Genomic DNA, 72089 nt, shown 5'->3' with positions numbered 1-72089 from the left:
CGAACAAGGGAAAATAATTTTAACAGTGTTTTCAGATAACTAAAAATAGTATTATACTAAAACTCAACTAGTAGTAAGTTCTTACATGTTCGTTGTAATGTGCATTCTGAAACTGTATCAGTAAACTTTTTTACCCTGCCTGTTTCATTAAAATCAATTGATCTGTCTTGCACTTTGATATTTTTATCTTTAAATCATTATATATTGATCATTTGAAAACTGTTTGTGGAATTATTCAGAATTATAATTTCAAAATTTTGCCACATTTCATTATACACCATAAAAATCACATCCATTAATGTCATTACCAATATCCTCAGAAGAGTCTTTAAGTACTGAGAAACAGTCAAGCTCACAGTGGAAAATATACATTTTTCAATATTCAAATTTTCCTGTTAAAGCTCAAATGGGTTGTGTATAACATCAACAATTTGTTTTTTTGAAGTGATAGGGTCACTTTGTTCATTTTCCAGAAAATGTCTGCCAAACTCCCAATTCTGAATAATAACAATTTTCAGTTATTCCTTTGAGTGAAAATGATGTTCAGATCACAACTCAATTGCACAGTGTTTTTGGAATAACCACTGTTTTTTAATGCCCAGCCTAAGTGCTTTATTTGTATTTCTCCTTTTTTCATACAGAATATTTTTAAGTTGAATAATTGAGTTAAAATTTAACAAAATTTATAATCATGATAGCCTCATTAAAGACATTCTTAAATAAAATTTTCTTTTTTTAAAAAAAGCTGCAAGTGCCTGGCTGTGAAGAATACAATAATGATTTACATATTTCTGTGCCACTGCCTTGATTGGTGCTGTTTTATCTATCATGGATTGCATAAAATCAGTACCGTGTCAGCATACAGAAAATGTCAAATAATGTCATAGTATATTTTGGAAGTAAATTTGACTTCCTGGAACCCTTGAAGGGATCCTAAGAACCCTCAGGGTTCCATGGACCAAACTCTAGATATTGCTGCTCTATACAGAAGCCTGAAGAACATGCTGCCAGAAGTAATTGCATACCTAAAGACTGAAACCACACATATTGATCAACAGCACCTAGTTAACAAGAGCTTATAATTATAAATGGCATACACTTTGCCCCCTATACATGATTATTCTTTCTTGTCTTCATGCCATTGTACTCTCAAAAGGGCAGGGTAGATAGTAAGAAGGCTAGAAAGATAAATGGGCAAGATTACAAATTTCGCTTGCATCCTGTGGTCCACTTTGGTGGGACAGTCAGCAATGTGCTACCTCACTCTTACCATTTTCAGTCCATTGTTCTTCTAGATCTGTAGAACTACACAGTCCATTATGATAGTCATTACCCTAATGTGCTTATGAAATTAAAATTAAATATACTGAAATAATTTTAAAAATTCAGTTCCTTGGTTAAACTAGTAATATTTCAAGTGCTCAATATCACGTGTGGCTAGTAGCTAGTATATTGGACAGTGAAGGCATACAGCATTTCCACCACTACAGAATATTCTATTAGAGAGGGCTGCTGTGGAATATCATACTCGTTTTCTTCCTCACAAAAAAATGTATTTCATTCCTCTTATGATAGTTACCTCCAAATGAAAAATTTTACATAATTTGCCTTATTCATTGTACTTTGCTTTGTTTCTATCTGATATTTTGTTTAATATAAACCCCCATGACAATGCACTTTCCAATACACTAGACTCACAATTTGTTGATGTTCTATACTTCCAATCTCCTTTACCTCCATGTTACTCCTTAAATAATCCAGAACTGCTCCATCTCTGAAACTTCATTGTCTCATTTCCAGATCACATATCCATCTTTTATCTCCCATTTACTTATATCCATCTTACTTGGTATTTGAACTTACTAAGAACAGAGCGCAGCCATAGACCTATTTTACATGATCAAGTAACTGCTCTCTCTCTCAACAAAGAAAGAATTTTCTGGCCTGGACTCTTGAATGCTATCACTTGGATGGAAACTCTGCCAAGTACCTCAAGAGGTGCCCATGAATAGTATCATCCATGCCAGTTTAATTGTTTTAGGACCTGCAATTTTTTCTTTTTTGCCTGTATTCTGTCTGATGTTAGCTCTACTTTCATTCCACCCCTCTGAAGTTGAACATACAGCAAGAATTTTGAAATGGAATCATGACAATTACTGAAGCCTTTTAATTCTCTTCTCTTCTCCCCACCTACTTGAATTCCTATACTCTGTCTTCTACCCACGTGCCCATACCAGAATCCAGAAAATTGACCATAACTCTTTCCAGTCTGCCATACAACACATTCAACTGGTCACTAAGTTTTGCCCTTTCTGCCTTCTAAATGTCTTTCATATCAATTCTCTCCTCTCCAAGCCTCTCAAAACAAATCTGCTGGTGGCACTGGGAAGGGGGATTGGTTGGCTAGTATTAGAAGTTGTTCCTGGCACAGATGAGGCTCCAAAAGGGTAATTTGGGTTTTTAATGAACTTCTAGAAGTCTTCTAGAAAAAAAGGATATAGAGAGAATTTCAGGTCAGTCATGAGACAACAGGATCAATAATTTGTAAACATGTAGAGGCAAGTTGGAAAGGCATAGCCAACAGCTTCTTGAAGCTGTACAGAGAGAAGAAAACAAGCTATTATAGGCAATGAAAAGAGCATGTTGTGGGGAGATGTTGCAATGAATAATCCTGCATGATGGTAGCCAGCGGTGAATAATGGTAATGGTTGTGTAGAATACAGCAGTTGTCTCAGAGGGAGCAGAAGCCTGGGTATTAAAACTCTTGTTTCTCTCTGTGACATAAAAGTTTGCCAACTTTATCTGCACAAACTCTCAGCACCCAACATCCTGCCTAAGGCAAAGGAAGACTATGTGTGGAATAGCATCCCTTCACATCTCCTAATCCCTGTTGCTGCATGCGAGGCTGGTAGCTGAAACAGCCAATTGTGAACTTTTCCAGCAGCATCTGATCCTCTGAGAGACGTTGGGGGAAACCAAGAGTAGGACAAAGCAGAAGACATCCAAAAACTAATGCATGTCCTTTAAATTCTCCATTATCCTTGTTGAGACAGAAGGAAGTAGGTGAAGAATTTTCAGCGTCAGAGCAGCTATAGTGATAACTTACTAACATGATTCCTATGCTGGTGGTCTCGAGATATGAACTTTACAGGGCCATTTCTGTAGTTTTATTGTTTCTACTATAATACAAACTCCTTGAAGATAGGGTGTATGTCTTAATAATAATTACATACTCTCTGATAATATACTCAATGAAATCTCAGTGTTTGTGATTTAGAGAGAATAGTCAAGAGGGCATTCTGTCATCTGCGAGAATATTGCATAGAAATTAATTTAGTAATTAGCTCTCCCATGTAATTTATATTATATTTTATATTTCCTTCTCTTTTCAAAGTTACTCTCAAGATAATAAAATCTGACATCTACAATATTTTAACACCAGCAGTGGTTTATAGCATTTATAATATATTTAGTAGAATCTCCCTCACTCTGTCTGTACTCCCATTCATATATATCACACATCTTTATGTCATAGAAGTACAGAATTAGAAGTCAACAAGAGTGTATTATACTGTCCCACACTTTCAGGCAGGCTTGAACTTATAAGAATAGAGGCAATATGTAAAGGTTATTACATTTAAGCATTGCTGTGGAAGCTTAGCCTCTGTTGCAGCTGAAAAAAAATATGTATGTATATATATTTGTATATAGTATATATACATACTATATAGTATATATAAAACTATATATATTTATGTATATATGTATATATGTGTATATACACACACACACATATATATATATTTACCAGGTCCATATTTACTAGGAGGTGTTGGCAAAAGATATTTATTCTACTTCTAAAGGCAAAAAGCATTTGAATGGCAAAACTTGAAAATTTTACCTTGATGAATTCTTGGAGAAAATAGACCATTTTCTCCATATGTCCATTTGTATGTATGGCAGTCTCATATAACTTTCTAATTCTTCATGTGTTTTCTTTTTCTCCATCATATTGATCAATCCCTGACATAATTTTATATATTTACGTTTTATTGTCTATGTCTTCCATTAGAACAAGCTCTGTGAAGGAAGCACCTTTGCTTTGCTCAAAATTTCCACCATCTGGAATAGCACACATATCTGGTGCTCAAGCCATATTTGAGTGGATGAAAGAATACATGACATATAATCACTTTTCCTCAAAGACAAGAATTGTTGTTTTTTTTTTTTTAAACAAAAGAAGCCTTCCATGTGACAAAAATTACATTAAACACCTTTCTGCATATTTTCTTCAATGCCAATGAAAACCTTGAAAATTAGACAGTATTCATTTTAAAGAAAAGACAACAAATCTCAGAGAAGGTGAGTTGCTTGTGAAAAATCAAAAGCTGGTTAGAGGAGGGCTAGTTCTGGCATTACAGCGTAAGGATCTCCATGGATCCACTCCCCAGTCAAACTGGCAAACATTATTTTGATAAAACAAACATTTAAGTTTCTAGAAATGGTTCTAAGATCATAGAATAAATGAAGAAATATTTATTAAAGAAAATATACTAAAATTCAGTATGGCATTTGAATTAAGTCCTGCTCCTTTCATCGTCTCTTCCTGGTCTGGAAGAAGGAAACTCCACCCTAGGCTGGTGCAGCCAAGAACAGAGCCCTCTCCATGTAGCTCCTGGCTTATGTTCTAGGGAGGGGAAGGCCCTCATTCCTCATCCTTCCCCCAGATTTCTGATGCTGGGGATGTTTTAGGCAAGTACCACCAAGGGATGGCAGTATTCTGGGCTCCATTCTTCTGCAAAGCCCCACTAGAGGGATAAAGGCTCTACTTTGGGTGTGCCACAGCTAAAACTACTGGAACACTGATTGTCCTTGCCCTGGCTCATATTATTTTTAAAATTAGTTACATTATTATCAAAGCAATTACTATCAGCTCTCTTAACTGCTGTTTATGGTATTCGCTGAAAAAAATACTGAGATCAGTTAAATTTAACAAAGTTAATTTGAACAAGAGAAAAAGATTCTAGAAGCAGGCTGCTTCCAACTGAAGATGGTTCAAAATGCCCCCGCCTACAACATGAGCAGCAAACTGATTAGTACAGTTTGGCCTTTGCCTTATTTCGGCAAAACTTGGCAGTTTTCTATTTGAGATCAGCGAGACTCAGCTGCCTAATTTTAAGGGTATACTACTAGTTAGGTTACAACTTGTTTAAACATCAAACTAAGGTACAGCTCATTGTGTATGGAGGCCACTTTGAGCCAAACAGAATTTAACGTATTTATATCTGCATTTCTAATTAATAGTCTTATACTGTTATTTCATGATTCATCAATATTACAGATGACCCCTTTACTTCTGGCCATGATGGATGATGCTTTAACTTGTCAATACTCTCCTCAACCACATAATCTCTCCCTCCTCCTCCTACATAGTTATAACTTATGCTTTAAAAAAACAACAACAACAACAAAAAAAAAACCACTAGTCACTGATTACATTACACGATTATGACTATGCAGGTGTTGTTTACTTATAAAACAACTAAGTTATGAAACGTATTTTTCCATTCCTGTTTCTCCATTTTTTTTCCTAGAATTGATGATTGCCAAATTGATTTATTCACCTTTTACAAAAGTCTATCTTTTTTTTCCAAAAGTGGAACATTTTTCACCGCATTTATTATTGCCATTTATATACTCAAGTACATTATTTCTATTTTTTCCTCCCTTGATTCTTCAGATCCAATTAAACTCATTTATTTCTGCACTTGCTATGCATTTGTCCATTTGGGATGTTTCTTTCTCATTGTCTTGGAAATTAGTTTTTCCATTATCCTTTAATGAGTTGCCTTTTTCCTGGATCCTAAGCCTATCATTTTGTTAATTTAATGCTTCATTTGGCTACAGTACATCCTCTGGAAATGTCCTAAACTGCATGCATAGCAGACACATTTTTAGTCCTTGTATCTATGTCTTTATTTTGCCACAACAGGTGAATAAGAATTAACCTGGAATTCTAGCATAGAAATAATTTTTCCTCAGAATTTGGATGGTGTTTATATGCTGTCTTTTAGATTCTGAGGTTAAATATGTATTGCTGCTGTGTATGATATTGATATTTCTTGAAATATCTTAGGAGGCCTTTTTCTTTTCTACGTTTTTAACATTGTCTCTAATATATTATATTTTATTTTTCAAAATTATATAACGTAAGAAAAAGCAATGGTTTTAAAAATTAAGCCCCAAATAGATGACTTCACTCCCTTCTAGTTTATCTCAGAGTATCTTACAATATTATCTTATTTTCCTTTTTTTTTTTTTGAGACGGAGTCTTGCTCTGTCACCCAGGCTGGAGTGCAGTGACATGATCTCGGCTCACTGCCACCTCTGCCTCCTGGGCTCAAGCAATTCCCCTGCCTCAGCCTCCTGATTAGTTGGGATTATAGGCATCCACCACCACGCCTACCTAATTTTTGTATTTTTTTTTTTTTATACTTTAAGTTCTGGGATACATGTGCAGAACATGCAGGTTTGTTACATATGTACACATGTGCCATGGTGGTTTGCTGCACCCATGAACTCATCATCTGAATTAGATATTTCTCCTAACGCTATCCCTCCCCTTGCCTCCCACCCCCTGACAGGCCCTGGTGTGTGATGTTCCCCTCCCTGTGCCCATATGTTCTCACTGTTGAACTCCTACTTATGAATGAGAACATGTGGTGTTTGGTTTTCTGTTCCTGTGTTAGTTTGCTAAGAACAATGGTTTCCAGCTTCATCCATGTCCCTGCAAAGGACATGAACTCATTCTGAAGACGTATGTCTTTAGTTTCAATATTTTTTCTTAGATAAGTCTTGTTAGTATTTTTCCATCCTTTTTTTCTGTTACTAAATATATCATATTTCATATGCCGGCTTTCTTGGATTGGTCTTGAACCACTTTGTTATTTTAAATCTTTTGATGTATACTCAACTTTCTAGGCAATTTCTCTATTTTATTTTCTGAAACTTCTATTGATATTTTTCTCATGTATTTGATTATTTATTATTTTGTTGTTCCTGAGACAGAGTGTCACTCTGTCGCCCAGACTGGAGTGCAGTGGCACAATCTCGGCTCAGGGCAACCTCTGCCTTCCAGGCTCAAGCAATTCTCCTGCCTCAGTCTCCTGAGTAGCTGGGATTACAGATGTGCACCACTATCATGTGGCTAATTTTGGTATTTTTAGTAGAAACGGAGTTTCACCATGTTGTCCAGGCTGGTCTCGAACTCCTGACCTCAAGTGATCCACCCACCTCGGCCTCCCAAAGTGTTGGGATTACAGGCGTGAGCCCCTGCACCTGGTGTCTCATGTATTTTAAATTCCTAGAATCATGCTTTTGCTCTCTGATTTTTATTTTTTCTTAGAATCTTCTCTAGTTCCATAAATGAACTTTATATCTCTATGATGATATCTAGAGCTGTACTCTAGCTGTACTTTACTTTCTTTTCTTCTTAATATCTGTTTTGGTCTCTGTCTTTCATGTAGGAGGCTTCCTTCAAATAGATGGCAATTTTTATCTGTCTACCCGTATTCAAGAATGAAGTAGTAAAAAGTGGCTAGTTACTCTGAGTACAAATGTACTTTGTTGTCTTTTGTGTTTTTATTCAAAGTGTGATTCATGGACCAGCAGAAATGCAGAAGTATTAGAAATGCTAAATCTGAGGCCACACCCCAGACCTAATCAACTAAAGTATGCATTCTAGTAAGACCTCAGGTTCTTGCTATGTGCACACTCAAGTTTGAGATGCACTGATTTAGTTCATTTCACTATAATGATGGTAAAATCAGGCTTTTCATTATCCCCATCTCATTTATCAATATTGGTGGGTATTTCTTCCCTGGGACTCTTTAGTTTCTGTCATTTTCTTGATTTAATAATCTTTTCATTTTGAGGGGGTGGTGGTGGCAAGCAGTGCATGCTGGTTTCCGGATTCTGGGAGTTAAGATAGTAATGGATTCCAAAGATCTACAGAACTTTGCTTTTGACCAATCCCTCTGTTTTTAGTTCCACATAATCCTTGCATTTTGTCGATTTGATAGCTCTAAACGTTTTAGCTTTTCTTGAGTTATTTAGGGCAAACGGCCTTACTTGTCCTTGTATGCCTCCCTGAAAATTATTTGGTTTTATCCTCCTCCATTTCATTAAGTCAATTATGATTCTCCATTCTATTATGTTGTATGTGCTCCAGTTCTTTTTCTTCAATGCAATAAAGCCATTACAAAAACTCATTTACTGTCATTGAATTGAGCATTGAAAAGAGAACACATAAACACCAATGGTCAATGAGGGTCATAATTTTGAAGGAGTGGAGGAGTGGGTGTTGGAGTAAGAAGGCTCGGAATAAGAAGAGAGAAGGCTGCTCAAGGGTTCCAGGGAGATGGTTGGCTGGAATATGAGAGTAAAGGAAAGACACTGAAAAAGGAGCTACTAAAAATAAATCACTGGCTTTGCTATTTTTGCCTGCTTTGGTCCTAATGTCAGGTGTCAATCCTTGCATCAAGCAGAATCCTTGTTAACTTAAGAGAGAGGAGAATTTGGGTTAATGCAGGTCACTTTGCCCCGCTGCCTCTAACTGCTCAAAGAAGACCTCTTTGGTGTCACTATGTGTTGTAAATGCTCCTCGGCCCTCGTATATTCTAAGAGGGTGGCTAAATTTTTATTTTATTAGAGAACCCTGAGACAGCCACATCAGACCCCTAGTTATTCCAGGGGAACTGGTGGTATTAGAAGCTTCTAAGCAGAAAAATGTTTTAGTATCTTTAGATGAGCAGAATGGCAAATGTGGTAAATGGGATTTAGAATGCAATTCTGTAAATGTGTTCCTTGCAACATTACTCCAGTAGATCTTCCTTGAAAAAAGAGTTCTGGATCAATTCCATTAAAGGCCGTTAGCACTAAAAAAAAATCAAGTTTACACCCACTATGCTTACCAAAATAAGCACATTAGACTGTGCAACAAATGTAACCAATCCAACAAAATTTTTATTTTTTCTGGTGTTAACTTCCTTGATGGCTTAAGCAAATATCAGATAACAACATAATTTTTTCCAACTTTGCTTGTCCCAAACATGTATTTTATCTAAGTTAATGGTTATTCTGGCATATGTTTTATAATTAAATAATTTGGGGGAAGTTATGCATTTTCTCTAAAAAAAATCCATAGTGTATGTGAGTACATTAAAGAGTTGACAATTCATTGGAGAGAAAAATGTGCAAGCTTAACATAGCATTTCCAAATCCTCTGTGATCATAGAATCTATTTTTTGACAAAATTCCTGTTAGTATTTCATTGAACTAAAGGTCTGCAGAAGATACGTGGAGACCACGGCTTAGTGGACTAAAGTTGGACAAGACAAATATCTGGCTCATGCAAGCCACCCTGTGTCCAGGATTATGCACAAATAGACATGATGGCACCAAAGACTAATCTTTCAGAACATTTGTTCTTTTAATATGGAACATGAATCTCAACCATCTAAATATAATTCTTGCTTTTACTAGACAAAATATTTTCTGCACCTCACTGTAGTGTAACATTACTGGTGCTATTTTAATTGCCACTTGATATCATTGCAGAGGCAGCTGGTTATGTTTTGACTGTGACAGAATTGACAGAAGTTGTATTTGTGTAATATAAATTGTAATTCTCTGAAGTTTTCATTTATGTTTTAAAAGTATCATGCACTTCAGTAAGTGATAGATCACTCAAGACATTTGAGAGTCCAACAGTCTGGCTTTAATTAGATAAAATGCAGATTTAAATTATATGTAAATTGAAAGGTAAACAAAAATGAGAATGTTTTATTGGCTCAGTAATATTCTATGTAGTATTACAAGGTTATTGCAGATTATAATTTTAGATTAAGCTCATCAAGGTCCAATGTACTAATGTGGGTCGCTATTGGAAACACTAAAATATGTACCCCTGATATACACAATAAATATAACCATCAAATAAAGCAAAAAGAGCTCGAGGGTTGAATTCAACTGTATTATGTAGTAATCAAATGGTAATAGGGAAATGGGAGTTAACAGCACTGAATAACTCTGCTGGACATATATTTTGAGCTATTTTTTCTAGTATAATTTATGGATGTGTTTTGATTCATTACATTTGTTCTATTTCTCCTTGTGACCAACTGAATGAAAAAAAAAGAAGTCTGATGGAGATTCAGGATGTGTTCTATGATTATTAGCATCATTCAGCTAACTTGTTCAAGTGAGTATTATATCACTAATTAGCAATTTATTACCAAATAAATTAATGAGCTACAATATATGGTTTTATAGTGCATATGATATAGAAGTTCTTAGTGTTGTTCTATTTTTAACATGGAAGCTAAATGGATGCTAGGAAATCTAAAAGCACTGTGTTCCCTATAGTCAACAGAAGACTATATTCATGACTATAATGATAATGCTAACATGAATAATGGCCTACTGTTATTATAAAACCATTCTTAGGTTATTTTTAGAGCAATTTTAGGTTTACAGCAAAATTGAATAGAAGATACAGAAATTTCCCATTTGCCTTCTGCCCCTATGCATATGACATAGAAATATGTATATGACATAGAAAAAGATACTCCACATCATATGTCATCAAGGAAATGCAAAGTGAAACAATAATGAGGTCCCACTACACATAGCCTTCCCCATTATAGCCATTCCCCACTGGAGTGGTACATATGTTACAATTGATGAATCTGCATTGACATATCATTATCACCCAAGATTCCACAGTTTATTTTGCATTCATGTTTGATGCTATACAATCTGTGAGATTAAACAAATGTCTAATGGCATGTACCACTATAGAATATTATACAAGGAAGTTTCCCTGACTTAAAAGTTCTCTATGCTCTGTCTATTCATCCCTATCTCCTCCCTAATACCTGGAAACTACTGACTTTAAAAAATTTTTTTATTTTATTTTATTTTATTTTATTTTTATTTTATTTTTTGAGACAGAGTCTTGCTCTGTTGCCCAGGCTGGAGTGCAGTGGCCCGATCTCAGTTCACTGCAAGCTCCGCCTCCCGAGTTCACACCATTCTCCTGCCTCAACCTCCAGAGTAGCTGAGACTACAGGCGCCCGCCACCGTGCCTAGCTAATTTTTTGTATTTTTAGTGGAGACGGGGTTTCATGTGTTAGCCAGGATAGTCTCGATCTCCTGACCTCGTGATCCACCTGCCTCGGCCTCCCAAAGTGCTGGGATTACAGGCGTGAGCCACTGTGCCTGGCCCATATTTATTTATTTTAATTGACTGATCTTTTCACTGTGTCCATAGTTTTGCTTTTTCTAGCATGTCATGTAGTTGGAATCATACACTATGTACCTTTTTCAGATTGGCTTCTCTCACTTGGTAATACACATTTAAGGTTCCTCCATGTCTTTTCACGGTTTGATAGTTCATTTCTTTTTAGTTCTGAACAGTATTATCTTATCTGGATGTATCAGTTTAATTATCCAGTCACATAGTGAAGGATATCTTGGCAACTATGAATAAAGCCTCTATAAATATCTGTGTACAAGTTTCTGTGTACTTATGTATACACATCTATAAACATCTTAGTACAAATTTTTGTGTACTTATGTGAAAATATAAGTTTTCAATTCTTTTGGGCAAATACCAAGAGTGTGATTGTTGGATCATATCATAAGAGTATGTTTAGTTGTTTACAAAATGCTAAAATGTCTTCAAGAGTGACTATATTATTTTCATTCCCAGAAGGATTGAATGAGAATTCCTATTGCTCCATATCCTTACCAGCTTTTGATGCTATCAGTATTCTAGATTCTGGCCATTCTAATAGGTGTGTAGTGGGACCTCACTATTGTTTCACTTTGCATTTCCTTGATGACATATGATGTGGGGTGTCTTTTTCTATGTTATCTGCATATTTTCTTTGGTGAGGTGTCTGTTAAGGTCTTTGGTCCATCTGTCAATCAAATTGTAGTTAAGTTCTTTGCATGCCAAGAGTTTCAGGATTGAAAGCTACCCAAATAATACTATTATTGTATAATTTATTTTTTGGCCAATGAAGTAAAAGAGACCATTCATGACTTTTTCTTAATTTTCCAAATGCCAAATCTTAAAACCTTGCTTAAGAAATTTCTTCCTCTTAACCACACACCAGTCAGTACTAAGCCCTTAAAGGCTGCGGGAACTATGATAGTTTATTGGAATGACCTAAAAATAGAAAAAAGATCCTGTTTCAATGACATGTCTTTAATTCAGTCCTAAATAAACAAAAATAATTCTCATACTGGAATAGATATAAAAATAGATATAAAGATACAAATAGATACAAAGCAAATCTGGATTTCTCTATAAGAATATGTAAAAAAATATGAAACACATTTTATTAGACTTATTAATTAAACTACTAAAAAACACAGTTTTGGCTGATGGCCTCCATGGCAGCCTGCGTGGTTCTGGGCCCAGCCTGGTTCTCCCCTCAAAGTGGGGGTTGCCTTGCCTGTCCCTCCATCCCCTGTTACTTAGCAACATTGGTGGCACCCCATAAGTGGTGACACAGCCACATGAATTTGCACGGTTCTGGAGGCTGAGAAGTCCAAGATCAAGGCAACGGCATTCAATGTCTGGTGAACGCCTTCTTGCTGCATCATCACATGGCAGAAGGGGTGAAAACTATCCTCACATGGCAGAAGGTGGAAGGGCAAAAAAGGACTTAAGCTAGGTCCTCTAGCTCTTTAATTAAGTCACTAAACCATTCATGAGGGGTCTGCTTACCCAAACTCTGCCACAACTCTTAATGCCACCACAATGGGGATTAAACTTTAACAAGAACTTTGGAGGGGACACATTAAAACCATAGCACTGGGGGAGCAGCTGCTGAATAGAAGCAGCTCTGCTCTGCAGCTCCCACCAAGAAGGGTGAAAACTGCGAGTAAGCTCTGCATCTTCAATTAAGGAACACTGGGACTGACTTGGTGGTTGGTGTGAATCCTGGAGAGTGCAGAATACCAGGGTGGAGCAAGGGCCCACACAGGAGCTACATGGGGAAAAGGGAACTCCCTTTCCCGACCAATGGAGGTGGCGAAGGATTATGCTTCCCCTCCCTGAAACCATGCTTTTCCCATGGATCCTTGCAACCCATGGATCAGGAAGTCCCCTCCTGAGCCCACTCCACCATAGCCTTGGGTCCCAAGCACAAAGCTGTAGAAACTCACAGTAGGAGGAGGGGCAGCTGTGGCATCATGGGTCAGCAATCTTAGCCTTTTCTGCCTGCTGGTACTGGAGAGTCAGAGGAGTCCAGATGAGGGGATTCCCCCCAGTGCAGCACACCTGCCCAGCCAAGGAGCAGACAGACTGCTTATTTAAGTGGGTCCCGAATTCTGGTCCTCATGACTGAATGAGACCTCTCAACAGGAGTCTCCAGGCACTGCATATAGGGGCGTTCTGGCTGGCAACAGGTCTGTGCTCCTCCAGGACAGAGTTCCCAGAGGAAGGAGCAGGCTGAAGTTTTTACTGCTCTGCAGACTCCACCGGTGATATCTCCAGGGGTGGGAGAGACCCAGGAGAATAGGGTCAAGAGTGGACCCCCAGCAAACCACATTAGCTCTACAGAAGAGGGGCCTGACTGCTAAAAGAAAAACAATCAGAAAGCAACAACACAAACATCAAAGAAAAAGACCCCTCAAAAATGTCATCCAAAAGTCAGCAGCCTCAAAGATCAAAGTAGATAAACCCATGAAGATGAGAAAAAATCAACACAAAAATGCTGAAAACTCTAAAAGCCAGAGTTCCTTTTCTCCTCCAGTTGATTCTAACACGTCTACAGCAAGGGCACAAAACTGGGCTGAGGCTGAGATGGATGAATTGACAGAAGTAGGCTTCAGAAAATGGGTAATAATGAACTCCACTGAACTAAAGGATTATGTTCTAACTCACTGCAAAAAAACTAAGAACCATGATAAAACATTACAGGTGCTGTTAATCAGAAGAACCAGTTAATAATGCAAACACAAGTATTAATAGCTGAATAGACTAAGCAGAAGAAAGGATATCACAGCTTGAAGACTATCTTGCTGAAGTAAGACAGGCAGACAAGATTAGAGAAAAAAGAATGAAAAGGAACGAACAAAACCTTTTGAGAACTATGGGATCATATAAAAAGACTGAACCTATGAGTGATGGGGTACCTGAAAGAGATGGGGAGAATGGAACCCAATTATAAAACACACTTCAGAATATCATCCAGGAGAACTTCCCCAGCCTAGCAAGACAGACCAACATTTAAATCTAGGAAATCCAGAGAACCCCAGTAAGATACTCCATGAGAAGATCAACCCCAAGACACATAATCATCAGATTCTCCAAGATCAAAATGGAGGAAAAAATGTTAAAGGAAGTCAGAGAGAAGGGCCAGGTCACCCATAAAGGGAAACCCTTCAGACTAAAGCAGACCTCTTAGCAGAAACCCTACAAGCCAGAAGAGATTGGAGGCCAATATTCAACATTCTTTAAAAAAAGAATTTCCAGTGTAGAATTTCATATCTGGCCAAACTAAACTTCATAAGTGAAGAAGGAATAAGATCCTTTTCAGAAAAGCAAATGCTGAGGGAATTTATCACCACCAGGCCTGCTTTGCAAGAGCTCCTGAAGGAAGCACTAAATATGGAAAGGAAAAACCATTACCAGCCACTACAAAAAACATACTGAGTACACAGACCTGTGACACTATGAAGCAAATACATAAACAAGTCTGCAAAATAACCAACTAGCATCATGATGTCAGGATCAAATTCACACATAACAATGTTAAACTTAAATGTAAATAAGCTAAATATCCAAATTAAAAGACACAGAGCTGCAGGCTAGAAAGAGTCAAAATTCATCGATGTGCTGTATTTAAGAAATCCATCTCACATGCAAAGGTACACATAGACTTAACATAAAAAGATGGAGGAAAATTTACCAAGCAAATGGAAAACAGAAAAAAAGCAGGGGTTGCCATCTTAGTTCCTGACAAAACAGATTTTAAACCAACAAAGATTTAAAAAAGGAAAAAAAAAAAAAAAAGGGCATTACATACTGGTAAAGGGGTCAATTCAACTAGAAGAGCTAACTATCCTAAATATATATGCACCCAATACAGGAGCACCGGGATTCATAAAGCAAGTTCTCATAGACCTACAAAGAGACTTAGACTTCCACACAATAATAGTAGGAAACTCTGACACCCCACTGTCAGTATTAGACAGATCATCGAGACAGAAAATTAACAAATATATTCAGGACTTGAACTCGGCTCTGGATCAAGTATACCCGACAGATATCGACAGAACTCCCACCCAAAACAACAGAATATACATTCTTCTTGGCGCCACATGGCACTTATTCTAAAACTGATTACATAACTAGAGAAGTGAAATCATAACGAATGGTCTCTCAGACCACAGCACAATCAAATTACAACTCAATATTTAAAAATTCACTCAAAACAACACAACTACATGGAAATTGAACAGCCTGCTTCTGAGTGACTCCTGGGTAAATATGAAATTAAGACAGAAATCAAGAAGTTATTTCCAACCAATGAGAACAAAGATACAATGTACCAGAATCTCTGGGACACAGCTAAAGCAGTGTTAAGAGAGAAATTTATAGCACTAAACACCCACATCAAAAAGCTAGAAAGATCTTAAATTGACACTCTAAAAAAGAACTAAGAGAACCAAGAGCAAACAAACCCCAAATCTAGCAGAAGACAAGAAATAATCAAGATCAGAGTGGAACAGAAGGTGATAGAGACATGAAAACTTCTTCAAAACATCAATCAATTCAGGAGCTGGTTTTTTGAAAGAAATAATAAAATAGACCACTAGCTAGACTAATAAAGAAGAGAGAAGAATCAAATAGACACAATAAAAAATGATAAAGGGGATATCGCCACTAACCCCACAGAAATGCAACCATCAGAGAATATTATAAACATCTCTATGCAAATAAACTAGAAAATCTAAAAGAAATGGATAAATTTCCAGACACATACAACCTCCCAAGACTGAACCAGGAAGAAATTGAATCCCTGCATAGACCAATAACAAGTTCTGAAATTGAAACTGTAATAAATAGCTTACCAACCAAAAAAATCCCAGGACCAGACTGACTTACAGCTGAATTCTACCAGAAATATGAAGAGGAGTTGATATTATTTTTTTAATTCTAAAACTACTCCAAACAATTGAAAAGGAGGGACTCCTCCCTAACTTATTCTATGAGGTCAGCATCATCCTGATACCAAAATCCTAGCAGCAGAATTACAACAATAAAGGAAAACTTCAGGCCAATATCCCTGATGAGCATTGATGCAAAAAATCTCAATAAAATACTGGCAGACTGAATACAGCAGCAAATTAAAAATCTTATCCACCACGGTCAAGTTGGCTTCATTCCCAGGATGCAAGGCTTGTTCAACATATGCAAATCAATAATGTAGTTAATCACATAAACAGATCTAAAGACAAAAACCACATGATGATCTCAATAGACACAGAAAAGGCCCTCAATAAGATTCAACATATCTTCATGTTAAGAACTCACGATAAACTAGGTATTGATGGAACATGCCTCAAAATAATAAGAGCCATTTATGATAAATCCACAGCCAATATCATACAGAATGGGCAAAAGCTGGAAGCATTTCCCTTGAAAACCAGCACAAGACAAGGATGCCCTCTCTCATCACTCCTGTTCAACATAGTATTGGAAGTTCTGGCCAGGGCAATTAGGCAAGAGAAAGAAAGAAGGTGTATTCAAATAGGAAGAGAGGAAGTCAAATTGTCTTTGTCTGCAGATGACATGATCCTATATCTAGAAAACCCGTTTGTCTCAGCCCAAAAGCTTCTTAAGCTGATAAGCAACTTAAGCAAAATCTCAGGATACAAAATCAATATGCAGAGCATTCCCATATACCAACAACAGGCAGGCAGAGAGTCAAATAATGAATAAACTCCCATTCACAATTGCTACAACGGGAATAAAATACCTAGGAACACAGCTAACAAGGGAAGAGAAAGACCTCTTCAAAGAGAACTACAAACCACTGTTCAAGGAAACCAGAGAGAACACAAACAAAAGGAAAAATATTCCATGTTCATAGATAAAAAGAATCAATATCATGAAAATGGCCATACTGTTCAACATAATTTATAGATTCAGTGCTATTTCCATCAAGCTATCACTGACATTCTTCACAGAATTTGGAAAAAAACTATATTAAAATTCACAAGAAACCAAAAATGGGCTCATATAACCAAAAAAATCCTAAGCAAGAAGAACAAAGCTGGAGGCATCATGCTACCAGATTTCAAGCTATGCTATAAGGCTACATAACCAAAACAGCATGGTACTGGTACAAAAACAGACACATGGACCAATGGAACAGAAGAGATAACTCAGACATAAGACCATACATCTACTGCACATCTGATCTTCGACAAACCTGACAAAAACAAGCAAGGGAGAAATTATTCCCTATTTAATTAATGATGCTGGGAGAACTGGCTAGCCATATGCAGAAAACTGAAACTGAACCCCTTCTTCACACGTTATAAATTAACTCAAGATGGAGTAAAGATTTAAATGTAAAACACAAAACTATATAAACTCTAGAAGAAAGTCTAGGAAATACCATTCAGAACATAGCCACAGGCAGATTTCATGATGAAATCACCAAAAGCAATTGCGACAAAAGCCAAAATTGACAAATGGGATCTAATTAAACTAAAGAGATTGTGCACAGCAAAATAAACTATCATCAGAGTGAACAGGCAACCTACAGAGTGAGAGAACATTTTTGCAATCTATCTATCTGAAAAAGGTCTAATATCCAGAATCTACAAGGAATTCAAACAAATTTACAAGAAAAAAACAACTCAATTAAAAAGTTGGCAAAGGAGGTGAACAGACACTTCTCAAAAGAAGACATTCATGCAGCCAAAAAACATATGAAAAAAGCTCAACATCACTGATCATTAGAGAAATGCAAATAAACTACAATGAGACACCATCTCATGCCAGTCAGAATGGCAGTTATTAAAAAGTCACGAAACAACAGATGCTGGCAAGGTTGCAGAGAAATTAAAAAAAAAAAAACGGAACCCCTTCCTCACACGTTATAAATTCACTCAAGATGGAGTTTTACACTGTTGGTAGGAATGTTGATTAGTTCTACCTTTGTGGAAAACTGTGTGGTGATTCCTCAAAGATATAGAAGCAGAAACGTCATTTGACCCAGTAATCCCATTATTGGGTATATACCCAAAGGAATATGAATTATTCTGTTACAAAGATACATGCATGTGTATGATCATTACAGCACTATTCACAATAGCAAAGACATTGAAGCAACCAAAATGCCCATCAATGATAGACTGGATAAACAAAATGTGGTATATATACACCATGGAATACTATGCAGCCATTAAAAGGAATGAGATCATGTCTTTTACAGGGACATGGATGGAGCTGGAAGCCATTATCCTCAGCAAATTAATGCAGGAACAGAAAACCAAACATCACATGTTCTCATTTATAAGTGGGAGCTGAACAATGAGAACACATGGACACAGGGAGGGGAACAACACACACTGGGACCTATCGGGGATGAGATGGGGTGAGCGAAAGCATTAGAAAAAATAGCTAATGCATGCTGGGCTTAATGCCTAGGTGATGGGTTGCTAGGTGCAGCAAACCACCATGGCACATGTTCACCTATGTAACAAACCTGTGCATCCTATTCATGTACCCTAGAACAAAAAATCAAAATTAAAAAAAGTAAAACCACAGCACCCTCCAAAAAAATGTTTAGGATGAATGAGTGGCATAACGTTTTATCTCTTAGCATGGAAAAAAATATTTACTGAATATAAGATATAGAAAACAATCAGGTTTTATAATATGTAGTATTTCCCAACAAAGCCTATATTTCTGGAAAACAATATTTTACATGCTAGGACAATATTTATGCTTTTGAAGATATCAATCTTTATATGCACTACAGCTTCTAACACAATGCATGATATCAGGTAGATTTTCAATAAATATTTATAGATTACATCATTTTTCAGAAAATGTATAATTTTACTTTAAGAAACTTTAAATATTCTGTCTTACTAAAAGTGATTATTATTAAATTCTCAAACCCAACATGCATTACCTGCTTTGGACATTTCTCTGAATGAGAAAAGGAAATATTCCCCCATGATATTCACACCACATCCCCTGTTACTATTGTAAGTAACATCAGTTAAGTAGACCCCGTCAAAACCATTCTCAAATCCTCTCCTTCTCAATTACCTCTTAGCACACTCCAGCTCCTAGTCACATAAATGTGACTCCCAGAGATGGTGCTCAGGTCTTGCCCAAATTCTTAGACTTACAGCAATTTTCTCATCTGACAAACCTATACAAGTGTCTCATGTTCTAATTTAAAGCCCTGTTTACCTATCCCCATCTTCTCCTACTGTACCACAGCTTCTAAAACAATTGATTTCTTCTATTTTTATTCTAATAATTAAGAGATGGGTTCCTCTTTTAGTGTTTGACCTGGCGGCTTTCAGATTCCCATCTTTCTTTCCTGCTACCCCACACTGGACAACTAAGATAAAGGACTTTCTGTGCTCCATTTATCCTTTGAGGTTGGGTGCAAACTCTGGTGAATTCCCACCCTGCATGTGGTCTCTTCTCCAGCCACAACCCCTAGCCATTATAAGGACCCCAACGTCTGCCCTCTGCTTTTCTCTTGTTTCATTTCTTTCAAAATCTGAGCCCTTCACCTTAGGAAATATTTTTGTGTCTTACTGTGTGAGTAATAAACTTTATTTCATATCCATTAGTGCCTACATGTCATTTGTCCTGGCATCCGTTATAAATTCTTAGGGGTGATTTATAGCAGGAGACACTAGTCACCCAAATAAAACAATTCTTTTACATTTATTCATGCCAAATAAATCTTATGCTTATTATTCCTACTTTTCATTCAAAATATTAAAATTATTACTTATTTTCTTTGTGCCCAATGCAGACATTTATCTAAAATTGCAGGATATAATATATATAATAAATGTCTCCACCTACACAAATGGTTCTCTGTCTTGTTTTGAAGACTATTAGTAGCCAAGATTATATCCTGTGTTCTTATGTGATTGGCATATTCAAATAGTATTTAATCAATTCTACTTAATTTGTACATATATGGATTTAATTAAAATGGAAATAAAGAGCATAGCAAAAATATGTTTCTTTAACCTCTAAAGACAAACATTGTGTCTTATATTTGATTATTCGGTACCATTTCTTGATAATACAATATTCATTTTTCAGTTTGTTTTGTATCATGGCTTAGTACATTCACATGCCTCAAGGTCTAGTCCCTCATTGAAGTTATTCTTTCAAGCCCCTTTCCTCAGTTTGTTCTCCTTCTATATTAATCTAGTGGTAAATTTGTGTGCATAGCTCTTGTGTGGATTAGCAGTCATTTTTTAAACATTACAGCCTTTTCTAACCACATCTCTTTATATTGTTAGTAAATGTAACTTAGAAACTATTTCCTGTGAAAAATTATCTTCTTATTGTTAGAGTTTATGCCAGCCACAAATTATTCCAAATATGTGGAATAGAGCAGAAACATTTGGTATCTTCCCCAAAAATGTCTCAAAGACTAAGTATTATATAGCCAAATGAACAATATAAATGTACAATGGAGAAAAGTGTAAAATCATTGAGGTTATTTAAAGATGTGGAAGTGTAATCACATAGCTTCTTTCATGTGACAAACATAGCAATTATCCAGGCTACCTACATTTAGAAATCACAAAATAATTTTTCTTTGACAACAGTTTCTCCAGTCTTCTTTTACATTTACACAATCCTGCCAAGGGCTTTGCATGAACACAACATCCAACTCAATGACATTCAAATGACCATGCATGAATTAAAGTGCTCCAGAGCCAGAAAGGAAGAGTAAAAAATAATATTGGGTGCCATGATCTTGCAATTCTTCTTTCTTGAATCTTGTCTAATAGCAATGACCTTTCTTGTCTAGTAATTTTCTTTGCGTTTGACCTTAGTGAAACTCTTTCTAAATAAAACTAACAATCAAATGACTAAATAGTTACTTCAGAAACTTGAGTGCTATTTTCCATTCTCAGCACACTTCTGATGATAACTTTTAAAAATGCAAATAAAAGCTCCAGGCAAGCGAAATAAAATTTTAATCTAGCAAAATATACATTTTATGGATTTTACATGTGTTGAAATATTTAACAGATACTAAATTAGCTGAAATAAATGGTTCAACCCCACAAGGGAAAAAATTTAATAATAGCGTGTTGAATCATGATTTTAGTAAATGTATTAATAAAGAATACAACTGGTAAACTCTGAGAGAGACTAATATATCATCCAAATTTAATGGGAAAAAATGAGAATTTTATATAACTACTAATATTGAGGAAAAAGTAGAGAGGAAAGAAAAACATCTGGCTTAGACACAAAGTTTCAGAGACATGTTAAGCATGACCTGTGTCATTAATGATTCACCATCTTACCATGATGTCCTAAGAAAATAGTTTAATATATTCTGATGGCTTCCCTTTCTCTGGAAACAACCTCAATATAGGAGACCCACTAACTCTTAACTGCCATGTGACCTGGCCTCTGCCCTTTCAAATCTACTCTCTTAAAAACAATTTTAAACTGAGTCAGAGAAGTTACCCAAGGAATTTGAAAACTGGCAATGTGACAAAAGAATTTGATGGAACAGAATTACTTTGATGAACTGTTCTAGAGAGACCTGTTTATTACTGTTGTGAAGGTTTCCAGAAATTTCCTGATTCAATTTTTCTCTTGACCTCACTTTTTCAGTCATTTCTTTGATATCTGTTTTCTACCCCAGCTATTTTTAAAAGAAATCTTTGAAATAAATCAATAAATTTTCCAGCGTCAGTTTCTGTTCCTTGTCAACAAAGTGGAATCTTGAATTACACAGTTATAGGTCCCAGAGAGTGAATGTTAGGCACAGATCTTTAGGGACATGTGGAATATTTAGAATTAAATGTCTGGCCAAGGAAGATTGATAGGTATTTGGTCCTTTTTAAATCAGAGGATGGCAAGTAGCCTATGATACATGGGGACAAATCAAGTTAATCAGGTTGTCTCCTGTGATCTACTACCATAAGTTCACTGAGTTTGAAGTTCTAAGGAATGGAACAAATGATAGTGTATAAAATTTTAAAGCAAATAGAAAGGGGCCACAACAAGAGAAATACACAACATATTTTTTGACAGCACTAAATAACATAAAAGACTCAAATCTAGATCCCAAATTCTAGACTGATGATGTCATAAAATAGTATTTAAAGCTTCTGTGGGTTGCTAAAAATAAGTCCACTCCATCTAGATAGAATCTTGTGCCATTACAGCTTGTATCACTGGTGTCCTGAAAGGGCAATGGGTGAATATTGAGTTGGACACTTTTATTATTTACTTGACTTAGAAGAAGAGGTAGAGCAATCAGTGGCTAACAGTGTAGTCAGATGGTCAGGGGTTGAGGAGAAGGTACCTCAATCGGGAGATAAAGACAATCTGGAACCCTATGTGGCAACTGAAGTCACACATTTGAAGCAATTCGACCATTCCTGAGACTCCCTTATGCTAACATGAATTAAGGTATGCTACATGTCACCTGATGGCAGATTGATTCTACTAGGTCCCTTTCATCATGAAGTGAGCAGTCAACATTTTATTTTCTTTTAAGACACAGTTTGAATTTACCTCTGGCAGTCATTTGTGGGCTTACCAAATTCTCTACATTCCATCATGTATTTCCACACAATAGTGCATGGGCATACCAATGCACTTAATGGGGAAATAAAGTAAGTTAATAAGTACATATGTTTGAGATTCACTAGTATTGTTATGCAACCCAATATCTGGAAACATTGGAAGAGTAATAATGTCCTATTGAAGTCCTCTCAGTGGCTTCAGGTAGAAGATGAAAATTGATGAGCTTGGAAGCTCTCTTGCAGAATGTTTTATGTGTTTTCTACTCTGTGCTCTGGTAGAGTAGAGGTTTAATTATTCAGAAAAGAAGTAGTTTTTCCCTAAGAGTATTTTATATTGTAAATGAACTGCTCAATACCCATTCCAAACCACTTCTCATGCGGAGGAGATAGAATAATAAAAAGTACATTTTTTTTCAGATTCTCTTGAAGCTTTAGCTCACTATGTGATCACTTTTGAGCCAATCAGAGGTGAACATGCAAGGCTTTCTAATGCAGAATTAGATTTTATAAGAATGGGATCTATATTTTTCTGGTTGTGTTGTCACAAAGTCAAAATGCTCTTGGCACTGGCAGCTTCTGCTATGGCTTGCTGATATTGTAATAGCCTGAAAATGGCAGAATTTGAAGCATCTTTGAAGTGCCTTGTTCTTTGAGGTTCAAATAAGAGTTAATGCTTCTGCTCCGATGATAATTTGGAAAAGCTGTCCATAATCCTTAGAATATACCTTTCTACTAAAACTAGCCAAAATGAATTCATTTATTTTCAACTGAGAACCGGGAATGATGATGATTGGAAACTGAAACTAAAACATAGAAAACTGAATCTCATCTGATCATTTGTGATTATTACTGCCATTATGAGAGGAGGCTGAAAATAAGGTCACATTTTCTGGATCAATATCTCTGGAATATCAAAGGAAAATAGGTTTGCTAATATATATTTTAGGAATGTTACTACTTTTGTCAGGAAGAACTATAAAGTGCCTTCCACGTCTAAAAAATAAAAACGTAAATCACTCTGCTTGGCAAAGTATCTAAAAATGCTGGCTAAAAAGCTGCATAAAGGCAAAGTAAGTGGGGAACAATATAATAATATAGCAGACCAGTACTGCCTTTTTGCATGTGATGAGCTACATAAACAAGGGTTGTATTTTTTCCGCTATATATTTCTCCTTGTAGGACAGTGATTTTTTTCATATATTATATGCCACTACTGTGTGTGGTATTTTTCAAATATGAGTGATGTGCGTGTGTATGTGTGTGTGTGTGTGTATATGCATATGTGTTAAACATGCTAACTAGGCTAGTATTTGTAGAATTAAACTTCTGCAATATTAACTAGCTCAATAGAAATTAGACAAACAAATAGTTGTTACTGATTATAGATTAATCTACACTTTTCTAAGAATAAGGTAGTAGGGCTTGGAATAGGGAGGAGGATATGGAAGACAGATATTTGAATTTCTATCTATCCATTTCTCAATTAGCTAGAGGAAATTCTGATTGCAAGAAAGATTATACTGACATTTACATCATCTTTAATAGATGAATGAACTCTAATTTCAAAAAATACTGTTCCATTTGTCTTACCCACATAAACTCTCCTGATCCTTGATAACTTTGCCTTAATAAAAAGAAATCAGAACAACTGACTTCCTGTACTAATACTACTTAAAAAAAAACTTTTAAGTTTTACATTAGTTTAGGCTTTAAACTTTTACCTTAAACTTTTATTTTAGATCAAAATAAAAGTTTTATAAAAAGTAGTATTATTGATACAGGGGTAAATATGCAGGTTTGTTATATAGGTAAATTGCATGTCATGGGTGTTTGGTGTATAGACTTTTTCATCACCCAGGTAATAAGCATAGTACCCGATAGGTAGGTTTTTGATCCTCACCTTCTACCCTCCACCCTCAAGTAGACCCCGAAGTCTGTTTTTCCCTTCTTTGTGTCCATATATACTCGATATTTAGCTCCCACTCATAAGTGAGAACATGCAGTATTTTGCTTTGTTCCTGTGTTAGTTTGCTTAGGATAATAGCCTACGGCTCTATCCATATTGCTGATCGTACACTATCTCATTTGATTTTATAGCTGTGTAGTATTGCATGCTGTATATGTACCACATTTTCTTTATCCAGTCTACCATTGATGGGCATTTATGTTGATTCCATGTCTTTGCCATCATGAGTAGTGCAATTATGAACATACACATGGATGTGTCTTTACGGTAGAATGATTTATATTCCTTTAGGCATATACCTAGTAGTGAGATTACTGAGTGGAATCATAATTCTGTTTTAAATTATTTTAGAAATTGCCACATTGCTTTCTAATGACCTAACTAATTTACATTCCCACCAGCAGTGTATAAACATTCCCTTTTCCCCACAATCTTGCCAGCATCTGTTATATTTTGACTTCATAATAATAGCCATTATGCCTAATGTGAGATGGTATCTCATTGTGGTTTTGATGTGCATTTACCTAATGATTAGTGATGTTGAACATTTTTCTTTTTCTTCCTTCTTTCTCTCTTTCTTTTTTTTTTTTTTTTTTTGACAGTCTTGCTCTGCTGCCCAGGTTGGAGTACAGTGGCACAATCTTGGCTCACCGCAACTTCCGCCTCCCAGGTTCAAGCAATTCTCCTGCCTCAGCATCCCAAGTAGCTGGGATTATAGGCACCTGCCACCACACCCAGCTAATTTTTGTATTTTTAGTAGAGACGGGATTTCACCATGTTGGCCAAGCTAGTTTTATATGCTTGTTGGCCTCATGTATATCTTCTTTTGTAAAGTGTCTGTTCATGTTCTTTGCCCACTTCTTAATAGAGTTCTTTGTTTCTTGCTTGTAAATTTGTTTAAGTTCCTTATAGATTCTGGGTGTTAGACCTTTATTAGATGTATAGTTTATAATATTACATTTGAGTGATTCCTTTAGCAGTTTCTGTTCTATTTTGTCCAGCTAGTTTTATTCATCAGGGAAAATGAAATGCTCTGATGGGAATTTTTAGTGACATCTTTATTGTCTCAGTTCCCTTTTTACTCACAATATTAAACAATTATATGAAAAATGAGAGGAAAATAAAAAAAATAGAGGCTAGTGTTAAAGATTGGCAAAATACTTCTTTGTAAGAATTCTTTTATTATTCTTCTCTGTACCTGAAAAATACACTAATTATTCTCTAGTACCAGCTGGTTTCACTGATGAATTATATTCACTTTTAAAAAAGAAATAATATTAATATTGTGTAAACCTTTATGCAAAGACATTGAAAATTATAGACCAAAAACTCTCATGAAAATTGATACAAAAACCCTTACAAAATATTAGCAAATGGCACACAGCAACATGTAAAATGTATAATATATTACAGCTGATTGGAATTTATCCCAGGAATGAAAGATTGATTTAATATTTAAAAGTTAATCAATTGTATTGATTATTAACAGAATAAATTTTTTTAAAAATCAATACAATCAACTCTCATTTATAATAAATAAAATATATTCTCAGCATAGTACCTACAGGGAGAATCTGATAGTTTATGTTGTCTTACCCACATAAACTCTCAATCTGATAAAATGTATCTATAAAAAACCTACAGTTATCAACATAATAACCTGTCAGTACAAGGAAGTAAGACAAATAAATAAAAAGAATTAAGTTTGGAGGGGAAGAAATGAAGCTACCTTTATTCCTAGGCAACATAACAGTATACACTGAAAACCCCAATCAATCAACAAATCAGAAGTGAATTTAACAATCTGTGGAATACAATGTTGGGTCAAAAATTAAGTGTATTTCTACATATAAGGAGAAAAATTGGCAAGTGAAATAGAGAAACCATTTAAAATAGAATGAAAATAATACACTTATGAATTAACACAAGATGTGCAAGAGCTCTATACTGAAATGTATACAATATTGTTGAGTGAATTAAATAAGACCTAATAAATGGAGAGATATATCATCTTCAAAACTTGGAAGATAATAATAAAGTATGATGTCAATCGCTCCCAAAAAAATACACAGATTAAATGCAGTCCAAATCAAAATTCCAATAAACTTTTTTTTTTTTTTGGTAGAAATGGACGAATTGGTTCTAAAATTGGCTTGAAAAATACAAAGGGCCTTGAATAAAGAAAACACTTGAAATAGAAGGACAAATTTTCAGGAGATGTTCTAGATTATTTTGGAATTCCAATGAAACTGCAGTAGTAAAAACCATGGAAATAGTGTAAAGGTAAATGAATAGAGCATGGGACCGAAGAAAAAGTCCTCAAATATCCCTACACATATACAAAGTTGCAAAGGCAATTGAGTAAGGAAAGAAAAGCCACTTCAACTAATGGTGCTGGAAGTACAGGTTAAAACGTATCAACTATTTATGAGAACCCTTACTTCAAATTAAATCTGAATTCAATACTAGTAATCTTACCTTAAATTAGAATAGGGGTTAGCAAAACCTTAGGAAATGCCCACTGGCCTATATTTTCTTTTTTCAAATATAAAGGTCAAGATATCAATCAAGCATTAGGCATGTGCTGGATTGTTGTCAATTAGTCCTTAATTATCTGATATCTGAATAGTTTTTCATTTATTATAATTAATAAACAATAATCTAATAAGCATTATATTATAACTAAGTAACAAGTAAACTATCATGTGTCAGGCCTTGAAAAATACGCAGTGATGAACAAAACCAAATGTTCTTTGTTCTCAAAGGTTTTTGGTTTATCACATTTAAAGATGGCAGAAACACATTAGTCAAATAAACACATAAATATAGAAACAGTTAATTTTGTAACATCAGTACAATTTGTGCAGTTTTTAACATTCGTTTTGGAATGAATCTCATCCTTATATGTCAGTCTGTTTCCTTCCAATCAACTTATACTTTAGTTTGATCTATCTTTTAATGAAAAAAATGGAACAAATAACTATCATGAATTACTTGTAATAATAGAGGACACAAACAAATGGAAAGATTGAAGATTATTCCCTCGGTCATGTATTCCCAAAGTGCACTGGATCCATGCCCAACACAGTACCAGCACTTGTACAGGAATTGCAGTCCTTGCGGCCTAGACTGGCTTTCAAGTTTATTTAGAACCCCAGAGCACTCAAGTCCATGGTAGCAAGCATTAATGCAACTCAGGTTCCAGCTGCTGTGATGGGCAAGTTTTCTCTAGCTAGGGCTGATCTAAGTGCTCCCTCCATTGGCATCAGTAGAGTTCTGTCTGGTGTTTTCCATTGTGACAGGGCAGCACTGAGTTCCAACGCAAAAATCTCCCAATCACTGCACTCTCCCTCCCTCGAGTGCACACATTTTTCTCTCCACACCATGCAGCTGCTGCCAGGGGATAGGAGATGGGTGGTGTCTGCAATTCAAGATAGTCTTTCCTACCTTCTTCAGTGCCTCTTTCTGTGACGTGAAGTTACAACCTTCATATGTTTCTGTGATATGAAGTTAAAACAAGGTACTGTGAGAGCTCACTCAATTTTTGGTTCTCATGAAGGTATTGTTTTGTGTGTGGATACAATTTGGTATTCCCGCAGAAGGGATAATCACTGAAAGCATTTATTTAGTCATCTTGCTCCAAGTCCTCTGATTTCTATCTATTTCTAAAATAGCCATATGCATTAGTCCATTCTTACACTGCTCTGAAGAACTGCCCAAGACTGGGTAATTTATAAAGGAAAGAGGTTTAATTGACTCACAGTTCCACATGGCTGGAGAAGCCTTAGGAAACTTACAATCATGGTGGAAGGGGAAGAAAACATGTCTTTTTACATGGCAGCAGGAGAGAAAAGTGCAGAGCGAAGTGGGGAAAAGCTCCTTATAAAACCATCAGATCTCGTGAGAACTCACTATCATGAGAACAGCATGGGAGAGCCACCCCAATGATCTAATCACCTCCCAGGAGGTCTCTCCCTGAACACATAGGGATTACAATTTATATTACAATTCAAGATGAGATTTTGGGTGAGGACACAGTCAAACCATATCACTATCCTAGCGTTACTTTGGTTAGTCTTTAGGTGGTGTGTTCTTTTCTCTTTATTTTTCATTCTTTCTGTATGCTTACTGTTAATTGCATTTCCTTTAAATAGCACATATCTGAATTTACACAGTCTCAGTAATTGGATTACATATTAGGCTATATATAAAATTATACATTATATGTATAACTTCAGTTAAATTTTCAAATTAGGTAATATTGCTATTTTATATTTTCCCAGTTGTTTACCAATTTCTTTTTTTATTTTTTTCATCTAGCACCCTTAGATCTTCTTTACTGAATACTTTTTCTTATTTGTAAATATATCCTTCAGTGCTTTCTGTAATAAGATTTGCTGTTGGTATGTGATCTCAATTTCTATTTGTGTGAAAATTGTAAATTGCAGCACTTACCTACAGGAAACAAGTTTCCTTTAGCTTTCTTCATAGACGGCATTGTCATCAGGCCATTTCACTAAGCACCTTAGTGTTTGAAGTGTCTGTGCATGGTAGAGATGATAGTAAGTCCCACCAGCTTAGCTTGCAAATGACCTTATGCAATGTGGCTGTACTTTCTGGAAGTGAACTATTATTGCATTATCACCCCACCTGGACTTGGCCCTAAAGAGCAACAGAGTAAACTTCCTTATAGGCAAAATATAAATTTTTTCTTGGAAATTATATATATATATAATGTATAATATAATGTATATATAACACACACTAAAGTTCATCTTATACTTAAATGTTAGAGAATCATCTAAAAATGGATTAAAATAATCATGGACTTGGAAGGGATAAGAATGGAGATTTGGCAAAAAACTGGAAAGTTGTGCTTTTGGAATGAGTTCAGTTTGACAGAAAGTTTGTCCTACAAAAAAGCTTATGCAGCTTCTAAGGATATGCTCAGTAATGAAGTTAACAAAATAAAGTGTTGTATGGCTTTCAATCAGTATTTTTTCTTCAGCGACCCCAGAATTTGTATAACGAGTTCATTAACAAATGGCTACAGTAGAAGGAATAGAGGTAATACATAAACACAGAAGCACAAGCTAGCCATCATTGAAGTTGACTTTTCTGCACCAATTTTTACTTGATTTAATAGCAACAATTCCAGCCCCAAGCCCTCCACATGGCTATATGATTAAGAAACAAACCACCTCATACCAGATTTCCTTCTACTAGGAAGTCCATTAGAAGGAAATTTGTTCTTATTGTAATAAACACATATTTGGTATATAGTTATAATTTTCTTGCCTACTACACTTCTAAGAACAGTAATAACTGTATTCATATCTTATAAAATATTTAATACCATGATATTTATTTATTTATAATATTTATTCTGATTAAGAAACTCATCTTGCAAAAGTAGTAAGGCAATGGAGCTTATGGTCACAGAATTTGTTGTCTTCATTATGTACCTCATCACTTAGAAACCATCTGAATTAGAAACTACCAGAGGAAAAGAATATTGAAGACAGTTACAGCACCTGCTGGAAGATACACCTTGAGATGCTTTGGAACAGTTCTTCAGGGGGTAGCATATATTCTGAATCAGCAATTAATATACAGTGCTATTTTCTTCTTTCCCCAAACCAAAATATGTGGTCCCAGAAACATTGTAAAGCATCAAAATGAGTATGGCCCCCCTAACTATCATGCCAAAATGCTACCCACATGTTGAATGTCCTGTAATTAATTTCATTTATCTCAAATTAGTGTATTAGTCCATTTACATGCTGCTGATAAAGACATACCCAAAATTGGGCAATTTACAAAGTAAAGAGGTTTATTGGACTTGCAGTTCCACTTGTCTGGGGAGGCCTAACAATTATTGTGGAAGATGAAAGGCACTTCTCACATCGTGGCAGACAAGAGAAAAGAGAGCTTGTGAAGGGAACCTCCCCCTTATAGAACCATCAGATCTCATGAGACTCATCCAGTATCATGATAACAACATGGGAAAGACCTATCCCCATGATTCAGTTACCTGCCACTGGATCCCTCCCACAACATGTGGGAATTCAAGATGAGATTTGGATGGGGACAGAGCCAAACCACATCATTCCACCCCTGGCCCCTCCCAAATCTCATGTTCTCACATTTCAAAACCAATCATGCCTTCCCAACAGTCCCCCAAAGTCTTAATTCATTTCACTATTAACTCAAAAGTTCACAGTCCAACATCTCATCTGAGACAAGGCAAATCCCTTCTGCCTATGAGCCTGTAAAATCAAAAGCACGTTAGTTACTTCCTAGATACGATGAGGGTACAGGTAAATAAAACCATTTCAAATGGGAGAAATTGGTCAAAACAAAGGGACTACTGGCCCTATGAAAGTCCAAAATCTAGCAGACCAGTCAAATCTTAAATCTCCAAAATGATCTCCTTGACTCTAGGTCTCACATCTGAGTCACACTTATGCAAGACATAGGATCCCATGATCTTGGGCAGCTCCACCCCTGTGGCTTTGCAGGGTACAGCCTCTTTCCTGACTGCTTGCATGGGCTGGTGTTGACCGTCTGTGGCTTTTCCAGGCGTACAGTGCAAGCTGTCAGTGGATCTACCATTCTGGGGTCTGGAGGATGATAGCCTTCCTCTCACAGCTCCACTAGGTGGTGCTCCTGTAGGGATGCTGTGAGGGGGCTCCAACCCCACATTTCCCATCTGCATTGCCCTAGCAGAGGTTCTTCATGACAGCCCCACCCCTGCAGCATGCCTCTGCCTGGACATTCAGACACTTTCATACATCCTCTGAAATCTAGGCAGAGGTTTCCAAACCTCAATTATTGACTTCTGTGCACGTGTAGGCTCAACATCATGTAGAAGCTGCCAAGGCTTAGGACTTGCACCCTCTGAAGCCATGACCCAAGCTCTATGTTGGCCTTTTCCAGCCACAGATGGAGTGGCTAGGACACAGGGCACCAAGTCCCTAGCTGCACACAGCACAGGGACCCTGGGCCTGGCCCACAAAACCATTTTTTCCTCCTGAGCCTCCAGGCTTGTGTTGGGAGGAGCTGCTGTGAAGACCTCTGACATGTCCCAGAGACATTTTCTCCATTGTCTTGGGGATTGACATTTGGCTCCTTGTTACTTATGCAAATTTTCGCAGCCAGTTTGAATTTCTCCCCAGAAAATGGGATTTTCTTTTCTATCACATTGTCAGGCTACAAATTTTCTGAACTTTTATGCTTAGTTTACCTTTGAAAACTGAATACCTTTAACAGCACCTAAGTCACATCTTTACACTTTGCTGCTTAGAAATTTCTTCCTGCAGATACCCTAAATCATCTCTCTCACGCTGAAAGTTCCACAAATCTCTAGGGCAGGGGCAAAATGCCACCAGTCTCTCTGATAAAACATAACAAGAGTCATCATTTCTCCAGTTCTCAACAAGTTCCTCATCTCCATCTGAGACCATCTCAGCCTGGGTTTCATTGTCCATATCATTATCAGCATTTTGGTTAAAGCTATTCAACAAGTCTCTAAGAAGTTCCAAACTTTCCTGCATTTTCCTGTCATCTTCTGAACCCTGAAAACTGTTCCAACCTCTGCCTGTTACCCAGCTCCAACGTCGTTTCTACATTTGCAGTTATCTTTTCAGTGGTGCCCCACTCTACTGGTACCAATTTATTGTATTGGTCCATTTTCATGCTGCTAATAAAGACATACCCAAGGCTGGGCAATTTACAAAGAAAAGAGGTTTATTGGATACAGTTTCACGTGGCTGGGGAGGCCTCACAATCATGGCAGAATGTGAAAGGCACCTCTCACATGGTGGCAGATAAGATTAAAGACAGCTTGTGTAGGGAAACTGCCCCTTATAGAACTCAGATCTCATGAAACTTAGTCACTATCACAAGAATAGCACAGGAAAGACCTACCCCCATGATTCAATCACCTCCTACTGAGTTCCTCTCACAACATGTGGGAATTCAAGATGAGATCTGAGTGGCAACACAGCCAAACTATATCAATTAGCAATAGTGGGTTCTGTTTTATGTAAATAAGAATAGAATGTTGGTAAAAATTTGGAAAGGTTTTTCTTGAAATGAGTACAGTCTGGGAGAAACCGTCCCATCTGATTTTTCATCCAGCTGCTGAGGATATGGTCAGTAATTAACAAAATAAACCACTCTGTTGATATCAATTAGCTTTTCTTATACAACCATCTTAGATTTTGCTTGCGTTCATTAACGAAGTAGCTATGGCAGGAGGAATGAAGGTAATACATAGATGCAAAAACATGAGCTGGCCTGATAGATACAGGGGTTAATGATACCTATCCAAGATATACTGATTAAATGTTTCTGAATCCAAAAATGGATTATATGAAACCTAAATAAGATAATGTATGCAAACTTTTATAGTCAGTGTGATTCACTGGCCCAATTAAAAAAAAAACCCACACATTTATTATTAGAAACTGTGAGTACAAATCTGGACAGTAGTTGCATGACTCATCAAGATCTTCTAGAGCCTTAATTTTCTCATATTGCTTTAGTTTCCTTTCACAGTTGGGGGGATGTAAATGCAGATCATGCTTGTGAAAGAGCTGAATTGTGAATTTCAATTATGTTCAAGGACTATGACTTCAATATTTGGATATACTCAGCATCTACCATGATATCTGACACACAGTGTTAATAAATAAATATTAGTAAATAAAACTGGTTAAATTGCAAAATTTTTGTACCACGAACATGTTAATTGTTCATATTAATAAATTCAGTCTTTCAAAATACCTTAACAATATTCATTAATTTATTTATAAGGATCTACATGTAGAAAAAAAAATTTTCTGTGTGTGTTTGCATAGTAACAAAATACCAATAGTTTTATTGAGGTAAAACATGATAAACTTGGAAGCTGCTATGATTTGAATGTCCCCTCCAAAACTCATGTTGAAATTTAATGGCCACTATGATGGTATTTGGAGGTGGAGTCTTTAAAAAGTGATTAAGTCATGAGGGCTCCACCCTCATGAATAGACTAGTGTTGTTATCACAGGAATGAGTTGGTTATCATATGACAGGGTAGTTATAAAAGTGAGGCCAGTCACTGATATTCTGCCCTCTTGCATGTGCTTGCTTTCCCTTCTGCTCTTTTGCCATGGGATATTGCAGCATGAAAGCTCTCACCAGATGTAAGTACGATGCTTTTGGAATTCTCAGTCCCCAAAATGGTAAGAATACACTTCTTTTCTTTTCTTTTCTTTTTTTTTTTGAGACAGAGTCTCGCTCTGTCGCCCAGGCTGGAGTGCAGTGGCCGGATCTCGGCTCACTGCAAGCTCCGCCTCCCAGGTTCACGCCATTCTCCTGCCTCAGCCTCCCGAGTAGCTGGGACTACAGGCGCCCGCCACCTCGCCCGGCTAGTTTTTTGTATTTTTTAGTAGAGATGGGGTTTCACCATGTTAGCCAGGATGGTCTCGATCTCCTGACCTCGTGATCCACCCGTCTCGGCCTCCCAAAGTGCTGGGATTACAGGCTTGAGCCACCACGCCCGGCCTACACTTCTTTTCTTTACAAATTATCCAGTCTATAGAATTCTGTTATAGCAGAGCAAGACTGACTAAGAGAGAAGCTGTATGTCCAGGGCTATGGGTGAGCTGGCACTGTAATAACACCAAGAAATTCTGAATAAGCAATTGGGCAGGAAAAAAATAGGTTTAGACTGTGGAAGGAAAGTTGACAGAGAGGTGAAAAACATGTGACAGGTGAAGAAGAAATTTATGGGAGGAATGAAGTGCCAAATGAGATATTTATTAAAATATTTTCCACATGGAATTTTTTATTAACACTTATTATCTCCTCTCCTAAATATGACTCCCTCCACCTTTTTTTTTTAACTGAAATCTACACACATCTCACTAATGATGTGGTAGTAGACTTGAAGTCAGAAGGCTTCTCAATCTTTTTCAGAGATCAGTAAATAAATATAAAGATTTTTAAAAAGTAAAGTCGGAGGGCTAAGATGAAAAATCAAGCCCTGCTTCAACGTTGGGAAATAAAAACCACAGACTGTTTTAGGAACGATACAAACAGGTTACACATTCAAACTGTTGTTTGCTAGTGGCCTCCATAGAGCCTGCATTAGAAATGGTTGGAAATATCTAATTAACATAGCAATTAGAATAGTTTACATTTTCTTTCATTAAGCATACAACAAACTTTAACATACTTAATATATTTATTTCTAAATATCTTCAATGTTTACCATTTTTTGTGTATTAATTTGTTCATTCAATCTCTCTTGAACATCTTTGTTGGGAAATAACTCATATACCATACAATTCACCAATTTAAAGTATAAACTTTAATGTTTTAAAATATTTTATAGGGTTGTGAAACCATTACCATAATCTAAATTTAGAACATTTTCTTCCCACCTAAAATCAGCTCCATATCTATTGCCTCCCCACAGCATCCCTATCCCTCACCAACCTCTAATCAGATTTCCTCCACAGATTTGCCTATTCTGGACATTTAATATTCAGTAATACAGTATGTGGCATTTGTTACTGGCTTCTGTAACTTAGTATAATGTTTTCAAGAATCATTTAGATATAGCATGTATTAATATTTCATTTATTTAACAAATAATATTCTAGTGTTTCAATATGCTGCTGAGTACTTATCTATTCTTTTGTTGATATTTGCATTTTTTCCACTTTTTGCTATTTTGAATAATAATGCCATGAAGATTCATGTAGATGTTTTGTATGGATACATGTTTTCACTTTTGGGAAGAATAATTGAGTCACATGATTACTCTATATTTACATTTTTGAAAGAATTGCTGATCTCCAAAGTGGCTGCACTTTGGTGATTTTACATCATTACCAGCAAGGTCTGCAGATTCTAATTCTCCACATCCTTGCCAACACTTGTTATTGTATGTCTTTTTTATTATATCCGTAGTAAAATGGTATCCATTGTGATTTTATTTTTTTATTTATTTTATTTTATTTTATTTTTTTTTTGAGACTGAGTCTGGCTCTGTCGCCCAGGCTGGAGTGCGGTGGCCGGATCTCAGCTCACTGCAAGCTCCGCCTCCCGGGTTCACGCCATTCTCCTGCCTCAGCCTCCCGAGTAGCTGGGACCACAGGCGCCCGCCACTTCGCCCGGCTAGTTTTTTTGTATTTTTTAGTAGAGACGGGGTTTCACCGTGTTAGCCAGGATGGTCTCGATCTCCTGACCTCGTGATCCGCCCGTCTCGGCCTCCCAAAGTGCTGGGATTACAGGCTTGAGCCACCGCGCCCGGCCTCCATTGTGATTTTAATTTGTATTTCACTAATGAGTAATGATGAGTATCTTTTCATATGTTTATTGAGCATTTGCATATCTTCTTTGGAAAATATCTATTTGATCCTTTTTCTACTTTTAATTGGGTTATTTGTATTTTTATTACTGAGTTGTAAGAGTTCATTATATAGTCTGGATACAAGTATTTAATCACATATATGATTTGTAAACATTTTTCTCATTCTGCAGATTATCTTTCACTCACTTGATGGTGTTATTGAAACACATAATGAACATTAAAAATTTTTATGTTATTCAATTTATCTATTTTTATTATGTTTTTGTTATCCTTTCTAAGAAAACATTGCCTAATCAATAGTTAAGGATGTTTACTCTCATATTTTATTCTAAGTAGTTTACAGGTTAAATGTTAAAATCTTACATTTAAGTCTATGATCCAGTTTGAGTTAATTTTGTGTATGATTGAGGTGAGAATTCAACTTCATTCTTTTGCATGTGGATATTCAGTTGACTCAGCAACATTCGTTGAAAAGAGTATTTTTTTCCATTTAATTGTCTTGACATCCTTGTTGAAAATCATCTGACCATAAGTGTAAAGATTAATTTCTTGGCTGTCAATTCTTTTCCATTGATATATAATCTCTCCTAATGCCAGTACTATACTTTTTTGATTACTGTAGCTTTGTAGTAAATTTTGAAATGAGGATGTGTTAGTTCTCCAACTTTTTAAAAATTTTGTTTTGGTTATTCTGGATCCCTTGCATTTCTATATAAATTTTATGGCCAGACTGTCAGTTTCTACAAAAAACACCAACCTGGCATTTAGCATTCAGATAGGGAACGCATCAACTTTTTAGATGAAGTTGGCAGTGTTGCCATCTTCACAATATTATGTTTTCTAATCCATGAGAACATTATGTTCTGATCCAGGATATCATAGTACGTCTTTCAACTTATTTATATTTTCATTAATTTATTCTTTTGTAGCTTACATTGCATAAGTATTGTACTTCTTTTATTAAATTCATTACTAAGCCTTTTGTTCCTGATGCTATTTCAGATAAAAATTATTTCCTTAATTTTATTTCTGGAATACTCATTGTTATCATATAAAAATACTCATATTTTTGTGTTGATCTTTTATCCTGAAATCTTATTGAATTTATTTATCAGTTCTAATAACTTTTCATAGATTACTTAGGATTTATCTATGTAAGTGCATGTCATATATGAAAATAACTAATTTTATTTATTATTTTTCAACCTGGATGTTGTTATTTTTTATTTATTTTTTATTTTTGAGATGAAGACCCACTCTGTCACCCAAGTTGGGTGCAGTGGTGTAATCTTGGCTCATTGCAACCTCCGCCTCCCTGGTTTAAGTGATTCTCCCACCTCAGTCTCCTGAGTAGCTGGGATTGCAGGTGCATCACACTATTCCTGGCTAATTTTTGTATTTTTAATTGACATGGGCTTTCACCATGTTAGCCGGGTTGGTCTTGAACTCCCGGCCTCAAGTGATCTGCCCACTTCAGCCTCCTAAAGTGCTGGGATTACAGGTGTGAGCCACTGTGCCCAATCTGTTATTTCTTTTTCTTACTTAACCGCCTTGGCTAGGACCACTAGTACAATTTTAAATAGAATTCAAAGAGTAGATATTCTTAACTTGTTCTTGATTTTAAGTAAAAAAAAAAAAAAAAATTCAGTCTTTCATCATTATGTGGCTCTGTTTTATTTTTTCCCATATGTCTCTTATTAGATCAAGAAAATTACCTTCTATTACTAGCTTGTTAACAGTTTTTTTTTTTTTTTTTTTTTTTTTTTTTTGAGACAGAGTCTTGCTCTGTTGCCCAGGCTGGAGTGCAGTGGTGCAATCTCAGCTTACTGCAAGCTCTGCCTCCTGGGTTCACGCCATTCTCCCACCTCAGCCTCTCAAGTAGCTGGGATTACAGGTGCCACCACCACGCCTGGCTAATTTTGTTTTTGTGTTTCTAGTAGAGATGGGGTTTCACCATGTTAGCCAGGATGGTCTTGATCTCCTGACCTCATGATCCACCCGCCTCAGTCTCCCAAAGTGCTGGGATTACAGGTGTGAACCACCGTGCCCAGCTGCTTGTGATCATTTTTATCATGAAAGTGTTGGATTTTGTCAAGTATTTTTTTCTGAATCATTTGAGATAATCATGTGTTTTTTTTTGTACTTATTAATATGGTGGGCTTTTTTGTATTTGATTTTTAGATGTTAAAGCAACTTTGCCTTCCTGTGATAAATCCCACTTCGTCCTGGTATAGAATTATTTTTATGCTTTGCTGGACTCAGTTTACTGCTTGCTTTTATTTTTAGTAATTTATTCAATTTATCAATAAACGACAGGTATTTTTCTACTCCCTAAAGATAAAATTGTGCTCAAAATTATGTATAATCATTTCCTTCATGAACAGTGTAGTTGGGAGACACATTTTATTCAAATAGGTACACAAATTATTACTATTTACTAAGTAAACCATATAAATGGAAAGAATGTGGCTCTATGTGAGGCTATAATAACAGAAGAGACGCAGGTTGAAATGCAGTATCTTTTGTTATTGTATTAGTCCATTCTCATGCTGCTACTAAAGTTATATCTGAGAATGGGTAATTTATAAAGGAAAGAGGGTTAATTGACTCACAGGTCAGCATGGCTGGTGAGGCCTCAGGAAACTTACAATCATGGCAGAAGGGGAAGTAAACACATCCTTTTTAATATGGCAACAGCAAGAGGAAGTGCAGAGAAAAGATGGGGGAAAGCCCCTCATAAAACCACCAGATCTTCTGAGAACTCATTCACTATCATGAGAACAACATGGAGGTAACCTACTCCATGATTTCATTACCTCCCAGAGGCTCCCTCCCATGACAAATAGGGATTATGTAACTACAATTCGAGATGAGATTTGGGTGAGAACACAGCCAAACCATATTATTCCACCCCTACCCCCTTCCAAATCTCATGTCCTCACATTTCAAAGCACAATCATGCCTTCCCAACACTACTCTAAAATCTTAACTCATTTTAGCATTGACTTAAAAGTCCAAGTCCAAAGATTCATCTGAGGCAAGGCGATTACCTTCCACCTAAGAGCCTGTAAGACCAAAAGCAAGTTAGTTACTTCCTAGATACAATGAAGGGCACAGGCATTGGGTAGATACACCTGTTTCAAATGGGAGAAATTAGCCAAAACATAGGGTGTACAGGCCACATGCAAGTCCAAAATCCAATAGGGCAGTCATTAAACCTTAAAGTTGCAAAACGATCTCCTTTGACTCCATGTCTCAAATCCAGGTCATGTTGATGCAAGAGGTGGGCTCCTATAGCCTTGGGAAGATCTGTGCCATGGTTTCGCAGGGTACAGTCGCCCTCCTGGCTGCTTTCACAGTCTGGTGTTGTGTCTGAGGCTTTTCCAGATGCACAGTGCAGGCTGTCAGTAGATCTACCATTTTGGGGTCTGCAGCACAAGGGCCTTCTTCTCACAGCCCCACTAGGCAGTGCCCCAGTGAGGACTCTGTGTGCAGGCTCCAACCCCACATTTTCCTTCTACACTCCCCTACCAGAGGTTCTCCATGAGGTTTCTGCCTGCAGCAAAGTTCTGCCTGGACAATCAGGCATTTCCATACATCCTCTGAAATCTAGGCAGAGGTTCGAAAACCTCAACTTTTGACTTTGGTGCACCTGTAGGCTCAACACCATGTGGAAGATGTCAAGGCTTGTGGCTTGCACCCTCTGAAGCCATGGCCTAGCTGTGCCTTGGTTTATTTTAGGCATGGCTTGTGCTGATGGGACACAAGACATGAAGTCTTTAGGTTACACACAGTAGAGGGGCCCTGGGCCTGGGCCATGAAACCATTTATTCCTCCTAGGCTTCTGGGCCTGTGATGGGATGGACTCCCAAGAAGGTCCCTGACATGCTCTGGAGATATTTTTCTCATTGTCTTGGTGATTACCATTCAGATCCTCATTGCTTATGCAAATTTCTGAAGCTGGCTTGAATTTCTCCCCAGAAAATAGGTTTCACTTTTCTATTTCATTGTCAGGCTGCAAATTTTCCAAACGTTTATGCTTTGCTTCCTCTTGAACCCTTTGCTGCTTAGACATTTCTTCTGCCAGATACGGCAAATCATCCTTCTCATGTTCAAAGTTCCACAGATCTCTAGGGCAAGGGCAAAATGCCACCATTCTCTTTGCATAGTAAGAGTGACGTTTACTCCAGTTCCCAATAGGTTCTTCATCTCCATCTGAGAGCACTTCAGCATGGACTTCATTGTCCATATCCCTATAAGCATTTTGGTCAAAGCCATTCAACAAGTGTCCAGAAGTTCTGAACTTTCCCACATCTTCTTGTCTTCTGAGATCTCTAGTTTTCTAGGAAGTTCCAAACTTCCCCACATTTTCTGTCTTCTTCAGAGCACTACAAACTGGTTCAACCTCTGCCTGTTACTTAGTTCCAAAGTTGTTTCTACATTTTCAGGTATCTTTATAGCAGCACCCCACTCTCTGTGGTACCAATTTACTGTATTAGTTTGTTCTCATGCTGCTAATAAAGACACACTTGAGACTGGTTAATTTATAAAGAGAGAGGTTTAATTGACTCACAGTTTAGCATGGTTGGGGAGGCCTCAGGAAACTTATAATCATGGTGGAAGGGGAGGCAAACATGTCCTTCTTCACATGGTGGCAGCAAGAGGAAGTGCAGAGTGAAGAAGGGGAAAAGCCCATTATAAAACCATCACATCTTGTGAGAACTCACTCACCATCACAAGAACAGCATGAAGGTAACAACCCCCATGATTCAATTACCTTTCACTGGGTCTCTTCCACAACACATGGGGATTATGCCAACTACAAGTTCAAGCTGAGATTTGGGTAGGGATACAGGCAAACTGTATCAGTTCTACAACTTGAAAGCTATTTAATCACTATAAAATGGAGGAGCAGGAAAGCATTCTATAAAAAGAAGAGCATATTTGAAAAACTGAGGAATAAATATTCCACCAAAACAGTTATTTTTAGTGGGATCTGGGTAGAGGATAGAGGTTTGGACAAGGTTTACATTATGCAGATCCTTCGAGACCATGTTAATAATTTTCTACTTATTCCAAGAGCAATAAGAAGCCATGGAAAGTTTAAATAAGTGAAGTGCTATTACCAGATATTCAAGTTTCAAAGATAACTCAGACTACCTTGTGAAAACAGATTGAAGTGGGAAAGTAATGATTGTCAGGAAGATATTTCAGCAGGTCATAGTAATAGTTCAAGACAGAGATTCTGGCATAGGTTGATAGCAGTGGCATTCCAGAGAAAATGAACTGTAAAACATAAATAAAATTATAGCTCTGGCTTTGTTTGCATTGCTACAAATTATGAAGGTATAAACCAAATTCTTTGAATTTTGTTCTTCATGCCTTTGCAAAATTCATAATTTTTAGAAAGTACTTATTCCCAAATTATTCTGAGTTTAGACCTTTGTGGCATATGGATATAATCATAAGTGATAAACAGGAAATATGGAACATTTTTAAGTTTGTGTAAATAATTGTATAGCACTAAAGCAATGACACTAAGCTTACATATGCATGTTTAAATGTGTGATAAGGTGAGTGAAGAATTAAAAACCTTTTAAACTCCATTTGAAGGAAAAATACTCTCAAATTAATCTAATGTTGTCTAAAGCACAGATGTGCTATCAAGATCATTCTTATACTTCTACTTTTATAATATCATATTTTTATTTTTTAACATTCATAAATTAGTTAAGATTTTTGTTGTTTCAGAAGTACTGTTTTTTTAACATGTAATACTGGTGTAAAATTTAATAAGTCAAGAATTTACGTTGTCAGAAAGTGTGGCTTCTAATATTTTCATTTTACACACTTACAATTTTGAAAATCCTAATTTGTACAAAAGAGCAAGGGAAAATTAATTTAAAAACACATTTGGTTGCACATATGTTTGGAATAAAATTGTTGTTTTAAACGGCTTAATTAGAACAGTTTGTCATGCTTATTGGAAACTGGTATAATGGCATTATTTTAACCACTGAGTTCTGGCAGAAATCAAAAGAGAAAGAGGGTTAGAGACACTCTTGAAGCTTTGTTATACTGTGCCTTTCAGAATAGTTCTGTCTGGCTCATTATATCCAAGGTGCTTGTCACTATAAAACTGGGATATTCAGAAAGATGTTAAACTAGAGTATAAAGAAAGATCAGTTTCTCAGTTCAGTAAAATAATGTCTATTCAACATTTGGTACATGCATACACTTTTTAATCTCTGAATGTGAAATTGGTCTAAAGAGAATGATTTCTAATACTATATTTCTTATTAAAATGTAATGAGTTAAATGCCAATAGAAGGTCAAAGAGTAGGTACTTTGTTCAACATGAGAAGAAACACAAAGCTTAATACTCAACTTGGGTCCCATTTTCTCTTTTGAGATATCCATGATTCATACTTTTCACCAGGGGACTATTCACATGCTGCTTGTCTGTGTCTCCTCCTATTATTCTATAGACAGTGTTTATTCTGAGCAAATTAGGCTATTTAATAATTGTCAAATATAATCCATATTTTCCTTATTTGGTTTCTTCAGAAGATATTCCTGTCACATCTTAACTCCATTTGTCCAAACCCTTTCCAAACATCAAGAAGTAGCTTTTCAAATGCCCTAACCTTTCCCTGACCCAGTCCTAAATGGAGGTTCATTTGCCTCTCTCCATATTGCCATAGTAATCATCTTTTTCCTTGCTTATATCCTTGTAATACAGTTGTTTATATACTTGTCTAGTTTATGCACTCTATGAGATCATAAACTCCCTTGAGGCCAGTTTCTTCTTATCTTCATATTTTACCTCTTTCTTTGCCTCAAATAGTTCTTGGTGCATAGTGTAGCATTGTCAAAATGAATTGCCTTCACAGAGTTATGGGTAGGCTTAGGCTTAGGCTTATGACGCGTATAATGAGTGAGTGAGTGACTCACAGATTGAACAGAGGGGAGAGGAGCCTTCCTCTCTCAGCTTTTAATAGTGCCCTAGGGATGCATTTGGAGAAAGACTTCTTACAGCAAAGTTTCTTACACAGAAAAAGAAAAAAAAGTAAAGAAAAAAGCCAGGAGAGTTAAAATTTTGACCCAGAAAAACAACAATGGCCCTGAAAATTAAAGAAAAACGGAGATAAGACCAAGAATGAAGGAATCAGTGTGCCTCTTCAATTAAAGCTGAGACCTTCAATCAAACACTGCTTTTACACTTTCTGATCGAAAGCCTTGATGCCCAGCTTATTTCTGGGAATTTATTTTTTAAAAAAATTAAATTGTGGATTAAAATATATTAACTATATATCATGGATATTTATTATTTCTTTATGGAGGATCAGTCTCTTAACTTCCCATGCTTACAGACTTACCTCCCACAACCTTGTGAGTTTTGATGAGTTTGACTGGAAAGAGTGTACTTTTCACCATGGAAGTTAAAATTCCTTATACCCCTTGCAACTAGGATTCAGGCAAAACCACTAGGCTTTGCAAATCAGATGAAACCACCCAAGACATAAGCATTTTTGAAGATGATGGACTAAAGAAACCCTCTGGTAAAGGGGAAAATTAAAACAAGTTTAAATGCCAAGAGCAGCCAGAACAGGAATGCTAATGTGAATGTTGTATGCTCAGGGTTAACTATGCTGAGGTGCAAGCTGGAGCTTTTACTGCTTTGTGGGAGTTGGCCATTATGCATCACAAAATGCCTTCATAAAGAGTGTGGAGAAATTTTCTAGGCTATGTAACTTGGAGTCTGTTTCTCCTGGCATGACGATGATTCCACCCACAAACTAATATGTGCGTGATATGGTTTGGCTGTGTCCCCACCCAAATCTCATATTGAATTGTACCTCCCCAAATTCCCATGTGTCATGGAAGAGACCCAGTGGAAAATAATTGAATCATGGGGGCAGAGCTTTCTCATGCTATTATTGTGGTAGTGATTAAGTCTCATAATATCTGATGCTTTTATAAAGGTGAGTTCCCCTGAACAAGCTACCTTGCCTGCCACTATGGAAGACATGACTTTTCTTCTCCTTTACCTTTCACCATGATTATGAGGCCTCCCCCACCATGTAGAACTGAGTCCATTAAACCTCTTTCCTTTATAAATTACCCAGTCTTGGGTATGTCTTTATTAGCAGCATGAGAGCAGACTAATACAGTGTGTGTGTTTGTGTGTGTGTGTAGTGGTAAAAACACAACCTGAGATACACTCTCTTATCAAAATTTTAAGTGTGCAATATATCGTTAACTATAAGTACAGTGGCATACAGCAGATCTTTAAATTTACTCATCTTGCATAACTAAACTTTATACTCATTGAACTTTAACTACCCTCTACCTCCTTCCAGTTCCTGAAAACCACCATTCTATTCTCTTGTTTCTATGAGTTAGATTATTTTAGGTACATCATATAGTTGGAATTATGCAGTATTTCTGTGACTGGTTTATTTCTGTGACTAGTTTTTTTCACTTAGTGTAATGTTCTCCAGATTTATCCTTCTTGTAGCATATGGCAGGATTTCCTTATTTTTTAAGACTGAATAATATTCCATCCTGTGTATATGGCACATTTTCCTTATCTATTTATGTATAAATGGATGTTAACGTACATAAATGTTTCAATACCTTAGCTATTGTGAGAAATGCGGCAATGAACATGGGATTACAGATGTATCTTTAAGATCCTGATTTCAATTCTTTGTGATACATACCCAGAAGTGAGATTGCTGTATCATATGGTAGTTCCATTTTTAATATGCTAGGAAACACCATATCTCCTATTGCTTTTTATAGCAGTTTCACCACTTTTCATTCCTACTAGCAGGGTACGAGGTTCCAATTTCTTCACACATTTGCCAATACTTATCTTGTTTTTTAATAATAGCCATTCTAATAGGTATAAAGTAATATTTTGTTTTGATTTACTTTTTTTCTGACTATTAATAATGTTGAGCATAGATTATTAATAATGCTGATCATCTTTTCATATACCTATAGGCTATTTATATGTCTTTTCAGGAGGATAAATATCTATGCCAGTCCTTTGCCCATTTTTAAAATAAGGTTATTTGTTTCTTTGTTATTGAGTTGTAGGAGTTCCTTATATATTTTCGATAAAAACTCCTTATTAGATATATGGTTTGCAAATATTTCTCCCACTCCACAGGTTATCTTTTCACTCTTGATTGCATCCTATACTATATAGAAGCTTTTTATTTGATGTAGTCTCATTTGTCTATTTTTGCTTCTGTTTCTTATGCTTTTAGTGTCATATCCAGGAAATCATTGCCAAATCCAATGTCATGAAGCTTTTCTCCCATTTTCCTCTAGGAGTTTAACAGTTTCGATTCTTACATTGAAATTTTTAAACCATTTTGATTGATTTATTTTTGTGTATAAATAGGGGTCAGATATTATTTTATTACATGTAGCTATCCAGTTATCCTAACACAATTTGTTAAAGAGAATATATTTTCTCAAAGGTGCCTAACATAGTTTTAACATCTTAATTTTTTAATGTAGCAGATGAGTTCTTTATCCCCATACCCCTTGCCTTTTTAATACCTGCCAATAGACTTCCAAATATTATTAACTTCTCTTTGCCTGAGGGCTTGCTCTGGCTACTGGAGCCCTCTCCACCTGTGCATAAAGCAGGCTGGACATGCTGGGGAATTAACGTTCCACAGGAGTGGCTTTTAATCATTAACTGCCAAGATTTGGTTCATATGATGCAACTCTCTCCCCTCAGGGGTAATAAGCTTGTAGGACTAAGCTATAGTTGCCCCCTATAGTAACCTGTTTGATGATGCACTTTTATTGGCTTCCTTCCCTTTTCTTTATCGCTTCACCACTCCTCTACTTATGTTTATGGGACCACCTCCCAAATGAATTATTTGCATATAAATCGTGTCTCAAAGTCTGATTCTGGGATCCAAACTAAGATACTGAATCTAAAGTTAATTTCTGTCACTTACAGCTCATAAACCTATCCTGCTGTATTAGAGAACCTTACATCATGTAAAAATGTCTATTCACATGACGAAAAATAATCTAAGCCCTCATGGTATTTTTGTCTTTGCTCATTTAGAATTTTGTAAAATAGCATGAGCACTGGTGTTATAGACATCTCAGGTCAAATACCAGATTTCACTCTTAATAAGCAAGTGACACAGGACTGTTTACATAATTTTGCTAAATTTCAGTTTCTTTTTGGAGAAATGAGGGTACTTATAACTCTCTTATTGTGAAAATATATAAAATAAGCATTTCCAGACCTACATTGCACCAGTCAAACAAATGCTCACCATGTACACATTCCTATTCTCCTTTTACTTTGTTCCATTTTTGACTTCTTCTTAATCTACCTTCTTTTGTTTTTGCTTAAACAATAATTAAACAAAAGTTAAAATACCCAAAGAAATATGGTTTTGGTGGAGTAACTAACTACGCAAGGCACTTAGATACTTGATAGAACATTTTGCTCAAGGTGACAACTTTATTCTACAACTGAAGATATTTTTACTAACTGTAAGCCCCTACTCAATATTCAAGCAACAAAAGTTACCTTGCACAAAGCTCATCCCTCTAGTAGAGATATGAGCTGCTTTCTGTATCTACTGCTTTTGGCAGCCCACACTTTGTTTGTGTCACATATTCAGCAATTTTATCATACATCTTTGATGCCCGAAGTATTTCCCTGACATTGCCTTCCCTGTAGCTGCAGGCTCTAAACTTTTCCCTCCACTTCTTTTCCTCATCTCTGTCCATTCCAATATCCTCTTGTGGTCTGCCTAACCTGATAAAGAAATTTAATCCAAAATATTCTTCCAAATTTTATTTGGGCTTTGTTAACTCCAAGGAATAGTTAATATGATAAGTATAAGCACACAAACAGAAGCTTTAAGGCATATATATTTGGACAAGAAAATATATTTCAAATCCTACCTCACAAGTGAATGCTTATTCCTGAAAAATATAACAGTGGCTCTGGGACTCTTAAGTTAAAATAAATCTCCTGTTTCCTCAACATTTTAACTATTATCAATTGTCATTCGAACAATATTTGATATACTCTGACTTTGAAAATGAGTGCCTTTTTTAAGCTATTCATTTAACAAATACTTGTTAAATATTACTATGTTCATAACATTGTTCTAGGCATTAAAAGTTAGCCAATAAAGAATTTCATACCATAAAAGCTTAGGAATTTGTCTAGTTAGTTCAGGCTGCTATACCAAATTACTATAGATTGGATAGCTCATAAAAAACTGAAATATATTTCTCACAATCAGTATACTGGAGGTCTGAGATCAGGTTGCTAGCATGGTTGGGTTCCAGTGAGGGTCCTCTTTCAGGTTATAGAATACTGACTTCTTGTTGTATCCTTATATGACAGAGAGCAAAGTTAAGCAAGCTCTCTTGGAATGCTTAAAAGGGCACTAATCCCATTCCCATTCCCATTCCCATTCATGAGGGCTCTACTCCCATGACGTAATCACCTTTTGAAGGCCCTACCTTCTAATACATCACATTGAGAGTAGGATTTCAATGCATAAAATGTAAGGGACGCAAACTTATTCAGCCTGTAATTGTATTGTAGTTGCAAAATCAAAAAATATATGCTTAAAGTTGGTATATATAAGTTTAAAACTGTATTTGACTTAATGTTCAAATGAATTTGTATGCATAATACATTCAATTTGAGTTCTAGAAAGGTATGATAAATGGGTATTAGAATAATTAAGAAAGACTTCACTGAGTGTGTAAAGACTAAGTCAACCCCTAAAAGAAGGGGCATCATTTCCTAAAAGAAGGGGGATCATTTGAATATAAGAACAGAAAGAATAGCATTTTAGGTGGGGAGACTGACTAGCAGAAGCTTAGAAAAGAGATGGAGAATAGCTATATGGGAGAGAAAAGTGGTCTAACTGGCTAAAGAAGTGTTCTAATGCTGAGGAGTGAATAACTTGACTGTGGCTAGATTTCCTATGCTTAGTTAACAAGATGTATGTCCCTACAGGTTTTGAGATTCTGTGTTAGAGTATATGCAAAGTCATGGGATATACATCATATATCTTTCTGGAGTAACAATTTTACTCACATTTAATAAAAACATTAATTGACATCAAAACAAAGAGCCCTATTGAGTGTAGGCTGTAAGATTCAAAGGAAGCTCAGCTGAAAGACCTCAGCTGACAACATAGATGTAAGCTGTGTTAACATCCTGTTGGTAACTGAAGGCCAGACAGCGAGTGTGATTATCAAAGACAGTGTTCAGAGTAAGAAAAGCAGAGTTTTGGAGCACACAGAGAAGGAACTGCACATGAAGGAGCTTGAGAGAAAGTAGTGGGAAAAGTAGCAGGTACCCTAAGACAGAGGTGTGATGGAAGCCCAGATTTCAAAGAAGAAATTGTCATGCTTGTCACATACTGTAGAGAGTTCAAATGAGATACACATTCAAAGTGTATTCTTTAAATTTAATACTTAATAAGTGATTGGCAACATTTGACAGAAGATTTTTCGGGAAAATGGTGTGTTGGGAAGCTCAAATAAGGTTAGAATATTAGAGTGATGAGGAGGGTTTTTTCCTTACCCCCAGAAAGTGGCTCATCTGCAGGTCACAGCTTCCCTTTGATGGAATCCTCTGGCTCCCTACAAGTGAGATTAGGAGTTCCTTCTCAACTAGTTTGGAAACCTGATACCTCCTATGTGCTGTTCAAGGCAATGAAGTGACCTCAAATTACTGGGGTGGGCAGGGGGCAATTTGAAGGAATTATCCTGACATGAAGAAGCGAGCATGTAGAGCAAAAGTATTACCCGTGCAAGGGGGATCATCTTACTTGAGGAGTTGATACACCATGTACCATGATGTGCTTATTTCACATTGTATGCCAGCTTCAAAACATCTCATGTACACCATAAATATATATACCTACTATGTACCCACAAAAATTAAAAATAAACAAACAAAAAACAAATTTGCCAATGAGTGATGAGTCTGTCTTTAAGAAAAAAATGTAAAAATATTTTCCTAAGAATGGTTGAATGGTTGTTAGAGTGTTGGGTAAAGAAAAATTACTTTGTTAGAAGGGAGGAAGGAAGCCCTTATCAAAAAATAAAAAATTTAAAAATTAAAAAAAAACAGGCAAAATTAAACTGTGATATTCATAAGCATTGATAAGCTGTGATTTGAGACTTGTGGATCTTCACATTTTTCAGTCCTTTACTCCCTGCTCTGATCTGAATGTTTGCATCACCCCGAAATTCATATGTTGAAATCCTAACGCCTGAGGTGATGGTATTTAAGAAGTCGTGTCTTTGGGAAGCTATTCAGTCTGCAGCAGAGCCCTCATCAATGAAGTTGTGCCTTTGTAAAAGAGGCCCAAGAGAGAGCTTCCTTCCATCACATGAAGAGACAGTGAGGAGGTGCTGGTCTATGAACCTGAAAGTGAGTCTACAAGATCTGCACTACCTTGATCTCGGATTTCCCGGCTTCTGGATCTGTGAGAAATAAATTTCTGTTGTTTATAAGCCACCCAGTCTAAGATATTTTGTGATAGCATCTGAACAGATAATGACACTTGCTAAGGTGATTTTCAAAACTAGGTATTTTCATATACATTTTAAAAGTTAGAATCTAAAATTTGTATCATATATTTCCATAGCTAAAAGGGATATTATTTCCATTTTAAATACAACTATTATATTTTTTAAAAAGACAGCCAAAAGGATTATAAATATAACAATAATTATGTGATTAACCTATCATTCAGTATATGAACGAATTATTTTTAATATTGAAAAGGCTTATTATTTTTCTCAATGAAATTATATTTTAATCCAATTTTCCATAGGAATTTTTATCCTAGTATATATTTATGCTTGAATGTATCTATTAAACACTCTATCACACTTCTTTAAAATATGAATATATAATTAAATATAAAATTATTTTATGTTTCTAAAAATAGGCTCCAAGTATCTAAAATATCTTCTGAAATTAGTTATTGCAAAATTTTTTTTTTTTTTTTTTTTTTTTTTTTTGAGATAGAGCCTCACTCTTGTTGCCCAGGCTGGAGTGCAGTGGCACGATCTCAGCTCACTGCAACCTCTACCTCCCCTGTTCAAGAGATTGTCCTGCTTCAGCCTCCCGAGTAGTAGGAGTGCAGGAATGCACCACTGCGCTCGGCTAATTTTGTGCTTTTAGTAGAGATGGGATTTTGCTGTGCTGGTTAGGCTGATCTCAAACTCAGGCGATCCACCCACCTCAACCTCCCAAAGTGCTGGATTACAGGCGTGAGCCACCATGCCCGCCTATTGCAAAATTTTTAATCAATTTCTCAGAGCAAGAGTAGAAATCATTAAAAATGAAAATTCAAAAACATAAAAGGTAATAATTTTATTGGAAAGAGATCTATCCATGGGATAACTGGGAAGGAAAAGTATGGTCCCTTGATTAAAGAAGTTTTCCTTTAGCATCTGGAAGTTTTGCATCTCTGGACAGTGAAACATAAAATTTGGGATGAGGAGAGGTACCAAAAAAATGGTGATTGTCAAAGGGGAGCCAGGAAAGGAGAACAGGCATGCAAAAAAGACTGGGGGACATTGGGAAAAGTGGTGACAGTGCTGGCCAGAGAAGACTGTTACAGAGCACTGCAGAGGCTTTGATATGGCAGGCATAGGAGCGGAGGCAGGAAGAAAGGTGTGCATACATATAAAATGTTGTTGCTGACATTAGAGTTATCCATCCAACACTAGTAAAAGAAAAAAATTGTACAAACTGACAGAAATGAAGACATTGAGCAAGGTATGAATCATATCCTGTTCTTGTAGAGTTTTGTGGTTAATTTGGTTATAGGAATCAGCCACTAGAAGTTTGTATAAATGTCTTTTGACTGAGCTGTGCAGAACCAAAAAGGACAAACAGTTTCAAATAGAGGAAATCGCTTCATCTTTAGAGTGGAACTCTGGCATTTACTTAAATCTGTGTTCCAAATGTCAAATTCAACACAAGGCAAAGGTTAGCTGTATTTAGGATCTAATAAATACTTGAGAAATACACTCAGCATAGAGCCTACCCACTGGCAAAATATTCCACACACATCTGGTTAATGAATAAGTGAACTGATTATTAAATGAATGGTCAGCATCCCCACCAAAGAGGCAGAAAAACCCTGAAAACCCTTATGCTGCATATAGGAACAAAGACCTGAGACTCTGATATCTGTGAAAATCTGCTGCTACTGTAATAATTTTAGGAAACTTATCTATTGAACCGATGAAAGTGATTTTAAAATGTTTATTTTAATTGTATTTTTCTAGTTCTTGCACTTTGTCATCACAAATACTCTTAGTCTAAAGTACTTTTGAATTATTTCCCCAGCAAAACCACCAGTTCTAATTTAAAGCCTCAAGGTTTTATTTTGAAAGGAAAAGCTAAGCTAAAGAACTGAGATTTAAATTGATTCGAGTGAATATTCAATTAATATGAAAACATCTATGAATAATAGAGATAAAAAGAATTGGGAATTAAATAGAAGTACATCTCTTCACATTTATTTATTTTAGGTTATGTAAATTAAGGTTCTCTGAGAAACAAATACCAAGATGGGATTAGATATGAAAAACACTTACTGGGAAAACATCTGCTGTGGATAAAGGCAAGAGAGTGGGAGAAGGTGAGAAGAACCTCCAAACCAAGATGCAGATCTGAACCTGCAGAAGTAGAAGGGGAAGGAAGAATGATGGGGTGGGGAGAATTTGACACTGCAGAGCAGTTCTGAGCCAGTTGGGCCAGGCCAGTTGGGGAAGGAGGCCTTACACTCATACCTGTTGTAAACTGAATGTTTGCATCTCCTCAAAACTTGTATGTTAAAGCCTAATCCCCAAGAAGGGACCTTTGGGAGGTGATTAGATTATGAGGGCAGAGCACTCAAAAATGGTATTAGTGAGTTTATAAACGTCTGATGAGATCAGAATTCTTCCCTTCCACCACGTAAGGACACAGGTAGAAGGTGCCAAATATGAATCAGAAAGTGGGCCCTCCACAGACACTAATCTTCAAATTTTTCCTTTCCTTACTCTTTGCTGCAGTCTGAATGTTTGTGTCCCAACCAAAATTCATATGTTGAAATTCTGTCCCCTAAAGTGATGTTATTAAGAGGTGGGGCCTTTGGGAGGTGATTCAGTCTTGGGGCTGAGACCTTGTGAATGAGATTCTGAACCTTATAAAAGGGACCCAGAGAGGACCCTCCCTCCTTCCATCGCATGAGCACACAGTGAGGAGGTGCTGTTCTATGAACCTAAAAGTGGGTCTTTACAAGATCTGCAGCACCTTCATCTTGAACTTCTCAGCTTTCAGAACTGTGAGAAATATATTTTTGTTCTTTGTAAGCTACCCAGTTTATGGAATTCTGTTACAGCAGCCCAAATAAACTGAGCCATACCTCCATCATGATCACTCATTGAGTGTGGTCACTCATTAAGTAGGCCTCAGCAGTACCTGCCAGGTGGTCCAGTGAGGCAGTAGCATGGAGCACCTCTCAATCCTGCCTGCAGTTGGAGATGAGAGCCACAGATTTTCACAGATATAGCAAAACTGGGATAGACATGTTTTTGATATTTTAATGTTTCTTATTCTAATTTCTAATGTTTCAAAACAGAACATAATGGTGATTATGAGAAAAAAATTTATTATCATACTTCATTAGATTTACTTATAAGTACATGTAAACATATATGAGGAAATGTTGCATAGATACAAAGGCGCACAGATCAATCTTAGTAATCTGAAGATCTACATTTTGAAGTCTTTGTTATATATTATGATTAAATATTTGAAATCTATAGAAGAAACTACTGAGCCCTGTGAAAAAAATTAACCGAGAAAGGCCAAGAACAAAGATAATGTCTGATGGGCTCTGGATGTCAGTTTCTATGCAGAAACAATGACAAACGTTAACCCTGGACAACCAGTGTTTTGAAAATAGGCACTTCTGTTCAATGAATTACATGTGTGTGTTTTTCCCTAAGCCAATATGAGCTACAGTCTTCCTCTGTCTCGATTCAAATTTCTTGCTTTCTTTTTTGATACCTGGATTCTAGAGAATTAAACAAATAAAAAAATTAGTTGACATTTGAGTTTGATATAGAAAGAATGGATTTTAAAAAATAATCATTTCTTTATAAAAAAAATGTTTGTGCCCCATATTTATGCTAAAATGAAATTCTTTTACCCAAGTTTAAGTTTTAAAAAGTTGTATGGAAGTGGTACATGCACATTAAAAAATATAAAGTAATTCTGGATTATAATAAAAAGCAACAGTTTTTAGCCATAATTTTCCCACTGCTCAGAAAGATGTACTTTTAAATTTTCCTATTTTAATTCTCCTGCTGATTAACTTCATCACTACAATTTACTTACATCCCTATATCTTTATTTATTAGCCTTGATATCATATCTGTAAATAACCACAATGAAACATGCAGATTTGGCTCCAGGCTGAGGAATCCTCATTTCAGAAATCATCGTCCACTTTCCATTTAACAAAATATGTGTTGAAATCTATCACCTGCTGGTGGAGCATGGTGGCTCACGCCTGTAATCCCAGCACTTTGGGAGGACGAGGTGGGCAGATCATATGAGGTCAGGAGTTTGAGACTCACCTGGCCAACATGGCAAAACGCCGTCTCTACTAAAAATACAAAAAGAAAAAAAAAAAGTATCTGGACATGTTGGCAGGGCCCTGTAATCTCAGCCGCTTGGGAGTCTGAGGCAGGAGAATCATTTGAACCCGGGAGATGGAGGTTGCAGTGAGCCAAAATTGTGCCACTGAACTCCAGTCTGGGCGACAGAGTGAGAGACCATCTCCAAAAAAGAAAAAAGAGAGAAATGAGAAGCTGAATTAAAAATTCGAGTAAAAAAGTATATGTGTATATACAATGTAACCTGGGGAATGTAACCTGGGAGAGCTATTGTAAGCAGAAAACCAAGATTAGAGAGAGAGAGAGAGAGAGAGAGAACTTAAGGAGGACTAAATGTATTTTTATTAAAGTATCAGAAACATAATTCAAAGAAAATAATTAACTGAGAAAAATTATCTGCTCCATACATAAAGTATTAATATCTTTCTTACTACAAGGCTACAGTAACGAAAACAGCATGGTACTGGTACCAAAACAGAGATATAGACCAATGGAACAGAACAGAGCCCTCAGAAATAACACCACACATCTACAGCCATCTGATCTTTGACAAACCTGACATAAACAAGAAATGGGGGAAGGATTCCCTATTTAATAAATGGTGCTGGGAAAACCGGTGAGTCATAAGTAGAAAGCTGAAACTGGACCCCTTCCTTACTCCTTATACAAAAATTAATTCAAGATGGATTAGAGACTTAAATGTTAGACCTAAAATCATAAAAATGCTAGAAGAAAACCTAGGCAATACCATTCAGGACATAGGCATGGGCAAGGACTTCATGTCTAAAACACCAAAAGCAATGGCAACAAAAGCCAAAATTGACAAATGGGATCTAATTAAACTAAAGAGCTTCTGCACAGCAAAAGAAACTACCATCAGAGTGAACAGGCAACCTACAGAATGGGAGGAAATTTTTGCAATCTACTCATCTGACAAAGGGCTAATATCCAGAACCTATAAAGAACTCAATCAAATTTACAAGAAAAAAAACAAACAACCCCATCAAAAAGTGGGCAAAAGATATGAACAGACATTTCTCAAAAAGAAGACATTTATGCAGTCAACAGACACATGAAAAAATGCTCATCATCACTTGCCGTCAGAGAAATGCAAATCAAAACCACAATGAGATACCATCTCACGCCAGTTAGAATAGCGATCATTAAAAAGTCAGGAAACAACAGGTGCTGGAGAGGATGTGGAGAAACAGGAACACTTTTACACTGTTGGTGGGACTGTAAACTAGTTCAACCATTGTGGAAAACAGTGTGGTGATTCCTCAAGGATCTAGAACTAGAAATACCATTTGACCCAGCCATCCCATTACTGGGTATATACCCAAAGGATTATAAATCATGTTGCTGTAAAGACACACGCACACGTATGTTTATTGCAGCACTATTCACAATAGCAAATACTTGGAACCAACCCAAATGTCCATCAATGACAGACTGGATTACGAAAATGTGGCACATATACACCATGGAATGCTATGCAGCTATAAAAAAAAGATAAGTTCGTGTCCTTTGTAGGGACATGGATGCAGCTGGAAACCATCATTCTCAGCAAACTATTGCAAGAACAGAAAACCAAACACCACATGTTCTCACTCCTAGGTGGGAATTGAACAATGAGATCACTTGGACACAGCAAGGGACATCACACACCGGGGTCTGTTGTGGAGTAGGGAGATGGGGGAGGGACAGCCTTAGGAGATATACCTAATGTAAATGACGAGTTAATGGATGCAGCACACCAACATGGCACATCTATACATATGTAACAAACCTGTACGTTGTACACATCTACCCTAGAACATACAGTATAATTTAAAAACAAACAAACAAACAATATTAGCCACTAACCACATGTGGCTAACAATAAAGTCATTTAAAATTAAATAATATTTAAAATTTAGTTCAAAAAAAAACTTTCTTGTATAAAGATGCATAAACACAAAAATAAAGGTGGACAACATTATATGAGGGATATGAAGGTAGACACTGAAGCCAAACTTCTTGGTTTCAAACCTTGAATCTTCCACCTACTTGTCAAGTGGGGATAATAATACTATTTTCATGTTAGGAAAGTTTTGAGAGTGTGATGATTAGGTACACATAAAGTACTTGGAAAGTACCTGTAATGGAAAGTACCTAGTAATTGGTAGTTATGAATTTTTATTAATATTTTAACTATTTAGGACACATTAACAAAAAAATGGGCAAAAATATAAAGAAGAAATCCCCTAAAGAACTTTAATAGTTGTTAATAAATGTGAACCAGAGGACATAAATTATAGGCAAAATATATCACTATTCAATTTACTTGTTGAAAACAATGTCAGTAGAATTTATAGGCATGTAGGAAATTGGGTATCCTCAAATATTTTTGTGAATTGTGTATAAACTATTCTGTTTTTCTGAAGAGGAACTTGACCCAGGATTCTAAAGCTTTAAATATGTGCATACTTTTCATTCTACAAGTTCTAATTCTAGATGTTAATCTTAAAATATAATCAGACAAGTTCTTTGGAATTCTCAATGCATTAGTGTATATCATAAAATAATAAAAGTAACTTACACTTAAAGCAATAGGGGGATGCATACAAAATTATTGAATATTATACAATGATATTCTATCAAGATGGAAGGTGGAATATGAAATAAGATCATTAAATGTATGGCACATTAGTCTATACACATCAGATAAAATCAATAAGTAGGCAGCAAAATGGTATATATAATATTATACTATTATATCTTATAATATATATAAGATATATAAAGTATAATATAATGCAGGATATATTACAATGTTACATTAAAAATAATATGTCTATCATATCTATAATTTTAAATTTTCACCTGGATGTTCCAATATTATGTAGATACTATCACATTGTTATCTATATCACAGGATGTATAATTTACAAATAAAGAATTTGGAAGGTTGAAAACATAATTGTTTATCATTTTCCCTGATTTAATTATTTTTTGACAACACAATGTAAAATTCTAACAGTGAAGACAAATTACTTACATAATTAAAATGTAATCATTTATTGTAATAATTTCCATTTAGTATTTTTTTTCTTTAATTTAGAAGTATAGAGAAGGGGTCTTCATAACAGTATTACAGAATTTAAATATTGGCTAACACACTTTTTTTTAACATGAAGGCAGAAATGTTCATTAACTTGTGTTCTAAAACCAGACTTTACACAGCTGAAAAAATAAAACTCAATGTGATTGTTAACTCTGGTACCCAGCATTAAGATAACTTTGCTTATCTGGAAACTGAGGGTTTCATCTTGTTGTAATATTCATGTACTCACATATTAATGTTATAGAACCCTACACTAAGTCAATTTTGCTCACAGCAGTAGGTAAATATAACAAGATATAATATTTTAAAACAGAAGATAAATACATAACATTTCACTGTCTTCTAAATACAAATGCTCCTTAACTTACAATGGGGTTATGTTCCCATATACCTAGTGTAAGTTGAAAATATCACAAGTTAAAAATGGGCATTTTGTAGACATAATGAATGGGCATTTTGTCGACATGACGAACATTTAAACACAATATTCAAATATCTTGGGCAACCCAGTACATTCTTGAATATCATTGTTAAGCCTTGTGTGGCTGACTGGGAGCTGTGGTTTGCTGCTGCTGCCCAGAATTTTGAAAGAGTATTCTGCCACATACCACTAGCACTAAAAAAGATCAAAATTCAAAATTTAAAGTATGGCTTCTACTGAATGTGTATCATTTCACACCATTGTAATGTTGAAAAATCATAAGATGATCCATAGGTAAGTTGGGAGCTGTCTATAGTTAACTGATATTTTGTATCTGACAAATAAATTTATTATTTACACGATGTCTAATTCAATCCCTAACCAGCATATAAGCCAATGTGGAGATTGGAGAATAGTGTTTTCAAGAGAAAGCACATATTCTAAGAAATCTCAAATGCTAGGGCTCTTAATACAGGCATACTTTGTTTTATTGCAATTCGTTTTATTGCACTGGGTTTTTGTTTGTTTGTTTTTACAGACAGATGGTTTGTGACAATCCTGCATTGAGCAAGTTCATCAGAAACATTTTCCAACACCACATACTCACATTGTGACTCTGTGTCATATTTTGAGAATTCGTGCAATATTTAAACTTTAACAATATATAAAAATAATTATTATTATATCTGCTAGTGATCTGTGATCAGTGATTATTTTAATGTTGCTATTCTAATGGTTTTGAGGCACCACAAATGACACTTATGTAAGACCACAGCCTTAACTGATAAATGTTGTATGTGTTCTGACTGCTCCACTGACTGGTCCTTCTCCATCTTTCTCTCTCTCCTGAAGCATCTCTATTCCCTGGGACAACAATATTAAAATTAGGTTGATTAAACTCCCTACCATTACCTGTAAGTGTTCACGTAAAGGAAGTGTTGCATATCTCTTACTTTAAACAAAAAACTAAAAATTATTAAAGTTAGTGAGGAAGGCATTTCAAAAATAAAGTTGGGCGAAAAGCTAGCCCTCTTGTGTCAAGCAATAAAGTTGTGAATTCAAAGTAAAAGTTCTTGAAGGAAATTAAAAGTGCTATTCCAGTGAAGACATGAATGATAATAAAGCAAAACAGCCTTATTACTGATATGAATAAAGTCTGAGTGGTCTGAATAGAAGATCAGACCAGCCACAACATTCCCTTTAGACAAAGCCTAATCCAGAGTAAAGCCCTCAATCCCTTCATATCTATGAGGAAGCTGAAGAAGAAAAGTTGGAAGCTAGCAGAGGCTGGTTCATGAGGTTTAAAGAAAGAAGCTATCCCTATAACATAAAAAAGCAAGGTGAAGCAGCAAGTGCTGATGTAGGAGCTGCTGCAAGTTATGCAGAAGATTTAACTGAGATAACTGATAAAGGTGGCTGCACTAAATAACAGATTGTCAACGTAGACAAAGCCTTGTAATGAGAGATGTCATCAAGGACTTTCATAGTGAAAGAGAAGTCAATGCCTAGCTTCAACGCTTCATAAAACAGGCTAACCCTCTTGTTAGGGGCTAATGCAGCTGATGACTTTAATTGAAGCCAATGCTTATTTACTATTCTGGACATCCTAGGGGCCTTAAGAATTTTTCTAAATATACTCTGCCTGTGCCCCTAGAAACAGAACAACAAAGCCTGGATGACAGCACATCTATTTACAGCATGGTTTACTGAATATTTTAAGCCTGTGTTGAGATCTACTGCTCAGAATAAAAGATTTATTTCAAAATGTTACTGTTCATTGACAATGCACCTGGTCACTCAAGAACACTGATAAAGATATACAGGATTAATGCTGTTTTCATGGCTGTTAACACAATATCCATTCTGCAGCCCAAAAATCAAGTTGTAATTTTGACTTTCGAGTCTTATTTTCCAGGAAATACATTTCATAAGGCTCTAGCTGCTGTAGACGGTGGTTACTCTGATGGATCCTGGCAAAGTAAGTTGAAAAACTTCTGGAAATTATTCACTATTCTAGATACCATTAAGAATATTTGTAATTCATGGGAGGATGGTAACATGTCAACATTAAAAGGCATTTTGAAGAAGTTGATTCCAACCCTCATGGATGATTTTGAGAAGTTCAGGACTTCACTGGAGGAATTAACTGCAGATGTGATGGAAACAGCAAGAGAAGTAGAATTGTAAGTGGAGCTTGAATATGTGACTTAATTGCTACAATCTCACAGTCAAGCTTGAATGGATCAAGAGTTGCTTCCTTTCAATGAGAAAAAAATGGTTTCTTGAGATTGAACCTGCTCTTGGTGAAGGTACTGTGAATATTGCTGATATGAAAACAAATAATTTAGAATATTTTGGAAATTTATTTGATAAAGAAGCAGCAGTGTTTAAGAGGATTGACTCCAATTTTGAAAGAATTTCTACTGTGGGTAAAATGCTATCAAACAGCATCATATACTATAGAGAAATCTTTCAGAGAAGGAAGTCTATTGATGTAGCAAAAGTAATTGTTGTCTTATTTTAAGAAACTGCCACAACCTCCCCAACATTCAACAAACATCACCATTGTTAGTAAGCAGTCATCAATATGAAGGCAAGACTCTCCACCAGCAAAGAGATTATGGCTCCTGAAGGTGCAGATGATTGTTATGATGTTTTAGCATTAAACCATTTTTAAATTAAGGTATATATGTTTTTAAAGATGTGGTGCTATGACATTTAATAGACTACAATGTAATGTAAACATAAATTTATATGCAATGAGAAGCCAAAAAGTTTGTATGTCTTGTTTTATTACAATGTTTGCTTTATTGCTGTGGTCTGGAAACAAACGTGCAGTATCTTTGAGGTATGCCTGTTATATTAGTCCATTTTCACACTGCTGATAAAGACATACCCAAGACTGGCTAATTTGAAAGGAGAGAGGTTTAATTGACTCACAGTTTCATATGACTGGGGTGGCCTCACAATCATAGTGAAGGCAAGGGGGAGCAAAGTCACATCTTACATGGATGGCAGCAGGCAAAGAGAGAGCTTGTACAGGGAAACTCTCCCTTACAGAACCATCAGATCTCATGAGAGTTATTCACCATTATGAGAACAGCACTGGAAAGACCCGTCTCCATGATTCAATTACTTCCCACCGGGTTCCTCCCACAACATGTGGGAATTATGGGAGCTACAATACAAGATGAGATTTGAGTGCAGACACTGCCAAAGCATATCATTTTTCCCCTGTTCCTTCCCAAATCTCATGTCCTCACATTTCAAAACCAACCATGCCTTCCCAACAGTCCTCCCAAGTCTTAAGTCATTTCAGCATTAACTCAGAAATCATGACTCAATAAATCATTTCATCATTAACTCAAAAGTTCACAGTCCAACATCTCATCTGAGACAAGGCAAGTACCTTCCACCTATGAGCCTGTAAAATCAAAAGCAAGTTAGTTACTTCCAAGATACAATGGAGGTACAGGCATTGGGTAAATACACCCATGCCAAATGGGAGAAATTGGCCAAAATAAAGAGGCTACAGGCCCCATGCAAGTCTGAAATCCAGCAGGGCAGCCAAATCTTACAGGGTAAGTCAAATCTTACCAAAGATTTGACAGGGTAAGTCAAGTCTTAACAAAATGGTCTCCTTTGACTCCATGTCTCATATCCAGGTCACGCTGATACAAGAGGTGGGATCCCATGGTCTTGGGCAGCTCCACCCCTGTGGCTTTGCAGGGTACAGCTTCCCTCTTGGCTACTTTCATGGACTGGTATTGAGTGTCTGTGGCTTTTCCAGGTGCAAAATGCAAGCTGTCAGTGGATATACCACTCAGGGGTCTGGAGAATGATGACCTTCTTCTCACAGCTCCACTAGGCCATGCCCCAGTAGGGACTCTGTGTGGGGGCTCTAACCCCATAATTCATTTCTTATCTGCCCTAGCAGAGGTTCTCCGTGAAGGCCCCACCCCTGCAGCAAACTTCTGGCTGGGCATCCTGGCATTTCCATACCTCATCTGAAATCTAAGCAGAGGTTCCCAAACCCCAATCCTTAACTTTGGTACACTCACAAGCTCAACACCACATGGAAACTGTCAAGGCTTGGGACTTGCACCCTCTGAAGCCACAACCTAAGTTCTACATTCACTTCTTTCAGCCATGTCTTGAGCAGCTGGGATGAAGGGCACCAAGTCCCTAAGCTGCACACAGCCAGGGGACCCTGGGTCCAGGCCCAGGAAACCATTTTTTCCTCGTAGGCATCCAGGCCTTTGATGGGAGGGGCTGCTGTGAAGACCTCTGATATGCCCTGGAGATATTTTACCCCTTGTCTTGGTGATTAACATTCAGATCATATTTACTTATGCAAATTTCTGCAGCTGGCTTGAATTTCTCCTCAGGAAAATGGGATTTTCTTTTCTATCACATTGTCAGGCTGCAAATTTTTCAAACTTTTATGCTCCCTTATAATACTGAATGCCTTAAACAGCACCCAAGTAACCTCCTGAATGCTTTGCTGCTCAGAAATTTCTGCTAGATACCCTAAATCATCTCTCTCAAGTTCAAACTTCCACAAATCTCTATGGCAGGGACAAAATGCTGCCACTCTCTTTGCTACAACTAACAAGAGTTACCTTTGCTCCAGTTCCCAATGAGTTCTTCATTTCCATCTGAGTTCACCTCAGCCCGGACTTCATTGTCCATGTTGCTATCAGCATTTTGGATAAAGCCATTCAACAAGTCTCTAGGAAGTCCTAACCTTTCCTACATTTTCCTGTCTTCTTCTGAGCCCTCGAAACTGTTCCATCCCCTGCCTCTTACCCAGTTCCAAAGTCGCTTCCACATTTTCAGATATCTTTGCAGAAGCGCCCCACTCTACCAATACCAAGTTACTGTATCAGTCCATTTTCACACTGCTGATAAAGACATATCTGAGACTAGATAATTCAGAAAGGAAAGAGATTTAATTGACTCACAGTTCCACATGCCTGGTGAGGCCTCACAATCATGGTGGAAGACAAGGAGGACCAAAGTCATGTCTTACATAGATGATAACAAGCAAAGAGAAATCTTTGGCAGGGAAATTCCTCTTATAAAACCATCAGATCTTATGAGACTTATTCACTGTCATGAGAACAGTATGGGTGAAATTGCCCACATGATGCAATTACCTCCCACCAGTTTCCTCCTACAACACATGGGAATTGTGGGAGCTACAATTCAAGATGAGCTTTGCGGGGGGACACAGCCAAACCATATCGCTTGTATACCTTAATATGTAATTCCCTAAACAATTTCCACACATAGTTTTAAAAAGTATATAATTGGATCTGCTATTGGCTGAGTAGAGTCACTCAAAATTCATATGTTGAAGTCCTAATTCCCAGAACCTCAGAATGTGACTTTTTGAAGATAGGAACTTTAAGGAAGTAATGAAGTTAAAATGTTATCATTAGGGTAGGCCCTAATCCAATTCGAATGGTGTCCTTGTTAGAAGAGAAAATTAGGACACAAATAGGCACAGAGACAAGATCATGTGAAGAAACAGGGAGAAGATAGCCATCTTCAAGCCAAGAAGAGAAGTCTCAAAAGAAATAAAATCTGCTGACACCTTGATCTTAGATTTCTAGTTTCTATAAATTGTGAGAAAATAAATTTCTATTGTTTAAGACACCAAGCTGATGAAATATGGTCTGGAAGCCACAGCAAACTAATACATTATTTACTGACTATTTCATGAATCCAGGTATTATACTTTATTCTTTTTTTCTGTTTTGCAATGTTTCCATACAGATACTGTCAATATTATGTAAAAATGGAAATAAGTATTAATGTACCCAACATATAATGAAAATGCTTGATGTATCAAAATATCATATAGTAATTCCCAATGTATTATCTAAATCAAAAGGCTGAGAGAATTTTAAGATTACAGTGAATATGCTTCTCCAAAAAGAGGTTTTGTTACTTATTGATTATCTGACCAAAACAACTCTAAACTTTAAGAGCAGTGAGATTGTAAGAGTTCCTGTTACTTAGGGCTTTTGTATGAACTAAATAATACATGTAGTCAATTATGGCAGTGTCTGCCTGAAAGTGTTAATAAACCCTATCTATCATTATTTTTGTGAAAAAAATTTAAGTGTCTTTTTTTAAAATTTTGTCTTTAAGAACATTTTGATTCTTATTTCTACTTGCTTGTATTCTTAACTTTCTACAATAAAATATATAATATATATTTGGAACAATACAATAAAGTTAGTGAGGAAAAGAAACCCAAAAAGCTAGGTTATAGCAAGGTGTAAGTAGATTAAATTAAAAATTGTCTATTTTATACATATGCATATACACACACATATATATTCCTCTGTAATTGATTCTAATTTTCTTTTTTGTACTCTTAACTTGATTCTTTGTTATGGTTTTCATCTCTTTCCTTACCAGATTGTTTATAGTACTTGGAAGTCTGTGCTTATGCTTATTCTGATCGTTTCCTTCTTTTAACTGATTTGATACTGATTTTCTCCTTTCCATTTAAACAAAAACAAAATATATTTCATTGCAGGCTAATTATTACTAAATATTTTCTAGCTTTTAGTGGCTGATAGAGAACTCCAGAGATTGCTACATGACAATCTTTCTCAAATGTTAAAGATAGTTTTGCTGGTTTTAAAAATACTATTTCTGTGATCCTAAGTCCTAATGGTTGGTACTGAAACTGAGCATAAGTACCCTAGATGCTCCAAACTTGAATCAGGTTTTTGTACTTAGATATAACAGGCTAACTAAAGAACCATCTCAATTTAAGTACACTATGCCTCGATAAAGAAATCCCTCCACTGAAACATTAAATCTCCCTTTATTTTTGGTCTACTATTTTGTTTTTAAATTTATAACAAATGAGTTAGATTTTTAAAATTAAGAAATTAATATTTTGAGCAAATATCAAAGAAAATGGCATGCTTTTAATAAGATACTGCTTTTTCAGATTGTATGCTATTTGTCTCCAACACTCTGGTAAGGTTATAGCAATGCGTGTTATTTCAGAGAATAATTTACATAAAGGGCAATATGCTGAAAATATTCAATCTTGTATCTGACATGTTTTTGGTTCTTTGTTAATTTATTTCTCTATTTGGCTTCTTTTGTTTTTGATCATCCCTCTTGCTTCATTTTTTCCATGAACTGACAGTTACTGAGAGCCAACCCGGATAAAATGTAGTGAGTCTTCAGCTCCTGAGGCTTGCATAATCTCCTTAAAGTAATTTATTATTGTCAAAGTGAAACATTTTCCAGAGTAAAAGAGTCTAATGATTTGTATTTTGGTTTAAGAAAAAGTTTGACTTATGAATAAAGATTCAGGCAACTGTCTGTCCAGAAGTGGCAACCATAACTTACAGTTACTGTACATAGTGGCTATTACTCATACATCTAAGGCATATAGCTCATTGAACCTATTTAGATATGATATAAAACAAAAACATAACTTTCTTTTAAAAAGGAGAATACTAACATTATTAATGATTTGTTTGGGATGAGAAAAACAAGCTAAAAGAAAGGGACTGAAAGAGGTTACATAATGCTACACAATGATCTACTGCAACCAAGTCCACTACAGAGTGACAGATTCCTTTCACTGCTTGAATGTGATAGGTTTTCTCCTTGGCTCTTAAGATGGAATGGAGGAGTCAAAGAAGTTTAATACCCTATGTTGCATCTACTGCAAAAAGATAGTAATTCATAGACATGCAAACACATAAAATCAAATATAAATCTTGTTTTTCCTTGGGCAATAAAGAAATGAAAACAAACTAATTTGATAAGGTAGCCTATATACATTCCATTGTGTTATTATTAAAATTATATCAAGAAGATAGAACAAAAGCCTTTATCATATTATTCTGACCTCATGTATTTCTTTGTAAAAAGATGGAAAAAGTTCTCCCTAAGTAAATTATTAACCAATGGAAATTCCTTATAGAAATCTTATGAGGATGATATTCAGAATAAATTCAGCAGGCAAGTATGCCATCTAAATATTGATCAGTTTTTCCTACTGAATTGAGTGGGAGCTGAACCCGACATATTCATTATTTGTCTAACATGTTTTATATATGGTTCACACAGAACGGTGTTTATGGTATTGCTGCAAATTCAAGCAGTTTGGGAATTCACTTCCATTATAGTTTCACAGACATTGACTTGTATTTAGAAAAAATGAGAATTTATTGTTTTAAAAATGTGTTCTTTGCAGGGAGCTAATCATAATTTTGATCCAAAACAATATCCTACCTCTGCCAAGTTAATGTTAATCTATTTATTCAACTTCCAGTTTTTAAATTTTACTAATATTTTGCTTCAATGAATTACACAATATTCTTTCTGTGTGCCTGCAAAATTCCCACTGCAAACAAGATCATTTTAAGCGTACATAAACTGTCAAATTATTTAAGTAGATTCTTGAAGATATTAAAAGCTCTATATGACTTATTTTTTCTTATAGAACTATTTGCTTTATAAATAACAAAGCGGAGAAAGAAACAACTAAATAGTCAACTGCATAAATAAATATTGGGACATTTAAAAGACGGAATGAGATGCTTTCATTATACTTATATGGAGAGACCTCCTAAGACTTATTCAAATGTTTTGTGTAAAATACTTCATTTCTCACATGACCAGATTTTCACAATTTTATTTTGCATAGACATTTCCCCCTGAATTTATGTATTTGCATGAGTCATAATTTCTCCTATCTCTTTCTCTTATTTTTACTTCATTCAGTCATTCAACAAGTGCTTGCTTAGTGCCTGAAATGTGCTAGGCACTGAGTGATGTACTGATGTTGAGTGGTGAATAATAGAGAAGATACTGGCTCTCCAGGAACTTATGTTCTAGACTTTACATTATTATGATACCTATGAAGGCTCATTTCCACCCTAGACTAAATGACTGAGGTGAATGGAGAGCTCTGGTACCCCCTCTTCTTCTCCACTCATGCAGTGGTCTTGGACATACACTCCTAAGTAGACCAAGGATGCAGCATACCCAACTCACTCTGCCATGCAACTTTGACCATGTAAATGATTGCTTGATGCTGACATTAATCTCTTTGTGAATTCCCAATGCTGTTCCCATTCTCAAAAGAACTCCAGGCCTCTCCAAAGCTTAATAGTCCTTTTCTAATATCCATTGGCTGAATGCCTTAGTGAGAAAAGTGAACTTTTTATTTGATACCTACCAATATCACAGGACTTGCTATAGCAGTCTGCCCGTTTTTTTTTTCTATTTGTCTGGGGATGAGGCCTCTCGTCAACTGAAAGTGTGCATTTCTGAGGACCGGAGTCTACCCTTAACGTCTGTCTTTTGTTTGGACTTCATCTTCATTGGTGACACATCACAGAAGCTGAGGTCCATCATGGACTTCTAAAGATAATTCATCCAGATGTCTCTTTGGTCAGCTCCACTAACCAGCTGGAACACATCATTTCTTCCTCTCCAATCCCAGCACCAATTATTCACCCAAATAATGACCAGATGTTACCAGCTTTCTTGGAAATAGTTTCCTGTGGTTCCAGCTGATTCTCTGTCTCTGACCACTGCTTGGAAGGCTCCGTAGGCCCCTTCCTTCCCACACTGCGTCATTCCAATCTAGCTACCAGGAAATTCTGTCATGCAGATGATAGATCTCATGTGTCTCTAAATCTGCACACCATCACCTATCTGCCTCTTGTTGCCTATTATTTTCCTTCTATTAATGAATTCATACAAATATATACATTTTTGTTTATAAGAATTATTGCCTTCTGTCCCTTTCTCAAACAAAATGTATTGTTATATTCTCTCTTAATTTCTTATGAAAGAAATTAAAACATTTTACCTACTCAACCCTCTGTCTTATAAATAACTACAAACTTTCAAAATAATTCTTCAAAATCTGATATGCTGGCAAATTATATTTTACAATTCATTTCAAGTAGGCATCCAAATATTGGTTTTCAACAGTATATGGCTGTTAAACATAATTATTCAAAGATAAAATGTAGAAGTACAAATTTTCTCATGAGGTAAATTAATGGCCAAATTGTGGCTTAATTTCCAGAGACTGAAAACTGAATTGGATTCTATTTTATTTCACTCCATATATCTATATTTTTGTGTTTATATTTATATTCTTGTGCTATTAAACTTGTTAAGTATATTCTTTGTGTAGTAGGCAAAATATTTTTTGGCCAATGAACAGAACTGTTAGCTCATAGTTTAGTATTTAATACCTACATAGGAAATCCTAATACATAACTCAAAATTTGGTGTTTTTTCAAAATTACCTATAATTATTAGGTTTTACAGAAATTCTGTAATGCAGACTGCAAAACAACTATTTAAAAGTGAGCAAAATGCCTGTCTACTATTAGTATAAAATGTCCCTGACTCTGCGGAATGATAGAGGATCCCTGGGTATGCTTAGATTTGTAATGAACAGCTTTAAGAAAATTCTCTAGTGGCTGCCTTGATTTTTTAAATGTCATGTTCCTGGGGTTCACACTTTCCTATGTTCAAAACATGCCTACAAAGTGAAATATATGTGGTACACAGTAGAGATTGGAGTACAATGTGCAGATTCTCATATGGATTTATATGTGATAAAACAGTAGAATCAAAACTTGAGGTGGGCTAAGTAATATCAGAAAGAACTCTTAGCTATGGGAAAGAACAGAAGAACAGGTTTCTTTTTTTACTTTTTTCTTTTTCTTTTTTTTGTTTTAGACACAGTCTCACTCTGTCATCCAGGCTGGAGTACAGTGGCATGATCTTGGTTCACTGCAAACTCCACCTCCTGGGTATAAGCAATTCTCCTGCCTCAGCCTCCCAAGTAGCTGGGATTACAGGTCCTGCTACCACATCCAGCTATTTTTTTTTTTTTTTTGTATTTTTAGTGGAGACAGGGTTTCATCATGTTAGCCAGGCTGGTATCAAACACCTGACCTCAGGTGATCCACCCACCTCTGCCTCCCAAAGTGCTAGGATTACAGGCATAGAACATGTTTCTAATAGAAAGTTAGAATCAAATTCAATGGGCAGCTACTTAATTTACTAAGAAAACAAAAATATGAACAGGAAATAAATGTATCTGAATTTCCATCAATGAAAACTTTAAAATGGAATATTTAAGTGCAAGTTAACCTATAAAACATAATACTTGTTTAATAACATAAAAGCAATAAATGACCTCTGGATTGATTGACCTATTAATTATATCTTATATAAAATATGTATGTAACCTCCTTCCTCTCATTTTAAAATAAAATCAAAATGTGCATCAACATGTTGTCAAATACAATCCCCACTAATGGTATAGTCCAAATGATGCCAACCTGTCTTTCGATCTAAGTGAATGGAGCCACTTGCTGATTAAATAAATAAACACAGTGTTCCGGACAACATATCAGGGTGAATTGTAACACCTCTGAAACTTCTGTTTATCTTTACATGAGGCTATGCATTGAGTCACACAGCATATCTAATGCATGTTCTCTGCAGGGTATTGGATATCATTTTTTAAAAACTCTGGTCATCAGATCATCCTTGTGATTATAATGCAAGAGACAGAAACAAAATCCTTTGATTTTATAAGAAAGTTACCTTGATGTAACATTTTATTTATTAAAGTCATTTAGACCAAAACTAACTCAAAAAACTAACAATGTGGAGCTCTATATTTTGTATCTACCATTAAACTCACTTAGAACAATGGTCCAGGGTAGCACTTGAAAAAACAAAGCAGCTTATCTTCTATATGTAAATTTTCATTTTCAGCTCTGAATCTTACCTATTAAAATTAGTGGGTTCCTAAAGCATAGGAGAGATGCATGACCAGACAATCAAAATTCTTTGATCCTAGTCCGGATTTTGCCAATAAGTGGGAGCAAAGTCTTGGGTAGTAACTTAACTTTTCTGAACCTATGTCTATATTTATACAACCAGGTGCTAGATGAAATAGTCTCAAATTTTTCACATTTATTATTAACAAGAAATTCTTCCTTATATCTATCCTAAGTCTCTTTCCCCATACTTGTTAAACATCTTTTATATCAGTAGAAATGTCAAAAATGTTCTTTCCACTAAATTCTTTATCATTCTAGTATAGTATTCTTCCTTATTCATATTGTTGCATAATGAATACTTATCATATTAATAAGTGCTTAGATTGCAAGACAGTTTAGTTCATTGCTTATTTGGAATTCTGATGCAGTTCTTAATGATGCTAAAAGTAGTCATATATAATAAAGTGCTACCCAGTACCTCGTATGTGTAAAGCATTGACTAGATGTAAAATCCGTGTTCTTAAAAAGTTTAAAAGTTTGCTGTTGAGCAGATATATAAGCACTCATTTATAATACAAATGAATCAAATGAATGAGAAATAGTGGCGCACACACAACTGGATGGGCATTATGTTATCTATGTAGGACGAGGAATACTTCAAGAAGAGAGTGGCATTTTAATTATTCATCTTTATTAGATGCTGTGCTCCACTGCCAGATATCCCCTCTGTAAGCTAAGTATTCCTTCCTCCCAGCTACAGCCGCTAACTGCTCACATATGGACCTCTCCCTAGTGAATGCCCTAGGTCAAAGGAAGGTGTCTGGTGCAAGTTTAGGCCTCTTTTCTGCAGGAAAATCAATTGGGAGGAGGGCTACAAAGTTCCACCTATTGACTTCAACTTGGGATATCTTTGCCAGTTTAGTTTCCATGGAATTAACTGGGACCTCTGTTGCAATTGCATATCAATTCAAATATCCCTTTACACAAACCGGATTCCCTTACTCCCTTGTAGGTGTTGATCCCAAGAAAGCATTCTCCAATAAATCAAGGGCAAAACAATCTGCATCTGAGAGTCTGTTGCCTGGGTAACCTCACATATGACAGTTAATGCTAGGAGCAGTTCAAAAAAGTAGGCTCTAAAACGATTCTGGAACTCGATTCCCTGCTGGCCGGTTGGCAAAGAGGGCCTATCACCAGGAGTGAGTGAGGTAGGTACTCTGCATGCAGTAGACGTGTAACTGTTAAAACTTTCACCAGTAGTTAAGTGGGTTGGGATAGGGGAGTGATAGAATGTACAGGTAAATGCAATCTCAAGTCATTTGGGAAGTTTGGAAAAAGCAATAGTCATACTAACTAGACAATTGGATGACTACTTTAGGGGTTCATAGAAACTTTGAATAAAGACAATGAAGGCTAAAGGTGATTAATCACCTGTTTAAGGCCAAATGTGAATCCAAAGACTTAAAGGCGGTATATAAAGGGACTTTCATCATCTTAAGCCAAAAAGTTAGTTATGTGTAAGATCCAGCTCAGAACTTAATTATAAGGGTACTGGAGTTCTAGAGAAGGTTGAATTCTCAGTCCTTGAAAGTCAGCTCTGCAATGATGAAGGCCGTTCAGGGGAGCTGTACACTGTGACTTGTAAAAGGATGATGTGCATCTACAGAATAACACATCCTGAATCCCTAGATCCCCCATAACTCTCTGGGTTTGCAGAATTGGCCCTGTCTTCTCTATCAAAGGGTAGCACACTGTCCTTTATTATCATATAGCTTATACATATTGGTTAAAGCGATGTTCTCATTTCAATTAACTTGCTTATATCATGTGAACATTGTCCTGTACCAATGGAACTGACAAAGAAAGATATGGTAGGAACAGTAGAGCGAAGAGAGAGAATGGCATTATGCAAAGAAAATTGGGACTCTGATACAAATTACAAGACCCAGTCCATGACCAAAATGTTGTGTGTGTTTATCGCATAGAAAGGTTTAGCTGGTCCACCATTCTTTGGGGACTAGAAAAATATATTTCATCTGGCCACATTTACTGTTAATAGCAATGGTCTCTGATCATTTGAAATATGACTTTTCATTGCATTTATCTATTTATTTATTTTGAGACAGAGTCTTGCTCTGTTGCTCAGGCTGGAGTGCAATGGTGCAGTCTTGGCTCACTGCAACCTCTGCCTCCCGGGTTTGAGTGATTCCCTTGCCTCAGTCTCCCAAGTAGCTGGGACTACAGGCATGTGTCACCACACCCAGCTGTGTTTTGTTTTGTTTTGTTGTATTTTTAGTAGATACAGGGTTTCACTATGTTGACCAGGCTGGTCTTGAACTCCTGACCTCGTGATCCGCCCACTTCGGCCTCCCAAAGTGTTGAGATTATAGGCGTGAGCCACTGTGCCTGGCCCCGTTGTATTTATTTTCTTTCTTATGTTCTATAAACTCTCTTCTACCCTTGTACATTTTCCATCTCCATTTAATTCTGATCATGTTATTTTAAGTATTATCAATGATTGTGCAGTGTTGTCTTAATGAAACATTCTATATAAAGCAAAGATCCATTAATAAAATACAAATCTAATTGCCATAAATGTCACCTAAAAGGTGTCTGTTAGATAGTTTAATATACTATAACATAATGGAGTATGCAGACAGTAGCTGATTTATATTTTAAAAAGCTATAAAGTGGTAAAAACTAGACTATAATAAGAGAAAATAAAAGTACATAATTAAACGTACAACCTCAAGACCCCCAAATTGTTTAGCCGCCACAGAAACACTGTTAAATTTATTTTGTTACTTTCTAGATTTCCTATGCAAATAATCATACAT

The sequence above is a fragment of the Theropithecus gelada genome, chromosome 6, assembly GCF_003255815.1.
Source record: "Theropithecus gelada isolate Dixy chromosome 6, Tgel_1.0, whole genome shotgun sequence".
In the NCBI taxonomy this organism is placed as follows: Eukaryota; Metazoa; Chordata; class Mammalia; order Primates; family Cercopithecidae; genus Theropithecus; species Theropithecus gelada.
The sequence above is the reverse complement of the archived record's forward strand: the minus strand, read 5'-3'. Positions refer to the sequence as shown.